We start from the raw sequence: 72089 nt of genomic DNA, 5'->3' as shown, positions 1-72089 counted from the left end.
CCTACGCTAAACATGATATCCGGTCTTGTTGTGGTGAGATATAGTAAACTACCTATCATACTTATATAAGCGTTTTGATCAAAGCTTTCTCCACTTTCGTCAATGTGCAACTTAGTGGAGGTACTCATAGGAGTATTGATAGCCTTTCGGCTATCTGTTAAATCTCGGATTTTGATAATGAAGTCAATTGTCATTTGGTTATCTAATCTGTATGTTGAGATAAGTGTGCAGGATTAACTACGATGGCAGTAAGACATGCAGCAGGTGTTAAGCTGGAGTCAAGACCAAGATCACGTTGGGGGTTCGAGAGTTCGTTGGAAGTCCAAACGATTGTCGGAGGTTCTGAGGGAACAATCCGAGAAGTCTAGGAGCTTGCCAAAGAAGCTCGTCGGTGTTGAATCTCGGATTTTGATGATACAATCAATTGATGAGTTAATTGATCTAATCCATATTATTGACTTAAGTATGTAGGATTAACTACGATAACCAGAAAACATAAAGCAAGAATACTGGAGTCAAGTTCGATGGACGTTTAAGAGTCCAAAGAATCGTCGGAGATGCTGCCGGAACCAACCGAGAAGAAATCAGGAACTTGTCGGAATTTTTGGAAGTTCGCCGAAGAGATCATCGAAGGTTCGCGGAGATCACCGAGAAGGCTCGGCTACTTGCTGAAGTCATCACAAGATCGGGAGCCTACTGGGAGTCCGTCGGAAGAAATCCGAGGGCATATCGGAAGTCCGTCGGAAGTTCGTCAAAAAGCTCATCGGAACAAGACTCGACGTTCGCGGTTGAAAACTTGCTTGGGATGTTTTTAGTTACGTAGTTCACATGTAATTAGGATTAGGATTAAAAGATAATCCTATATCCTGGTTAGGGGCCAACTAGGCCCAAAATTAGACTTGGTTTGGGCTGAACTTAAATCCCAACCAGTGAACCAAAGGGTCTGGCGGTGGCACCGCCCAGCACCCGAGAGCTAGGCGGTGGCATCGCTTGGCTGGGCGGTGGCACCGCCCAGGACCTGAGAGGTGGTGGCACCGCCACTGACAGGCGGTGGCACTGCCAACATCGGGAACCAAAGAGAATTCAAATTTTGGAGCCCAAATTTGAATCCTTTTGAGGCCTATAAATACCCCTCAATTCTCAACTAAGAATACAACTTTTTGAGAAGCAATAGATTGAGAAAAATGTCTTAGAAAAGTCTTAGTAAGTCTTGTTTTCAATTTGCTAGAGTGTTCACCTCCTTTCTTGCTGAAAATTTGTAAGAGTGTGAACCGCTTGTAAAAGGTTGTAAGAGGAGTATTTGTCCTTCCCCTTCGAGAGATTTGCTAGCGGAAGGTGGGAGCCTCATCGAAGAGGGCCTCGCAAGTGGATGTAGGTCATTTGACCGACCACTTTAAAATTGGCGTGATCTCTGGTTTGCATTTTCTTATTGCTATTTACATTACTGCAAACCTTCTTACATACTTTATTTCCTCATTACCTTTGCTGCACACCTTTACGAACACACGTTCAAGTTATGCTTTTCAAGTTTGGTTTTTATCGAATGAAAGATTTGTCGAAACCAACGTTTTAATCTGCTGCACTAATTCACCCCCCCTCTTAGTGCCACTCCGATCCTAATAGTCGGAACTCACCAAGAGGATTGTCGCAAGTCTAGGAGTTTGTCGGGAGTCCGCCGGAGCATCGTTGAGGGTTCGTCGGATGTTCACCGGAAGTTCGTCGGAAGCTTGCCGGAAGAAGCGATTGACACACCGGAACACGATCTGCAGTATTGATGTCTTAATTGTCATATTTAGCATATAGATTAAGTTAGGATTGGGAGGTGATTCCATTAACTTAATCTAGGGCTAATTGGGCCCTTGGTAGACCCAAATTAGGCCGAATGGATTAGCCCATTCGGACACATAATTCCTGGCCGGTGGTGGCACAGCCCAGTTATTACTGCTAGTGGTGGTACTGTTAGGATCGAGAGCACTAAGAGGGGGGGGGTGAATTAGTGCAGCGGTAATCTTACAGCAATTTAAAAACGAAAGCTGCGTTCGTCCGATAAAAAACTATTTCGATATAAAAGCAGAATCACAGTGCAGTTTGCGTCTAAGCGTAGTTTTGCGTCTAAGCGCAGTTTGCGTCTAAACACAGTTTGCGTCTAAGCACAGTTTGCGTCTAAGCGCAGTTTGCGTCCAAACTCAGTTTTATGTCCAAACGCAGTTTTACGTCTAAACGTAGTTTTACGTCTAAACGCAGTTTTACGTCTAAACGCAGTTTTGCGTTTAAATGCAGTTTTATGTCTAAACACAGTTTTACGTCTAAACGCAGTTTTACGTCTAAACGCAGTTTTGCATCTAAACGCAGTTTTACGTCTAAACGTAATTTTACGTCTAAATGTAGTTTTGTGTCTAAAAGCAGTTTTGAACCTTGAAAAGCGTTTTACGTAGAAAGCAGTTTGCAGTTATAAATGGAATCCGAATGTAAGCGTAAACTGCAGTGTGAAGATCGTACGAAAACACGATTTACATTTGAATGCAGATTCTGAAAGATCAGAGCTTAGAAACTCGTTCGTAAAGGCGCAGAGGGCAGTAGCAATGTAGGAGGTTTGCAGTAATGATAAAGTGCTCAAGATAAAAGCAAACCAGAGATTTAGAGTGGTTCGGTCAGTCTTGACCTACTCCACTTTTGGCTTCCTCCTTCGACGAGGTCACCGACGTCAACTAGCTGCCTTCCTTCAATGGGCGAAGGCTAACTGCCCTTTTACAGTTTCTCTCCTTTTGACAGGCTCAGGAGACAACCTTTACAGATCCTTTCTCTCCTCTCTTTACAACTCAAAACTTGAAGAATAGAAGGAGGAGAACTTTAGGACTTTACACAAATTTGAGCTCTTAGAATCACTGAAAAGATCAAGAATTCGGTGTGGATCTGTTGTCAATTCAGTGTTGAATGGGTGGGGTATTTATAGGCCCCAACCCAATTCAAATTTGGAGCTCAAAACGATCAAATCGATCAAATCCCAGAATTCTGGGATCAGGCGGTTGCACCTCTTGACTAGAGAGGTGGCACCGCCTGGCAGAGCTCGACGACTGAGCTCAGGCGATTGCACCTCTCTGCCAGAGCTCGAAGACTGAGCTCGATGGTTGCACCGCCTGGCAGAGCTCGAAGACTGAGCTCGGTGGTTGCACCGCCTGGCAGAGCTCGAAGTCTGAGCTCGGTGGTTGCATCACCTGGCAGAGCTCGAAACTGAGCTCAGGCTGATGCACCACTCTGCCAGAGCTCGAAGACTGAGCTCGGTGGTTGCATCACCTGGCAGAGCTCGAGATTGAGCTCAGGCTGATGCACCTCTCTGCCAGAGCTCGAAGACTAAGCTCGGTGGTTGCACCGCCTGGCAGAGCTCGAAACTTGAGCTCTGGCGGTGCTACCTCTTGACAGAGGAGGTTGCACCGCCCAGCCTCGCAGCCCTGGCGGTTGCACCTCCTGGCTGGGGCGGTTGCACCGCCTGGTGCAATCAGGGTCCGAATGGTTCGCTCCATTCGGCCCAATTTGAATCTTTTCAGGGGCCCAATTGCCCCAAGATTAAGCTAATGGGATCACCTCCCATTTTCAAGCTTAATCATCGTGCTAACTACGATTAACTCTAAGACAACTTCTGCAGCTATGCTCCGTTGCGTCAATCGCTTCTTCCAGCGAGTTTCCGGCGAACATCCGTCGATCATCCGATAAACCCTCGGTGATCCTTCTGCGGACATCCGGCATACTCCTGGACTTTGCGACGATCCACTTGGCGAGTTCCGACGAGCTTCGCTTGGCAAGCTTCTGGACCTCTCGGATCTGTTCTCGCTGAACCTTCGACGACCGTCCGTACTTCCGTCAAACTCTCGAACTCCCAACGTGATCATGATCTTGACTCCGGCGCAACACCTGCTGCTTGTCTTACTCTCATCGTAGTTAATCCTGCACAATAAATGAAAACTTCGATCGAGACAATTAATCCTAAGCAATTAACCAAGTTGTCCGACATGTCATTGGTCCCTCGACGCTTCGTCCGATTCTTCGGCGCATCGTCCTCTTCTGCAGCCTATTGCCCAATCGGCCAGTTGACTCCGCAACTCCGATATCCTTGGCACAATACCCGCTCTTCTTGGCCCGATGCCCGAGTCCACGGCCCGAAGCCTTCTGTCGATACGTCGATCGATCCACCGGCCTGACGTCCAATCTTCTGACATGTTCCTTCGGCACAACATGATTTTCCTGCTTTAATTGTCTCATCCTGATCGAAGCATCCTGCGTTACTCAAAACGCAGATTAAATCATAAACATATATCAAGTGGTTTCATCATCAAAATACGAGATTCAACAATCTCCCCCTTTTTGATGATGACAACCACTTGATGACGGAGTTAAACTTAACTCCCGGAGTTTAAACAAACTCCCCCTACCAATATGCCATATTGATAGAACCTTGAATTCAAACTGAATTCAAGTCATTGCAATATTCATCATGAATACTTGCAACACGTCAACATGAGCATATGCATAAACTTATGCATCACATGTCATGTCATCAACATACTTCTCCCCCTTTGTCATCAACAAAAAGGAGAAGTATCACAATCAAGTGTTTGTGATATTGATTCAACTCATTGCATGAAAAACATAGTATCAAGTTTTATCATCATGCAATCTTGGAGCTAGAAGATTTAGCAAGTGTTATATCATGCTTAGAACATTCATGCTATCAAGTTTTAGATATTCAAGTTTTATAACATATAAGATAGCACTTTTGGTAATGTTCAAGATAGCAAGTTCTATATTATGCAAGCTAGCAAATTAGAGATGTTCAAGAAGGCAACTCTTGCTTCTTGAAAATTTTGCTCACTTTGCTAGATGCGTAAGTTAGCATTTTTGCCTCTTGAGATAGGCAAGATAGCACATTTGCTTCTTTTGAGATAGCAACTTTTTGCTTCTCTTTAGACCAACAAGCTAGCGATTTTTACGATATACAAGTTTCACAATATATAAGCTAGCAAAAAATTTCGAAAGCAAATGCAAGATAGCTTTCTTGTGTAAGCTCATGATTCTTGCTTCCTATTGCAATGTGCAAATTGCAAGTTTTGCTTCTTGAGATATTCAAGATAGTAATGTTCAAGAAGACAATTTTTCTTTTTGAAATAAGCAAGTTAGCAATCTTTGCTACTTAAGATAGGCATGCTAGCAATCAAGTTTTTGCATCTTCTTGACTTGTACAAGCTAGCTATCTCCCCCTTTGTCATTGTAAAAAAAAGAAAGAGAGAATACAGTTTTGTAGTTCTCTTTTCCTAACGATTTCAAAATCATGACAAATGATGAATAATCAAGTTATGGATGTCAAGATAATTTTTCATCATGAATATTTTATCATTGCATGCATCATTATCATAAATTGAAGTATTACATGCATGATATCATATCACCATTCATAATTACATTAATATTTCAATATAACAATTTCTTCTCAAAATGTGTAACTTGGCACTCATAGCATTTTAAATCATGATTTACATCATATGCAATACATCACATCATAATTAGAAAGCACAAGTATTGCATGCATAATTGCACATCATAAATGTTTCATATCATGACGGTATCAATTTTGTCAAATTATATCCTACCATGCATGATCAAAACTTCTCCCCATTTTATCATTGAAAACAAGAAGAAAGTAGGGGAAAGTGTTAAATATTTCAATCATTTCAAGGCATTTACATCATAGATCAAGTCATGATTCGTGATTCATCATAAAGCAAGTTAGTTTTCAATCATCACATAAGGCATTCAAGGAATTTTTGAAACATAGGAGAATGATTAATTTAAGCATACAATGTTTCAATCCAATTTAAGTCATGAATATCAATGTTTTCATATTGTGAGTATCAATTCATGACTACCACAAGATATTATTTGTGACTTCAATTTTGCAAGATCAAGATTATGATTTAGATAAAACTTATTCAAATTAAATCATTAACTTGAAGTTCATAATCAAGTCATTAAAATTAATTTCGAGATTCATAAAATATCATGAAATCATTAATCTCGATCAAATGGGAAAAGCATTTTTTAAGAGATTCTTTTTCATCTAAGTATGCCTTAGTGTTTATATGCCAAATTAAGATAAGCATGAAAGTTCAAGACATAAGGCAAAGAAATCTTGTATTATGAAATATATGATATCAAGGCTCATGATTCATTCGAAAAGATATAGTACAAAGAGCAACTTGAAACATTCTTATCAAGATCACATTTTAAAATATTCCAAGTTTCAAGATATCAATATGACACTTCATTGAATTGCATTTTATTTGAAGAACTCCTTTTTGATAAATGTAGGGAGCATAATGAACGATCTTGATTTATAAAGAGCTTCATGTAATCAAGATCATGATTTTAATAATTATTCTCTTTAGCAAAGAATCACAAAAGCACTTTATTTTTGCATAAGAAATCACATTGTGTTATGATTTATAAATTCTTTTTCTGCACACGAATCATAGGAGATATGAATGTGAAACAAATCTTTGCAAGCAAAAACACTATCATTCACATTTCAAGATGGAGTTTATAAGCATGAATCATTTCATCAAATCCATTTTAGAAAAATATTTTTCATAAGTGTATGAGAAAATCCGATTGTTAGGATACCAATTGTTAAGTAAATCCGAAAATGAAATTAACACTTTCATATATTCAAACATGATTTTTGCTATAGATCTTGAAATTAAGTCAAGAAGATCAAACAAGCTCATGATCATGGATAACTTAAAATCACATGCATAAAATTGTTAATAACCATTTCATATTACATCTTTATGCATTACTTTAAATCAAACGTGATTTCATTCAACAATGTTAATCAAACATGATACACATTATTACTTCTTAACCATGATCAAAATCATTTTGTTTGTTTATCATAAAATATGCAATATTATTTTCGAAATTATCAGCATGATCATAATTTTTGTATTTTTATTTTTAAACATGTAATTTTCAAGAAAATTAATTCTAAACTAAAAAAGAAAATATATCATGAAAGCATCAAGTAATTTCAAAATAAACCAAAGGCATTTTAATTACCTCAACGTCGTAGGCTAGTAAGGCGTAGTTTGCCGCCTCGCTTTTGTTGACTTTCTCGTCTTCAGATGAGCTCGATTCATCCCAATTTTTGTTCTTCTTCTTGCGTTTAAAGCAAGTAGTTCCATTCTTTTTGCTTTTTAATTTTCGTTTCATTTGTAGTTTAAGTTCACCATCACTTGAGCTTATGCTCGAGTGGTCTTCAAATGTTCTATGTCCCAAATCCTTCCTGTTCTTTGGAAGGTGGTTCTCAAGTTCTTCACGTGCATTGCACGTCATTTCATATGTGATTAATGAACCAATTAGTTCTTCAAGTGGAAATTGGTTCAAGTTTTTCGATTCTTGAATAGCAGTTACTTTTGAATCCCAAGTTTTAGAAAGTGAGCGCAAAACTTTGTCAACGAGTTCAAAATCCGAAAAGCTTTTACCAAGTGATTTTAAACCATTGACGACATCCGTAAAACGGGTGAACATGTCGACAACGGTTTCGTTTGGTTTCATATGAAAAAGCTCGAAATCATGCAATAAAATATTAACTTTTGAGTCTTTGACTCTACTAGTTCCCTCGTGTGTGATTTCAAGAGTGCGCCAAATATCGAAAGCCGTTTCGCACAAAGAAACCCGATTGAACTCATTTTTGTCCAAAGCGCAAAATAAGGCATTCATAGCCTTTGCGTTTAAAGAAAAATACTTCTTCTCTAAAACCGACCATTCGTTCATCGGTTTAGAGGGAAGTTGAAAATCGTTTTCAATGATATTCCATAAATCCAGATTTAGAGAAATTAAGAAAACTCTCATTCGAGTTTTCCAATAAGTGTAGTCCAATCCGTTAAAGAACGGTGGACGAAAGATCGAACAACCCTCTTGAAAAGTCATTTCTCTCGGGTGTAAATCCGAAATGAGAAATACCCCGCTCTGATACCAATTGTTAGGATCGAGAGCACTAAGAGGGGGGGGTGAATTAGTGCAGCGGTAATCTTACAGCAATTTAAAAACGAAAGCTGCGTTCGTCCGATAAAAAACTATTTCGATATAAAAGCAGAATCACAGTGCAGTTTGCGTCTAAGCGTAGTTTTGCGTCTAAGCGCAGTTTGCGTCTAAACACAGTTTGCGTCTAAGCACAGTTTGCGTCTAAGCGCAGTTTGCGTCCAAACTCAGTTTTACGTCCAAACGCAGTTTTACGTCTAAACGCAGTTTTACGTCTAAACGCAGTTTTACGTCTAAACGCAGTTTTGCGTCTAAATGCAGTTTTACGTCTAAACGCAGTTTTACGTCTAAACGCAGTTTTACGTCTAAATGCAGTTTTACGTCTAAACGCAGTTTTGCGTCTAAACGCAGTTTTACGTCTAAACGTAATTTTACGTCTAAATGTAGTTTTGCGTCTAAAAGCAGTTTTGAACCTTGAAAAGCGTTTTACGTAGAAAGCAGTTTGCAGTTATAAATGGAATCCGAATGTAAGCGTAAACTGCAGTGTGAAGATTGTACGAAAACACGATTTACGTTTGAATGCAGATTCTGAAAGATCAGAGCTTAGAAACTCGTTCGTAAAGGCGCAGAGGGCAGTAGCAATGTAGGAGGTTTGCAGTAATGTTAAAGTGCTCAAGGTAAAAGCAAACCAGAGATTTAGAGTGGTTCGGTCAGTCTTGACCTACTCCACTTTTGGCTTCCTCCTTCGACGAGGTCACCGACGTCAACTAGCTGCCTTCCTTCAATGGGCGAAGGCTAACTGCCCTTTTACAGTTTCTCTCCTTTTGACAGGCTCAGGAGACAACCTTTACAGATCCTTTCTCTCCTCTCTTTACAACTCAAAACTTGAAGAACAGAAGGAGGAGAACTTTAGGACTTTACACAAATTTGAGCTCTTAGAATCACTGAAAAGATCAAGAATTCGGTGTGGATCTGTTGTCAATTCAGTGTTGAATGGGTGGGGTATTTATAGGCCCCAACCCAATTCAAATTTGGAGCTCAAAACGATCAAATCGATCAAATCCCAGAATTCTGGGATCAGGCGGTTGCACCTCTTGACTGGAGAGGTGGCACCGCCTGGCAAAGCTCGACGACTAAGCTCAGGCGATTGCACCTCTCTGCCAGAGCTCGAAGACTGAGCTCGATGGTTGCACCGCCTGGCAGAGCTCGAAGACTGAGCTCGGTGGTTGCACCGCCTGGCAGAGCTCGAAGTCTGAGCTCGGTGGTTGCATCACTTGGCAGAGCTCGAAACTGAGCTCAGGCTGATGCACCACTCTGCCAGAGCTCGAAGACTGAGCTCGGTGGTTGCATCACCTGGCAGAGCTCGAGACTGAGCTCAGGCTGATGCACCTCTCTGCCAGAGCTCGAAGACTGAGCTCGGTGGTTGCACCGCCTAGCAGAGCTCGAAACTTGAGCTCTGGCGGTGCTATCTCTTGACAGAGGAGGTTGCACCGCCCAGTCTAGCTTGAAGACTGAGCTCTGGGCGGTTGCACCTCTTGGCTGGGGCGGTTGCACCGCCCAGCCTCGCAGCCCTGGCGGTTGCACCTCCTAGCTGGGGCGGTTGCACCGCCTGGTGCAATCAGGGTCCGAATGGTTCGCTCCATTCGGCCCAATTTGAATCTTTTCAGGGGCCCAATTGCCCCAAGATTAAGCTAATGGGATCACCTCCCATTTTCAAGCTTAATCATCGTGCTAACTATGATTAACTCTAAGACAACTTCTGCAGCTATGCTCCGTTGCATCAATCGCTTCTTCCGGCGAGTTTCCGGCGAACTTCCGTCGATCATCCGATAAACCCTCGGTGATCCTTCTGCGGACATCCGGCATACTCCTGGACTTTGCGACGATCCACTTGGCGAGTTCCGACGAGCTTCGCTTGGCAAGCTTCTGGACTTCTCGGATCTGTTCTCGCTGAACCTCCGACGACCGTCCGAACTTCCGTCGAACTCTCGAACTCCCAACGTGATCATGATCTTGACTCTGGCGCAACACCTACTGCTTGTCTTACTCTCATCGTAGTTAATCCTGCACAACAAATCAAAACTTCGATCGAGACAATTAATCCTAAGCAATTAACCAAGTTGTCCGACATGTCATTGGTCCCTCGACGCTTCGTCCGATTCTTCGGCGCATCGTCCTCTTCTGCAGCCTATTGCCCAATCGGCCAGTTGACTCCGCAACTCCGATATCCTTGGCACAATACCCGCTCTTCTTGGCCCGATGCCCGAGTCCACGGCCCGAAGCCTTCTGTCGATACGTCGACCGATCCATCGGCCCGACGTCCAATCTTCTGACATGTTCCTTCGGCACAACATGATTTTCCTGCTTTAATTGTCTCATCCTGATCGAAGCATCCTGCATTACTCAAAACGCAGATTAAATCATAAACATATATCAAGTGGTTTCATCATCAAAATACGAGATTCAACAGGTACCACCTGAGCTCAGTCTTCGAGTGATGTCAGGCGGTAGTACCGCCTATACTAAGTAGTAGTACCGCTCTGTGATAGATGACAGGCGATAGTACTACCCAGTTATGGCGGTGGTATCGCTAGGACCCTGGAAATCTCGGTTTGCATTTACATTATACTCTTTATCTTAACTGCAAACTGCCTTCATTGCTTTATATCAACTATACTTCTGTTTGCTCTCAAGTTAAAGATCTTTCTAAAATGGTTTTCATACGAAGTGTTTTTGAATCGACGAAAGTTTTCCGCAGCACTAATTCACTCCTCCCTCTTAGTGCTCGTGATCCTAACAATTAGTATCAAAGCGGGTTCACTCTCAGTTGGATTAAAACCCAAGAGAGATGGCATATACCAGAAACCAAGAGGGTCACTCTATTATACATCCACCCATGTTCAATGGGACGGACTACACCTATTGGAAGACTCGAATATGGATCTTCCTTATTTCCATGGATTTTGAACTTTGGATTATTGTTGAAAATAGATTTTCAAAGTCTTCTCTACCAATGATCAATTGGAATGAATTGGAGAAGAAGACTTTTGTCACGCCCCACCTGAATTATCACATTCAGGAGGTGTAACCCTGTCTAAAATCAATAATATTATAATTTCATCATCAATTCAATCCAGGATCTAATCTAACAATTTAAGGATACTAAGAATCATTCAAAATCAACATTCACAATTCATAAACCTGTACGTTACATAAACCATAATCCACTTCACTCAAAGATTCGAGAAATCTAAAGGCAACTCAACTAAACATCAACCACAACACAAATCCATAATCATAGAAATATATACAATCACAAAAAAGATAATTATTTACCATGAGTTCTTATCCTTATACAACTTAAACTTATCATTCCATACACATGAGCGGTCCTTTAAACTTTTACAACACATAAGTATCAAAAGATCCTTAACATTACATCAGAAGTAAAGTTTACTATACAACAAAAACCATCATCCAACAAAATTAGCTCAAAAATCTTCTAGCCTTTCACTTCTTTAACCCAATTCTAGCTTTTCAGTGCGTGACAAGCTACCCTGAAAAATTTATATAGCAACGGGGTGAGCATAAAGAGCTCAGCAAGTGTCTAACATATCCATAGCGATAGGAGAAGTTTAAGCAGGCTTAGTATTAAGATACAAAAATAGAAATACAAGTGTTCATTTGAAGTCATTTCATTTGGTATAAAATCACAAAGGTTTACCTCGTTCAAAAATAGGCATTAGACATAATAATAGGAGAAAGGAAATTGGAGCATTTCATTGGCAAAAGAAGCATTTAGGCATGTATCAAATGGCACATGAAGCATTTAGGCGCATATCAAAGGCGTAAGAGTGTTTGGGGGCATAATAATGACACACGAAACACTTCAAAGTATAACAAGTGAGCCGAATAATAAACACAAGCTGTATGTCATTTTTGATGTAGCATGCATTCCATTTTTTTATCCAAAGCATAATATGAACTCATAAACAAAGCTTTGGATATCATATCAATAAACATAGAGGGTGCTATGGGACCACATACATAATGTGATTCATCCATTTCTGGATGACCACCAAGCATAAGTCTCCCACGTTTGGGAGCTCCATCCACCCACGTCTGAGTGAAGTCAATGGGGCCGGCAGAGCAATCGCGGGCTCTAAGCATAACTCCCTTTACCATTTCTGGCAAAGGTTCACAATATCCCACAAGACACCAGAGTACAAAAGGGTAGTATGAACAATAACATTGGCACATATCAGAAGCACATGCGGAACAACAAAATGTACATATGCCTTTCGAGTCAATACGATACAAACATAATCTTTCATAAATGTATTCAGATTTGAAAGAAAACAAAAGAAAGAGCATACAAGGATTTCAAGAAATCACATATAGCTCAATTGAAATAAGAAGGTTAGGTGAATTCAATGTCCAACGAAATGAAACTGGAAGAGGCACATATCGAAAGCAAATGCGGAACAATGGATTGCATGTGCCGAATCATTACGATGCAAACATGATCTTTAGATGATAGCTGCAGATGTACAAATAAATAAAGGATAAAAGTATACAGGAATTTAAGGTAATAATGTAAAGCTTAACTGAAGAGTGTTTGCCGAAATCGATTTCCAAAGAGAAGAAACAAGGAAAGCCGAAATCGACCAAAGCTCGATTCTGGCAGAATTCGATAGGGACATTGTATGAACTATTTTGATAACCAATTATGCTCCAATTTATACAAAATAGGTTTCATTAGAAAGCTTTATCAATCTAGTTTTAGGCAAATCAAGTTTAACAAGAATTGAAATTTACTACAGGGAGTTACAGATAATTTCGTAGCGAAAGGTCTGAAAATATTAGCTCTGTTTTACTGAATCCATAGGGTCGATGAAAGCAGATGTTTCAGTTAGCAATTGTACTCCAAATATTTCAAATCAGGTAAATACAGAAAGAATTTTGAGTCTAGCTTCGAATAAATCATACTTTGTATGAATCTGAGTTCACAGCAGAAAGTTATAAGTAGTTAAGCAACAAGAGGTCAGAAATTTCAGTCCCTGTTTTGCAGAATCTGTAGGGTTAATTGAAATAGAAGTCTTAGTAGGCATTTAAACTCCAAATCATTCAATCTTAGTGTCAAAATAAAGATATTTGAGTCTAATTTTAAATGGAATAGGTTTTGCCTAAATCAGAGTTTAGTGCTAAAAGTTAGATCCAAAACAATGTATAGAAGTCAGATTACCAAAAAAATTCAGATTCATGGCTTTGTATCAAAAGGAAAGAACGGTTTGGTACTAAGCTGAAATCTTTTGCATTATGAAGAATTAAAAGGAAAACAGAGATTAGGAATTCTGTAGGAAGATGTTAGAACACTTGCCTTAAACAAATTTGATTCCCAAATGGGGGGAGTTGATGCAAAACCTCAATCAAATCTTCTTCTTCAATTCCTCTTCTTCTTCTTCTTCCCTTCTCTTCTCTTCTTAAACTCACGTTGGATGCAGCATCTGAAGGTTACATTTAGTTTCTCCTTTAATCTCTTATTTAATTACTTTTGGTTAACACAAGAGTTGCAAAGTTTCAAGGTGGCAAGCGAAAAGTGCTAGATGTCATCCTTACAGCAAACTTAGGTGGCACCATTAGGTTAGCTAATGACACATGTCCACTAATTTTTTTTTTTTTTTAACTTAAATCTGAAACTTTCATAAATCATATCAAACTTCTATTATAATATTATTTAATATAAAAAAATTATTAAATAATCCTCATATTTATAAATAAGTATTTACTATTTTTTTTTTTTTTAAATGGGGGATGTTACAACTTTCGCTCTAAATGCAAAGGCTATGAATGCCTTATTTTGTGCACTTGATAAAACAAGTTCAATCGTGTTTCGATTTATGAAATTGCATTTGATATTTGGCATACACTCGAAGTAACTCATGAAGGCACAAGTAGAGTGAAAGAGTCAAAAATCAATCTTTTAGTACATTCTTATGAACTTTTTTAAATGAAACTGAGCAAGACCATAGGTGACATGCACACCCATTTCACAGATGTCGTCAATGGTCTAAAAGGACTCGATAAATATTTTTTGGATTTCAAGCTCGTTAATAAAATTCTAAGATCCTTTCCAAAGAGTTGGGACCCTAAAGTCACTACTATTCAAGAGGCAAAAGATTTAAATAACTTCTCACTTGAAGAATTAATCGGGTCATTAATGACCTACGAAATGACTTGCAAAGCTCATGAAGAGCATGAGGACACCCTTCCAAAGAACAGGAAAGATATGACACTTAGAACTCAAGAAGATCACTTGAGAGAAAACTCAAGTGATGAGGACTTTGACGATGACTTGGCACTTCTAATAAGAAATTTTAAAAAATTTATTAAAAATACAAATTTAAAAATAACACTAAAAATAAATTTGAACAAAAAAAGAATCAAGTTATTTGCTATGAATGTAAGAAGCCGGGACACTATAAAAGTGATTATCCCCAAGCCAAGAAGAGAACACTAAAGAAGAAGGCACTCAAAGCAACGTGGGATGACTCAAGCGCATCCGAAGAAGAGGAGTCCAACACCGAGCAAGTTGCTCATTATACACTCATGGCCATTGGAGAGGAGGTATTTTAATTAATGCAGATTTATCATTTGATGAATTATTAAATGCTTTCCATGATTTATTTGATAAATACAAAACAATTAGTAGAAAATATAAATTGTTAAAAAAGAAGCATGATATTCTTGTTAGTAATTTTGATAAATTAAAAATTGAACATAATGATAGTTTAGTTCCATGTATGAAATGCTATGACTTAGAAGTACTCCAAAAGGAGAACTTGTTACTCAAGGACACCTTGAAGAAATTTGAGGTTGGTAGCAAGTCCTTGAACATGATCCTTATCGATAAGGGTCATGTTCCTAAAAGATGTTGAATCGAATTTGTGAGAAGCTCTCACCAAAATCCAACCACTTTCATTAAAGGCCATATCTTGCATGTTTCGCACCAAAACAAGTCCAACTTTTGTTGCAAACATGGACATAGAACTTATCATTGTCCATTCAAGAAGATTAGTCCTAACAAATTGATTTGGGTTCCTAAAGGAACCATAATAAATTTTATGCAACATGACAAACAATTTAGATCGGTTTTTGAGGCACCCAAGATTAAATAGGTACCTAAAAATCATCCTTTTTTGTAGAAACATATATCACCACAAGCTAGGAGCAAGAGATGGTACCTTGATAGTAGATGCTCAAGGCATATGACCGGAGATCTATCTTAATTCACTAAGCTCACTAGCATAGACGAAGGCTATGTCACATTCGGAGACAACAACAAGGGTAAAATCATTGGCAAAGGAACCATAGGTAATAAATCCAACTTCTTTATTGAAGATGTTTTGTTAGTTGATGATTTAAAACATAACCTCTTAAGCATTGGTCAATTGTATGATAAAGGATATATTGTTAAATTCGAATCTAATACTTGTATTATTGAAAAACCACACAAGAACACATCTATGATTGTATTAAAATAAAAAAATGTATATACTATTGACATCAATGATCTTTGCAATGAAATGTGTTTTTCAGTTTTGAATGACGATGCTTGGCTTTGGCATAGGAGATTAGGTCATGCTAGCATAAAACTAATCACCCAAATTTCATCCAAAAAACATGTAAGAGGAATTCCTCATATCAAGTTCATCAAAGATAATGTGTATGATGCTTGTCAATTAGGAAAACAAACAAAAGTTAGCTTCAAACCTAAGAATCAAATAAGCACCTCTGGACCTTTGCAATTGATCTATATGGACTTATTCGAACCAATTTCTATATTAAGCCTAGGAGGTAGCAAATACGCTTTTTTTATTGTAGATGATTATAGTAGATACACATGGACTTATTTCTTAAAACACAAAAGTGAATACTTTAGATATTTCAACAAGTTTTGTAAATTTTTCAAAATAAAAAGGGTGTCATGATTTCATCAATTCGAAGTGATCACGATGGTAAATTTCAAAATCGTGATTTTCAAGAATTTTATGAATCTAATGGATACAATCACAATTTCTCTATTCCAAGAAATCCTCAACAAAATGGAGTAGTAGAAAGAAAGAATAAAAATTTATAAGAAAATGGTAAGAACCATGTTGAATGAACATAGTCTACCCAAATATTTTTGGGCCGAAGCCGTAAATATGGCATGCTGTGTTATAAATAGAATTCTAGTAAGACCCTTACTCACCAAAACCCCTTATGTATTGTGGAACAACAAAAAACCCAATATTTCATATTTTAAAGTTTTTGGTTGTAAGTGTTGTTAGGATCGAGAGCACTAAGAGGGGGGGGGGGGGTGAATTAGTGCAGCGGAAATCTTTCAACGATTAAAAATGAAAGCTGCGTTTGTTCGATAAAAACTATTTTGATGCAAAAGCCGATTCTAAGATTACTTATGATTAAGTGCGGTTTACGTTTAAACATAGTTAGCGTCTAAACGCAGTTTGCGTTTAAATGCAGATTGCGTCTAAACTCAGATTGCGTCTAAGCGCAGTTTGAGCAGAAGTATAAAGACAATGTGCTGCTATTGTACAGCTCAAAAAGTAATCTGCAAAAAGCAGATTTACGTCTAAACACAGATTTACGTCTAAACGTAAATTTACGTCTAAACGCAGATTTATGTCTTAAACGCAGATTTATGTCTGAACTTTGAAACTCGTTTGTATACTCGCAGAAGGCAGTATGCAGTTGAAATCAAGACGTAAACGTAAACTGAAATCTGATGATTATGCGAGGAAAGTCGATTTACGTCTAAATGCAGTTTTATGTCTTAAATGTTGAAACTCGTTCGTAAAATTACAGAAGACAATTTGCAGTTATATATAGAATCAAAATGTAAATGTAAACTGCAAAGAAACTCGTTCGTAAAAACGCAGAAGACAGTTCGTAGTTATAAACAGATTCAAGACGTAAATGTAAGCTGCAATGTAAAGATCGTACGAAAACACCTTTTGACGTCTGAATGCAGATTCGGAAAGATTAGAACTTAGAAACTTGTTCGTAAAAGCGCAGAGAGCGGTAGCTATGTAGGAGGTTTGCAGTAATGATAAAGTGCTCAAAATAAACGCAAAACAGAGATTTAGAGTGGTTCGGTCGGTCTTGACCTACTCCACTTTTGGCTTCCTCCACCGGCGAGGTCACCGATGTCAACTAGGGGCCTTCCTTCAATAGGCGAAGGCTAACTGCCCTTTTACAGTTTCTCTCCTTTTGACGGGCTCAGGAGACAACCCTTACAGATCCTTTCTCTCCTCTCTTTACAACTCAAGACTTGAAGAACAGAAAAGAGGAGAACTTTTGGACTTTACACAAATTTGAGCTCTTAGAATCACTGAAAAGATCAAGAATTCGGTGTGGATCTGTATCCCTTCAGTGCTAAATGGGTGGGGTATTTATAGGCCCCAACCCAATTCAAATTTGAAGCTCAAAATGATCAAATTCCGGAATTTCGGGATCAGGCGGTTGCACCTCTTGACTGGAGAGGTTGCACCGCCTGGCAGAGCTCGGAGACTGAGCCCAGGCGGTTGCACCTCTTTGTCAGGGGCGGTTGCACCGCCTGAGTCTGGCTCGGAGACTGAGCCCCAGGCGGTGCCACCTCTTGACTGAGGCGGTTCCACCTCTCTGCCAGAGCTCGAAGACCGAGCTCAGGCGGTGCTACCTCTCTGTTAGGGAGGTTGCACAACCCAGTCTAGCTCGAAGACTGAGCTCAGGCGGTTGCACCTCCTGGCTGGGGTGGTTGCACCGCCCAGTCTCACTGGGAGACTTAGCCCAGGCGGTGCCACCTCTTGGCCTAGGTGGTTGCACCTCCTGGTGCAATCACGGTCCGAATGGTTAGCTCCATTCGGCCCAATTTCAATCTTTTCAGGGGCCCAATTGCCCCAAGATTAAGCTAATGGGATCACCTCCCATTTTCCAACTTAATCAACGTGCTAACTACGATTAAATCTAAGACAATTTCTGCAGCTTTGCTCCGATGCGTCAATCGCTTCTTCCGGCGAGTTTCCGGTGAACTTTCGTCGATCATCCGATGAACCCACGGTGATTCTTCTGCGAACTTCCGGCAAACTCCTGGACTTTGCGACGATCCACTTGGCGAGTTCCGACGAGCTTCGCTTGGCAAGCTTCTGGACTTCTCGGATCTGTTCTCGCAGAACCTCCGACGACCGTCCGAACTTCCGTCGAACTCTCGAACTCCCAACGTGATCATGAACTTGACTCCGTCGCAACTCCTGCTGCTTGTCTAACTTTCATCGTAGTTAATCCTGCACACTTAAAACAAAACTTCGATCGAGACAATTAATCCTAAGCAATTTAACCAAGTTGTCCGGCATGTCATTGGTCCCTCGACGCTTCGTCCGATTCTTCGGCACATTGTCCTCTCCTGCAACCTATTGCCCAATCGGCCAGTTGACTCCGCAACTCCGATATCCTTGGCACAATACCCGCTCTTCTTGGCCCGATGCCCGAGTCCACGGCCCGAAGCCTTCTGTCGATACGTCGACTGATCCACCGGCCCGACGTCCAATCTTCTGACATGTTCCTTCGGCACAACATGATTTTCCTGCTTTAATTGTCTCATCCTGATCGAAGTATCCTGCGTCACTCAAAACGCAGATTAAATCATAAACATATATCAAGTAGTTTCATCATCAAAATACGAGATTCAACAAGTGTTTTATATTAAATGAAAAGATGCCTTAAGAAAATTTGATGCTAAATCCGATGAAAGAAATTTTCTTGGTTATTCCTTTATTTCTAAACCATTTCGTATCTTCAATAAAAGAACTTTAATTATAGAAGAATCCGTTCATGTTGTTTTCAATGAGATTTCCGAAATTAAGAAAAATGATTTTGATGATGATGTTAATTTTGATTCCTTAAATTTAAATGAAACCCCTTCTCCAACTAGCAACTTGGCATCCACTTCTAAAACATCCTTACCCAAGGATTGGAAGTATGTAGATGCTCATCCTAAGGAGCTAATCATAGGAGACACATCTAAGGGGGTTCAAATATGTTCTTCTCTTAAAAATTTTTATACAAACGTCGCTTTTCTCTCCCAAATTGAACCTAAATGTATTGACAAAGCCATGAAAGATGATTTATGGATTATCGCAATGCAAGATGAGTTAAATCAATTTGAGAGAAATGAGGCGTGGAAGCTTGTTCCTAGGCCAAATGGCCATTTAGTTATTGATACTAAATGTGTCTTGAAAAATAAGCAAGATAAATCCGGTATTGTGGTTAGAAACAAGGCTAGATTAATAGCCAAAGGTTTCACAAAGAAGAAGGTATCGATTACGAAGAAACCTTCGCTCTTGTGGCTCGATTAGAAGCCATAAGGATGCTCCTTGCCTATGCTAGTAATAATAATTTTAAGTTATTTCAAATAGATGTTAAAAGCGCTTTTCTTATTGGTTTTATTTTCGAAAAAGTTTATGTTGAACAACCTCCTAGATTTGAAAATAATAGTATCCCTAATCATGTGTTTAAATTAACTAAAGCTCTCTATGGTTTAAAACAAGCCCCAAGGGCTTGGTATGAGAGACTTAGCTATTTTCTTATTGAAAATAATTTCTCTAAAGGCAAGGTCGATACTACATTATTTATCAAAAAATTTAAAAATAATTTTCTCATTGTTCAGATTTATGTTGATGATATTATCTTCGGTTCTATGAACGAATCTTTTTGTGAATCTTTTGCTAAAACTATGAGCCTTGAATTTGAAATGTGTTTGATGGGAGAATTAACCTTCTTTTTAGGCTTACAAATTAAGCAACTAAGCAATGACATCTTTATTAGTCAAACTAAATACGCTTTAGATTTGCTAAAAATATTTAATATGGATAGCTCAAAAGCTATCAACACTCCTATGAGCACCTCCACTAAGTTAGAAATTGATGAAAGTGAAAAAAGTTTTGATCAAAAAACTTATAGGGATATGATAGGAAGTTTGCTTTACTTCACTGCAACTAGACCAGATATCATATTCAGTGTAGGACTTTGTACTAGGTTTCAATGAATCATAAGATATCTCATCTCAAAGCAGTTAAAAGAATACTTAGATATCCTAAAGGTACCACAAATCTAGGATTATGATATCCAAAATCCAAGAATTTTGAATTAATTGCTTATGATGATGCGGATTTTGCTATGTGTCGACTAGATAGAGAAAGCACATTAGGAACATGTCAATTTTTAGGACATGCCCTTATTTCCTGGTCATCTAAGAAATAAAACTTAGTTGCACTATCAACAATCGAAGCTGAATATATTGTAGCTAGTGCATGCTGTGCACAAGTTGTGTGGATGAAAAACACCGTAGAAGATTATAAAGTTCATCCTAAAAATATTTCCATTAAATGTGATAACATAAGTGCAATATGCTTAACAAAGAATCCCATTCAACACTCAAGAACAAAGCATATTGATATTAGACATAACTTTATATGAGATCATGTCACTAATCATAATGTAATTATAGAGTTCATTGATACTAAACATCAACTAGCTGATATTTTTACAAAGTCTTTAAGTGAAGAATAATTTGATTTCATTAGAAGAGAATTAGGAATGTTGATTTGTCCGAATGCATGAATTTGTTAAACTTCATTTTCGGACTTTCTTGATCCTAACAATGCATGATTTTGTATTTCTCTTTCGGATTAAATGCATTTCTTGAATGGAGCTTTCATGAGCCTATGTTATATCAAGTTTATTTCATATCAATGCTCCATGATTTCTGACATATGAAATTGATTAACAAATGCATCTCTCATGGATTTACCTTGTGAAAAATAATTTTTAATCGAGAAATAGATTTGATGAAATGAATTCGTTCTTGATGAAGGAAGACATTTTTTTTTAATGAACACTTGGAAGAATTTAATTTCACATGTATATCTTGATTCTTGTAAAAATGAAGCATGATTTAATCTCTTATCATTTTTAACTTCATTCAAAGTTAGTTCATAATGGCTTTCCTCCTTCATGCAAAATGTTAATGACAAATAAGGAAGAAGTAATGAAAGCTATCTCCTTAGTGGACTTTTGAATGATACCATATCTTGATTGCTTGAAAAATAATTTGTATGAATGATATCTTATCACTTATTGTTGAAAAAATGACATGAATCTTTTTATGACATGTATCTTTACCACACTTATTGTTGAATCACTCTCCTTCTTGTTGATGACAAAGGGGGAGAAATGTGTGGTAAATTGATGATCAAATGAATTGCTATACTAATAGAATGAATTGCCATACACTTGAAATATTTGCAATAATGATAAGATATCTAGAGCTTACATTGTAATTTTACAATATTGATATCTTGTCATATGATGAATTGCTATGATTGCTATCCTTCATGAAAAGATGTGGTAAATTGATGATAGAATGAATTGCTATGATTAATGATAAGATATCTAGAGCTTACATTGCAATTTTACAATGTTGATATCTTGCCATGTGATGAATTGCTACGATTGCTATCTTTCACATATGAAATATAAGACTTGAAAATGGATGTCGAGCCTTGATATCATTTTCAGAAAGATACATCATGATAGGAATCATAATAGGGGTATCGATAAGTTTAAATGAACATAACTTATCAATATATCTTTTGAATTCAAAGGCTTTGAATTCAATAATGACTTATCTCAAGTATGACATATAGATAAGGGGAGTTAAGGTTAACTCCATCATCAATTGATTGTCATCATAAAAAAGGAAGAGATTATTGAATCTCAAATTTTGTTAATAAAGTCAATTGTCATTTGGTTATCTAATTCGTATGTTGAGATAAGTGTGCAGGATGAACTACGATGACAGTAAGACATGCAGTAGGTGTTAAGTTGGAGTCAAGACCAAGATCACGTTGGAGGTTCGAGAGTTTGTCGATAGTCCAAATGGTCGTCAGAGGTTCTAAGAGAACAATCCGAGAAGTCCAGAAGCTTACCAAAGAAGCTCATTGGAACTCGCAAAGAGGATCGTCGCAAGTCCAAGAGTTTGCTGAGAGTCTGCTGGAGCATCGCCGAGGGTTCATCGGATGTTCACCGGAAGTTCGCCGGAAGCTCGTCGGAAGAAGCGATTGACCCACCGGAACACAATCTATAGTATTGATGTCTTAATAGTCATAGTTAACATGTAGATTAAGTTAGGATTGGGAGGTGATCCCATTAACTTAATATGGGGCCAATTGGGCCCTTGGCAGACCCAAATTGGTCCGAATGGATCAGCCCATTCGGATTGAGAATTCTTAGCCGACGGTGGCACTACTAGGGCCGATGGTGGCACCGCCCAGGAGACTCGGTCTCCCAGGAGTTTTGGGCGATAGTACCACCCCTGTTAGGTGGTGGTACCACCGATAGTTATTTCTACCAGCGGTGGTACTGCCCTTGTCAAGCGGTAGTACCACCCAAACTGAGCGATAGTATTGCTCAGTAACAGATGATAGGTAGTAGTACCGCCCAGTTATGGCGGTGGTACCACCAAGACCCTGAAAATCCGAGAATGGATAATTTTGAGCTCCAAATTCAAACTGATTGGGGCCTATATAAACCCCACCCTTTCTGCATGAAAGGGCAACCGAAAGCTTGTTTTTATTCTGAGTATTTGAGAGCTTAAAAGTGTTGTAAAAGGCTAGAGTTACTCTCTTCTTTTCTTTCTATGTCTTGATCATTCAAGAGAGAAGTGAAAACTTGTAAGGGTTATCTCCTACGCTCGTCAAAAGGAGAAAAGCTGTAAAAGGGTGGTTGGCCTTCACCTATTGAAGGAAGACCACTAGTAGACGCCGATGACCTCATCGAAGACGGAAGCCAAAAGTGGATATAGGTCAAGATTGACTGAACCACTATAAATCTTGGTTTGCATTTACATTCTACTCTTTATCTTAACTGCAAACTACCTCTGTTGCTTTACATCAACTATACTTCTGTTTGCTCTCAAGTTAAAGATCTTTCTTAAATGATTTTCATACGAAGTCTTTTTGAACCGACGAAAGTTTTCCGCTACACTAATTCACCCCTCCCCCCCCCCCCTCTTAGTGCTCTTGATCCTAACACTATCCATGTTAAACTATTTTAGCAAGTCTAATACATATTTTGATTGACTAAGAAAGGTACCATTACTAAGTTGTCTGATTTATAAGCCTTAAAAGACGGTTAGTTCCCCCATCGAACTCATTTTAAATTCTAGACTCATACTCTTTGTAAATCATTCACATAAAGATTCATTAATAGACCCTAAAATAATATCATCAACATAAATTTAAATAATAAAAAAAATATTTTTAAAATTTTTAATAAATAACGTGATATCAACCTTGCTTTTAGAAAAATTATTTTGTATAAGAAAGGAGCTAAGTCTCTCATACCAAGCCCTTGGGGCTTGTTTCAATCTATAGAGTGCTTTAGTCAATTTAAACACATAATTAGGGAAATTATCATTCTCAAATCAATGAGGTTGTTCAACATAAACTTCTTCGAACATAAAGCCATTAAGAAAAGTACTTTTAACATCCATTTAAAACAACTTAAAGTTATTACTACTAGCATAGGCAAGGAGCATCCTTATGGCTTCTAATCGTGCCACTAGAGTGAATGTTTCTTTATAATCGATACCTTCTTCTTGGTTGAAACCTTTGGCCACTAATCTAGTCTTGTTTCTAACCACAATACCAAATTCATCTTGCTTTTTTCTAAATACCCATTTAGTACCAATAACTAAATGATAATTTGGCCTTGGAACAAGCATCCACACCTCATTTCTCTCAAATTGATTCAACTCTTCTTATATTGCGATAACCCATGAATCATCTTTTAAAACCTCGTCAATGCATTTAGGTTCAATTTGGGAGAGAAAAGTGGCGTGATACAAAAATTCTGAAGAGAAGAATGAGTTTGAATCCCTTTTGTTGTGTCTCCTATGATTAACTCCTTAGGATGAGCATGTACATACTTCCATTCCTTAGGTAAGGTTTGTTAGGATCGAGAGCACTAAGAGGGGGGGGGGTGAATTAGTGCAGCGGAAATCTTACAGCGATTAAAAACCAAAAGCTGCGTTCGTTCAAAAACTATTATGATGCAAAAGCAAATTCTCAGTTTGTATCTAAGTGCAGTTTGCGTCTAAGCGCAGATTGCGTCTAAGCGCAGTTTTGCGTCTAAGCGCAGTTTACGTCTAAACTCAGATTTACGTCTAAACGCAGTTTTACGTCTAAACGCAGATTTACATCTAAACGCAGATTTACGTTTAAACGCAGATTTATGTCTAAACGCAGTTTTACGTCTAAACGCAGATTTACGTCTAAACTCAGATTTACGTCTTAACCTCAGATTTACGTCTAAACGCAGATTTACGTCTAAACGCAGTTTTACGTCTAGACGCAGATTTACGTCTAAACTTTGAAACTTGTTTGTATACTCGCAGAAGGCAGTATGCAGTTGAAATCAAGACGTAAACGTGAACTGAGATCTGATGATTGAGCGACGAAAGCCGATTTACGTCTGAATGCAGTTTTACGTCTAAATGTTGAAACTCGTTCGTAAAATTGTAGAGGACAGTTTGCAGTTATCAATAGGATCAAAATGTAAGTGTAAACTGCAAAGAAGCTCGTTCGTAAAAGCACGGAAGACAGTTCTGCAGAATCAAACGTAAACGTAAACTGTAATGTATGAAAATACGAATTTACGTCTGAATGCAGATTCGGAAGAACAACACTTAGAACTTGTTCGTGAAAGCGCAGAGAGCAGTAGTAATGAAGGAGGTTTGCAGTAATGATAAAGTGCTCGAAAATAAACGCAAACCAGAGATTTAGAGTGGTTCGGTCAGCCTTGACCTACTCCACTTTTGGCTTCCTCCACCGACGAGGTTGCCGACGTCAACTAGGTGCCTTCCTTCAATGGGCGAAGGCTAACTGCCCTTTTACAGTTTCTCTCCTTTTGACAGGCTCAGGAGACAACCTTTACAGACCTTTCTCTCCTCACTTTACAACTGAAAACTTGAAGAACAGAAGGAGGAGACTTAAAGGCTTTACAACACTTTTGAGCTCTTAGAATCACAGAAAAGATCAAGATTTCGGTGTAGGTCTGTTTCTTTTCAGTGCTGAATGGGTGGGGTATTTATAGGCCCCAACCCAATTCAAAATTCGAGCTCAAAACGATCAAATCGATCAAATCCCAGAATTCTGGGATCAGGCGGTTGCACCTCTTGACTGGAGAGGTGGCACCGCCTGGCAGAGCTCGAAGACTGAGCTCAGGCGATTGCTCCTCTCTGCCTGAGCTCGAAGACTGAGCTCGATGGTTGCATCACCTGGCAGAGCTCGAAGACTGAGCTCGGTGGTTGCATCACCTGGCAGAGCTCGAAATCTGAGCTCGGTGGTTGCATCACCTGCCAGAGCTCGAAACTGAGCTCAGGCTGATGCACCTCTCTGCCAGAGCTCGAAGACTGAGCTCGGTGATTGCATCACCTGGCAGAGCTCGAGACTGAGCTCAGGCTGATGCACCTCTCTGCCTGAGCTCGAAGACTGAGCTCGGTGGTTGCATCGCCTGGTAGAGCTCGAAACTTGAGCTCTGGCGGTGCAACCTCTTGACAGAGGAGGTTGCACCGCCCAGTCTAGCTCGAAGATTGAGCTCTGGGCGGTTGCACCTCTTGGCTGGGGCGGTTGCACCTCCCAGCCTCGCAGCCCTGGCGGTTGCAGCTCCTGGCTGGGGCGGTTGCACCTCCCAACCTCACAGCCCAGGCGGTTGCACCTCCTGGCTGGGGCGGTTGCACCTCCTGGTGCAATCAGGGTCCGAATGGTTCACTCCATTCGGCCCAATTTCAATCTTTTCAGGGGCCCAATTGCCCCACGATTAAGCTAATGGGATCACCTCCCATTTTCATGCTTAATCATCATGCTAACTACGATTAACTCTAAGACAACTTCTGCAGCTTTGCTCCGATGCGTCAATCGCTTCTTCCGGCGAACTTCCGTCGATCATCCGATAAACCCTCGGTGATCCTTCTGCGGACATCCGGCATACTCCTGGACTTTGCGACGATCCACTTGGCGAGTTCCGACGAGCTTCGCTTGGCAAGCTTCTGGACTTCTCGGATCTGTTCTCGCTGAACCTCCGACGACCGTCCGAACTTCCGTCGAACTCTCGAACTCCCAACGTGATCATGATCTTGACTCCGGCGCAACACCTGCTGCTTGTCTTACTCTCATCGTAGTTAATCCTGCACAACAAAACAAAACTTCGATCGAGACAATTAATCCTAAGCAATTAACCAAGTTGTCCGACATGTCATTGGTCCCTCGACGCTTCGTCCGATTCTTCGGCGCATCGTCCTCTTCTGCAGCCTATTGCCCAATCGGCCAGTTGACTCCGCAACTCCGATATCCTTGGCACAATACCCGCTCTTCTTGGCCGAATGCCCGAGTTCACGGCCCGAAGCCTTCTGTCGATACGTCGACCGATCCATCGGCCCGACGTCCAATCTTCTGACATGTTCCTTCGGCACAACATGATTATCCTGCTTTAATTGTCTCATCCTGATCGAAGCATCCTGCGTCACTCAAAACGCAGATTAAATCATAAACATATATCAAGTAGTTTCATCATCAAAATACGAGATTCAACAATCTCCCCGTTTTTGATGATGACAACCACTTGATGACGGAGTTAAACTTAACTCCCGGAGTTTAAACAAACTCCCCCTATCAATATGCCATATTGATAGAACCTTGAATTCAAACTGAATTCAATTCATTGCAATATTCATCATGAATACTTGCAATACGTCAACATGAACATATGCATAAACTTATGCATCACATGTCATGTCATCAACATACTTCTCCCCCTTTGTCATCAACAAAAAGGAGAAGTATCACAATCAAGTGTTTGTGTGTGATATTGGTTCAACTCTTTGCATGAAAATCATAATATCAAGTTTCATCATCATGCAATCTTGGAGCTAGAAGATTTTAGCAAGTGTTACATCATGCTTAGAACATTCATGCTATCAAGTTTTAGATATTCAAGTTTTATAACATATAAGATAGCACTTTTGGTAATGTTCAAGATAGCAAGTTCTATATCATGCAAGCTAGCAAATTAGAGATGTTCAAGAAGGCAACTCTTGCTTCTTGAAAATTTTGCTCACTTTGCTAGATGCGCAAGTTAGCATTTTTGCCTCTTGAGATAGGCAAGATAGCACATTTGTTTCTTTTGAGATAGCAACTTTTTGCTTCTCTTTAGACCAACAAGCTAGCAATTTTTATGATATATAAGTTTCACAATATATAAGCTAGCAAAGATTTCGAAAGCAAATGCAAGATAAATTTCTTGTGTAAGCTCATGATTCTTGCTTCCTATTGCAATGTGCAAATTGCAAGTTTTGCTTCTTGAGATATTCAAGACAGTGATGTTCAAGAAGACAATTTTTCTTCTTGAAATAAGCAAGTTAGCAATCTTTGCTTCTTAAAATAGGTAAGCTAGCAATCAAGTTTTTGCATCTTCTTGACTTGTACAAGCTAGCTATCTCCCCCTTTGTCATTGTAAAAATGAAAGAGAGAATACAGTTTTGTAGTTCTCTTTTCCTTTTAGAACGATTTCAAAATCATGACAAATGATGGATAATCAAGTTATGAATGTCAAGACAATTTTTCATCATGAATATTTTATCATTGCATGCATCATTATCATAACTTGAAGTATTACATGCATGATATCATATCACCATTCATAATTACATTAATATTTCAATATAACAATTTCTTCTCAAAATGTGTAACTTGGCACTCATAGCATTTTAAATCATGATTTACATCATATGCAATACATCACATCATAATTAGAAAGCACAAGTATTGCATGCATAATTGTATATCATAAATGTTTCATATCATGATGGTATCAATTTTGTCAAATTATATCCTACCTTGCATGATCAAAACTTCTCCCCATTTTATCATTGAAAACAAGAAGAAAGTAGGGGGTAGAGCATAAAAGTGTTAAATATTTCAATCATTTCAAGGCATTTATATCATAGATCAAGTCATGATTCGTAATTCATCATAAAGCAGATTAGTTTTCAATCATCACATAAGGCATTTAAGGAATTTTTTGAAACATAGGAGAATGATTAAATTAAGCATACAATGTTTCAATCCAATTCAAGTCATGAATATCAATGCTTTCATATTGTGAGTATCAATTCATGAATACCACAAGATATTATTTGTGACTTCAATTTTGCAAGATCAAGATTATGATTTAGATAAAACTTATTCAAATCAAATTATTAATTTGAAATTCATAATCTAGTCATTAAAATTAATTTCGAGATTCACAAAATATGGGAAAAGCATTTTTTAAGAGATTCTTTTTCACCTAAGCATGCCTTAGTCTTTATATGTCAAATTAAGATAAGCATTAAAGTTCAAGACATAAGGCAAAGAAATCTTGTATTATGAAATATATGATATCAAGGCTCATGATTCATTCGAAAAGATATAGTACAAAGAGCAACTTGAAACATTCTTATCAAGATCACATTTTAAAATATTCCAAGTTTCAAGATATCAATATGACACTTCATTGAATTGCATTTCATTTGAAGAACTCCTTTTTGATAAATGTAGGGAGCATAATGAACGATCTTGATTCATAAAGAGCTTCATGTTATCAAGATCATGATTTTAATAATTATTCTCTTTAGCAAAGAATCATAAAAGCACTTTTATTTTTGCATAAGAAATCACATTGTGTTATGATTTATAAATTCTTTTTCTGCACACGAATCATAGGAGATATGAATGTGAAACAAATCTTTGCAAGCAAAAACACTATCATTCATATTTCAAGATGGAGTTTATAAGCATGAATCATTTCATCAAATCCATTTTAGAAAAATATTTTTCATAAGTGTATGAGAAAATCCGATTGTTAGGATACCAATTGTTAACTGAATCCGAAAATGAAATTAACACTTTCATATATTCAAACATGATTTTTGCTATAGATCTTGAAATTAAGTCAAGAAGATCAAACAAGCTCATGATCATGGATAACTTAAAATCACATGCATAAAATTGTTAATAACCATTTCATATTACATCTTTATGCATTACTTTAAATCAAACGTGATTTCATTCAACAATGTTAATCAAACATGATACACATTATTACTTCTTAACCATGATCAAAATCATTTTGTTTGTTTATCATAAAATATGCAATATTATTTTTGAAATTATCAGCATGATCATAATTTTTGTATTTTTATTTTTAAACATGTAATTTTCAAGAAAATTAGTTCTAAACTAAAAAAGAAAATATATCATGAAAGCATCAAGTAATTTCAAAATAAACCAAAGGCATTTTAATTACCTCAATGTCGTAAGCTAGTAAGGCGTAGTTTGCCGCCTCGCTTTTGTTGACTTTCTCGTCTTCAGATGAGCTCGATTCATCCCAATTTTTGTTCTTCTTCTTGCGTTTAAAGCAAGTAGTTCCATTCTTTTTGCTTTTTAATTTTCGTTTCATTTGTAGTTTAAGTTCACCATCACTTGAGCTTATGCTCGAGTGGTCTTCAAATGTTCTATGTCCCAAATCCTTCCTGTTCTTTGGAAGGTGGTTCTCAAGTTCTTCACGTGCATTGCACGTCATTTCATATGTGATCAATGAACCAATTAGTTCTTCAAGTGGAAAATGGTTCAAGTTTTTCGATTCTTGAATAGCAGTTACTTTTGAATCCCAAGTTTTAGAAAGTGAGCGCAAAACTTTGTTGACGAGTTCAAAATCCGAAAAGCTTTTACCAAGTGATTTTAAACCATTGACGACATCCGTAAAACGGGTGTACATGTCAACAACAGTTTCGCTTGGTTTCATATAAAAAAGCTCGAAATCAAGCAGTAAAATATTAACTTTCGAGTCTTTGACTCTACTAGTTCCCTCGTGCGTGATTTCAAGAGTGCGCCAAATATCGAAAGCCGTTTCACACGTAGAAATCCGATTGAACTCATTTTTGTCCAATGCGCAAAATAAGGCATTCATAGCTTTTGCGTTTAAAGAAAAATTCTTCTTCTCCAAAACCGACCATTCGTTCATCGGTTTGGAGGGAAGTTGAAAACCGTTTTCAATGATATTCCATAAATCCAGATTTAGAGAAATTAAGAAAACTCTCATTCGAGTTTTCCAATAAGTGTAGTCCAATCCGTTAAAGAACGGTGGACGAAAGACCGAACAGCCCTCTTGAAAAGTCATTTCTCTCGGGTGTAAATCCGAAATGAGAAATACCCCACTCTGATACCAATTGTTAGGATCGAGAGCACTAAGAGGGGGGGGGGTGAATTAGTGCAGTGGAAATCTTACAGCGATTAAAAACCAAAAGCTGCGTTCGTTCAAAAACTATTATGATGCAAAAGCAAATTCTCAGTTTGTATCTAAGTGCAGTTTGCGTCTAAGCGCAGATTGCGTCTAAGCGCAGTTTTGCGTCTAAGCGCAGTTTACGTCTAAACTCAGATTTACGTCTAAACGCAGTTTTACGTCTAAACGCAGATTTACGTCTAAACGCAGATTTACGTCTAAACGCAGATTTATGTCTAAACGCAGTTTTACGTCTAAACGCAAATTTACGTCTAAACTCAGATTTACGTCTTAAACTCAGATTTACGTCTAAACGCAGATTTACGTCTAAACGCAGTTTTACGTCTAGACGCAGATTTACGTTTAAACTTTGAAACTTGTTTGTATACTCGCAGAAGGCAGTATGCAGTTGAAATCAAGACGTAAACGTGAACTGAGATCTGATGATTGAGCGACGAAAGCCGATTTACGTCTGAATGCAGTTTTACGTCTAAATGTTGAAACTCGTTCGTAAAATTGTAGAGGACAGTTTGCAGTTATCAATAGGATCAAAATGTAAGTGTAAACTGCAAAGAAGCTCGTTCGTAAAAGCACGGAAGACAGTTCTGCAGAATCAAACGTAAACGTAAACTGTAATGTATGAAAATACGAATTTACGTCTGAATGCAGATTCGGAAGAACAGCACTTAGAACTTGTTCGTGAAAGCGCAGAGAGCAGTATTAATGAAGGAGGTTTGCAGTAATGATAAAGTGCTCGAAAATAAACGCAAACCAGAGATTTAGAGTGGTTCGGTCAGCCTTGACCTACTCCACTTTTGGCTTCCTCCACCGACGAGGTTGCCGACGTCAACTAGGTGCCTTCCTTCAATGGGCGAAGGCTAACTGCCCTTTTACAGTTTCTCTCCTTTTGACAGGCTCAGGAGACAACCTTTACAGACCTTTCTCTCCTCACTTTACAACTGAAAACTTGAAGAACAGAAGGAGGAGACTTAAAGGCTTTACAACACTTTTGAGCTCTTAGAATCACAGAAAAGATCAAGATTTTGGTGTAGGTCTGTTTCTTTTCAGTGCTGAATGGGTGGGGTATTTATAGGCCCCAACCCAATTCAAAATTCGAGCTCAAAACGATCAAATCGATCAAATCCCAGAATTCTGGGATCAGGCGGTTGCACCTCTTGACTGGAGAGGTGGCACCGCCTGGCAGAGCTCGAAGACTGAGCTCAGGCGATTGCTCCTCTCTGCCTGAGCTCGAAGACTGAGCTCGATGGTTGCATCACCTGGCAGAGCTCGAAGACTGAGCTCGGTGGTTGCATCACCTGGCAGAGCTCGAAATCTGAGCTCGGTGGTTGCATCACCTGCCAGAGCTCGAAACTGAGCTCAGGCTGATGCACCTCTCTGCCAGAGCTCGAAGACTGAGCTCGGTGATTGCATCACCTGGCAGAGCTCGAGACTGAGCTCAGGCTGATGCACCTCTCTGCCTGAGCTCGAAGTCTGAGCTCGGTGGTTGCATCGCCTGGCAGAGCTCGAAACTTGAGCTCTGGCGGTGCAACCTCTTGACAGAGCAGGTTGCACCGCCCAGTCTAGCTCGAAGACTGAGCTCTGGGCGGTTGCACCTCTTGGCTGGGGCGGTTGCACCTCCCAGCCTCGCAGCCCTGGCGGTTGCACCTCCTGGCTGGGGCGGTTGCACCTCCCAACCTCACAGCCCAGGCGGTTGCACCTCCTGGCTGGGGCGGTTGCACCTCCTGGTGCAATCAGGGTCCGAATGGTTCACTCCATTCGGCCCAATTTGAATCTTTTCAGGGGCCCAATTGCCCCAAGATTAAGCTAATGGGATCACCTCCCATTTTCATGCTTAATCATCATGCTAACTATGATTAACTCTAAGACAACTTCTGCAGCTTTGCTCCGATGCGTCAATCGCTTCTTCCGGCGAGTTTCCGGCGAACTTCCGTCGATCATCCGATAAACCCTCGGTGATCCTTCTGCGGACATCCGGCATACTCCTGGACTTTGCGACGATCCACTTGGCGAGTTCCGACGAGCTTCGCTTGGCAAGCTTCTGGACTTCTCGGATCTGTTCTCGCTGAACCTCCGACGACCATCCGAACTTCCGTCGAACTCTCGAACTCCCAACGTGATCATGATCTTGACTCCGGCGCAACACCTGCTGCTTGTCTTACTCTCATCGTAGTTAATCCTGCACAACAAAACAAAACTTCGATCGAGACAATTAATCCTAAGCAATTAACCAAGTTGTCCGACATGTCATTGGTCCCTCGACGCTTCGTCCGATTCTTCGGCGCATCGTCCTCTTCTGCAGCCTATTGCCCAATCGGCCAGTTGACTCCGCAACTCCGATATCCTTGGCACAATACCCGCTCTTCTTGGCCGAATGCCCGAGTTCACGGCCCGAAGCCTTCTGTCGATACGTCGACCGATCCACCGGCCCGACGTCCAATCTTCTGACATGTTCCTTCGGCACAACATGATTATCCTGCTTTAATTGTCTCATCCTGATCGAAGCATCCTGCGTCACTCAAAACGTAGATTAAATCATAAACATATATCAAATAGTTTCATCATCAAAATACGAGATTCAACAAGGTTGTTTCGGAAGAAGATATATCCAAGTTGCTAGATGGAGAAAGGGTTTCATTTAAATTCAAAGCATCAAAATTAATATCATCATCAAGATCATTTTTCTTAACTTCGGAAACTTCATTAAAAACAATATGAATAAACTCTTCTATAACCAATGCTCTTTTGTCAAAAATATGAAAGGCCTTAGAAATAGAAGAATAGCCAAGAAAAAATCCTTCATCGGATTTTGCATCAAACTTTCCTAAGGCATCTTTTTTATTCAAGATAAAATATTTACAACCAAAAACTTTAAAATATGAAACGTTGGGTTTTTTGTTGTTCCACAACTCATAAGGAGTTTTGGAAAGTAATGGTCTTACTAGAACCCTATTTATGATATAGCATACTGTATTTCCGGGTTCAACCAAAAAATATTTGGGTAGGCTATGTTCATTTAACATGGTTTTGCCATTTCTTGTAAGTTTCTATTATTTCTTTCTACTACTCCATTTTATTAAAGATTTCTTGGAGTAGAGAAATTATGGTTGTATCCATTAGATTCACAAAAATCTTAGAAATCACGGTTTTAAAATTCACCACCATGATCACTTCGAATTGATGAAATCATAAAACCCTTTTTATTTTGAACAAGTTTACAAAACTTAGAAAAATACCAAAAGCAATCATTTTTGTGTGCCAAGAAGTAAGTCCAAGTGTATCTACTATAATCATCTACGATGATAAAGGCGTACTTACTACCTCCTAGGCTTGATGTAGCAATTGGTCCGAACAAGTCCAGGTGGATCAACTGCAATGGTCTAGAGGTACTTATTTGGTTTTTTTTTTTAAACTACCTTTTATTTGTTTTCCTAGTTGACATGCATTATACACATTGTCTTTAATGAACTTAATATGAGGAATCCCTCTTACAAGTTCTTTGTATGAGATTTGAGAGATTAGTTTTATGCTAGCATGACCTAATCTGCTATGCCAAAACTAAGCATCATCATTCAAAATCGAAAAACACATTTCGTTACAAAGATCATCAACATCGATAGTGTATACATTATTTTATTTTAGAGAAATCATAGATGTGTTTTTGTATGGTTTTTCAATAATGCAAGCATTGGATTCAAATCTAATTATGTATCATTTATCACACATTTGACTAATGCTTAAGAGGTTATGCTTTAAGCCATCAACTGACAACACATCTTTAATAAAAAAAGTTAGATGTGTTACCTATGGTTCCTTTGCTAATGATTTTACTCTTATTGTTGTCTCTAAAGGTGACATATCCTTCGTCTAGGCTAGTGAGCTTAGAGAATTGAGATGGATCTCCAATCATATGCCTTGAGCATCTACTATCAAGATACCATCTCTTGCTTCTAGCTTATGATGGTAACCGTTTCTACAAAAAAGAATAATTTTTAGGTACCCATTTGACCTTGGGTGCCTCAAAAATCAATCGGCTTACGATTTTTAGGTACCGTCTCTTGTTCACTATGATCATTTTACATGGAGTTCTTTATGATTCTTTTAGGAACCCAAATCAATTTGTGTATACTACATTTCTTAAATAGACATTGATAAGTAATATGCCCAAATTTGTAAGAAAAGTTATATTTGTTTCGAGGTGAAACATGCAAAGTTGGGCCTTTAACAAAGATGGTTAGAATTCTATGAGTGTTACTCACAAAGCCGATTCCATCTCTTCTATGAACATGATTCTTACTTGCAAGAATCATGTTTAAGGATTTGCTAGCTATTTCAAAATTTTCTATGGTTTCATGTAGTTCTAAATTTTCCTTTTTAAGTATTTCTAATTCATCAAATTTTGTGCTAGGAGCAAAACTATCATCATGCTCAATTTTTAGTCTATCAAAATCACTAACAAGAGAAGCATGCTCCTTTTTTAACAATTTATATTTTTTACTAACTAATTTACATTCATCAAGTAAATCATGAAAAGCACTTGGTAGTGTTGAATCTCAGATTTTGATAATGAAATCAATTGATGGGTTAATTGATCTAATCAATATTATTGAGTTAAGTATGCAGGATTAACTACGATAGCCTGAAAACATAAAACAAGGAAACCAGAGTCAAGTTTGATGGGTGTTTGAGAGTCCGAAGATTCGCCGGAGATGCTGCCGAAGCCAACCGAGAAGAAATCGGGGACGTGTCGGAGTTTTCGGAAGTCCGCCGAAGAGATTGTCGGAGGTTCACAGAGATCACCGAAAAGGCTAGGCTACTCACCGAACTCGCCACAAGATTGGGAGCCAACTAGGAGTCCGCTGGAAGAAATCCGAAGGTGCATCGGAAGTCCGCCGGAAGATCGTTGGAATGCTTGCCAGAACGAGACTCGTAATTTGCCATTTTAAAACTTGCTTAGGACTATGTTTTCAGTTGTGTAGTTTGCATGTAATTAGTGTTAGGATTAAGGGATAATCCTATATCTTGGTTAGGGGCCAACTAGGCCCGAATGTGACTTGGTTTGGGCCGAACTTGAAGCCCAACCTGTGACTCCTAAGGTCGAGCGGTGGAATCGCTGGACTGGGTGGTGGCACCGCCTAGCACCCGAGAGTTCGGGTGGTGGCACCGCCACCGACAGACGGTGGCACCGCCAGCCTCGGAAACCCAAAAGAATTCAAAATTTGGAGCCCAAATTTGAATCCTCTTGGGGCCTATAAATACCCCTCAATTCTCAACAGAGAATAGAACTTTTGTGAAGAATTAGATTGAGATAAAAGCCTTAGCAAAGTCTTTAGCAAGCCCTGTTTTCAATTGCTTAAATGTTTACCTCCTTCTTTCTCGTTGAAAATTTGTAAGAGTGTGAACCACTTGTAAAAGGTTGTAAGAGGGGTATTTGTCCTTCCCCTTCAAAGTGATTTGCTAGTGAAAGTTGGGAGCCTCATCGAAGAAAGCTTCGCAAGTAGATGTAGGTCATTTTGACCGAACCACTTTAAATTGGTGTGTCTCTTGAATATGTGAGTATTTACATTTCTAAACCATTATTTACATAGTAGCAAGATCTCTTTTTTTTTTCTTCTTCTCGCTTTGCTCAAGCTGCTTTCTCCAAGACATTCATTGTCAAATTCAAATCTCTACGTATTTACGAAATCGTTTTCAAACTTATGAGTTTTAATCCACGGCACTAATTCACCCCCCCCCCTCTTAGTGTCGCTCCGATCCTAACAATTGGTATCAGAGCTAGGCTCACTCTCATATTTGGTTTAATACCAAAGAGAGATGGTTTACTTCGGCATACATGAGGGTCATTCTATTATATGTCCACCTATGTTTAATGGGTCAGATTACATGTATTGATAGACTCGTATAAGGATCTTCCTCATTTCCATGGATTTCGAGCTTTGGACTACTATCGAAAATGGATTTCAAAAATCTTCTCTTCCGATGAGCGAATGGAATGAATCGGAGAAGAAGGTTTTTTCTTTAAACGCAAAGGCTATGAATGCCTTGTTTTGTACACTAGACAAAAATAAATTTAATCTTATTTCAATTTATGATTCGGCTTTTGATATTTGGAGAACTCTTCAAGTCACTCATGAAGGCACTAGTTGAGTGAAAGAGTCCAAAATCAACATTCTTGTACACTCTTACAAACTTTTCTGAATGAAACCAAGTGAGTCTATCGGAGACATATACACCCATTTCACAGATGTCATCAATGGACTCAAAGCTCTTAGTAAAGATTTTTCTAACTTTGAACTAGTAACTAAAATCTTAAGATCCCTCCCAAAAAGTTGGGATCCAAAAGTTACGGCCATTTAAGAGGCCAAGGACCTTAAAACATTTCCTCTTGAAGAACTTATTGGGTCTCTAATGACATACGAAATGACATGCCATGCTCATGAAGAGCTCGAGAACCCCCTTCTAAAGAATAGGAAGGATATGGCGCTTACTTCATAAGAAGACCACTTGAAAGGAACATCAAGTGATGAGGACAGTGATGACGACATTGCACTTTTAACATAAAAATTTAAAAAATTTATAAGAAAGAATAAATTTAAAAATAACACCAAAAACAAACTTGAATATAAAAAGGACCAAGTAATATGCTACGAATACAAGAAGCCGAGGCACTTAAAAAATGAATGCCCCTAAGCCAAGAAGAAGCAACCGAAGAAGAAGCAAGCCGAGGCACTTCAAACTTTGCGCTAATGGCTTTAGGAGAAGAGTTATGTGATTTAATTAATGAAGATTTATCTTTTGATGAACTTTCTATCGCTTTTCATGAATTATTTGATGAGTGTAGAACTATTAGTAAGAAGTTTAATCTTTTAAAGAAAGAACATGTCATACTACGTAATAAGCTTGATAGTCTTCAAACTCCTCCATGCTCTAAGTGTGAACACTTAGAAGTAATAAGAAGTGAAATTTTGCTACTTAAAGAGACCTTAAATAAGTTTAAGGTCGGTAGCAAGGGATTGGACATGATCCTTGCAAACAAGGATCACGTCCCAAATAGAAGTGGAATTGGTTTTGTGAGATGATCTCACCAAAATCCTACCATTTTCATTAAAGGACCCACATTACACGTTTCAACTTGTTTGAAATGCAACTTTTGTTATAAATTCGGACATGTTTCTTACAAATGTCCATTTAGGAAGATTAGTCTACATAAGTTGATATGGGTTCCTAAAGGAACTATAAATATTTCAATGATGAATAACAAAATTGGTAGATCAATTTTTGAGGCACCCAAAATCAAATGCGTACCTAAAAACCATCCTCTTGTAGACAAACCCACAAGCTAGGAGCAAGAGATGGTATCTTGATAGTGGATTCTCAAGACACATGACTGGAGATCCATCTCATTTCTCTATGCTCACTAGCAAAGAAGAAGGTTACGTCACCTTCGGAGACAACAACAAAGGCAAAATCATTGGCAAGGGAACCATAGGTAACAAATCATAATTTTCAATTGATGATGTATTACTAGTTGATGGATTAAAACATAATCTCTTAAGCATTAGTCAATTATGCAATAAAGGTGACATCGTTAGATTTGAATCTAATGCGTGTATTATTGAAAAACCAAAAAATAACTTATCAATGATTGCTTTAAAATAAAATAATGTCTACATCATCAACCTTGATGAACTAAGTAATGAAATGTGCTTCTCCGCTTTGAATGATGATGCTTGGCTTTGGCATAGGAGATTAGGTCATGCAAGTATGAAACTAATATCTAAGATCTCATCTAGAGAATTAATATGAGGGATTCCCATTATGAAGTTTGTTAAGGACAAAGTATATGATGCATGTCAACTAGGTAAACAAATAAAAATTAGTTTGAAACCAAAAAATCAAATTAGCACCACTAGACTATTACAATTGATCCATTTGGACTTATTTGGACCAATTGACATGACAAGTCTAGGAGAAAGCAAATATGCTTTTGTAATTGTAGATGACTATACTAGATACACTTGGACCTATTTCTTGGCTCACAAAAGTGATTCTTTCAAATGTTTCTCTAAATTTTGTAAACTCACTCAAAACAAAAAAGGCTTCATGATTTCATCAATTCAAAGTGATCACGGTGGAAAATTTCAAAACCGTGACTTCCAAAGTTTTTGTGAAGTTAATGGATATAACCACAACTTCTCCACTCCAAGAAATCCTCAACAAAATGGAGTAGTTGAAAGAAAAAATAGAAACCTACAAGAAATAGCAAGAACTATGTTGAATGAACATAGTCTACCCAAGTATTTTTGGGCCGAAGCCGTGAATACGGCTTGCTACATCATGAATAGGGTTCTAATAAGATTGTCTCTATCAAAAACTCCCTATGAATTATGAAATAATAAAAAATCAAATATTTCTTATTTTAAAGTTTTCGGTTTTAATTGCTTTATTTTGAATGAAAAGGATGCCTTAGAAAAATTTGATGCTAAATCCGATGAAGGTATCTTTATTGGTTACTCTTCCGTTTCTAAGGCTTTTCATGTTTTTAACAAAAGAACCTTAGTTATAGAAGAGTCTATTCATGTAGTTTTTAATAAAATTTCTGAGTTAAAGAAAAATGATTTTGATGATGATCTTCGTTTTGATAATCTGAATTTAAATGAAACCTCTCCTCAAAATAGCAACTTGGATGCATCTTCATCCGAAATTTCCTTACCTAAGGAATGAAAGTATATAGATGCTCATCCAAATGAGCTAATTATAGGAGATACATCAAAAGGGGTTCAAACTCGTTCTTCCTTCAAGAATTTTTGTGCTAACGCCGCCTTCCTTTCTCAAATCGAACCTAAATGCATTGACGAGGCCTTAAAAGATGATTCTTGGGTCATTGCAATGCAAGAGAAATTGAACCAATTTGAGAGGAATGAGGTTTGGAAGCTTGTTCCTAGACCTAATGACCATTTAGTCATTGGTACTAAATGGGTCTTTAGAAATAAGCAAGACAAATATGGTATTGTGGTTAGAAACAAGGCTAGATTAGTGGCCAAAAGTTTCAACCAAAAAGAAGGTATCGACTATGAAGAAATCATCGCTCCTATGGCAAGATTAGAAGCTATTAGGATGCTCCTTGCCTATGCTTATAGTAATAATTTTAAACTATTTCAAATGGATGTGAAAAGTGCCTTCTTGAATGGTTTTATTTCCGAAGAAGTATATGTCGAACAACCTCCTGGATTTGAAAATTCTCTTCTTCCTAATCATGTATTCAAATTAACTAAGGCTCTCTATGGCTTGAAACAAGCTCCTATAGCTTGATATGAAATGCTTACTTCCTTTCGTATTTTAAATAATTTTACCAAAGGCAAGGTTGATACTACATTATTTATCAAACACTTTGAAAACAATTTTCTTATTGCGCAAATTTATGTTGACGATATTATTTTTGGTTCTTCTGATGAATCACTATATGAATCATTTGCCAAGTGTATGAGTCATGAATTTGAAATGAGTCTAATGGGTGAATTAACCTTCTTTTTAGGATTGTAAATTAAACAACTTGGTGATGGTATATTTCTTAATTAATCAAAATATATATTAGAATTGTTAAAACGATTTAACATTGATGGTTCAAAAGTAATAAACACTCCTATGAGTACTTTGACGAAGTTAGATATGGATGAAAATGGTGAGAATTTCGATCAAAAAACGTATAGGGGAATGATAGGTAGTCTACTTTATCTCACTGCGACTAGACCGGATATCATGTTTAGTGTAGAACTTTATGCTAGGTTTCAATCTAATCCTAAATTATCTCATCTTATGAGTGTTAAAAGAATATTTAGATATCTTAAAGGAACTCCCAATTTAGGATTGTGGAATCCGAAATCCGATAAATTTGATTTAATAGCTTATGCAGATGCCGATTTTGGTGGATGCAGGATAGATAGAAAAAGTACATCCGAAACATGCCAATTTTTAGGACATGCACTTATTTCTTGGACTTCCAAGAAACAAAACTCAGTTGCACTATCTACGGTGGAAGCCGAATACATTGCTGCAAGTGTATGCTGTGCCCAAGTTGTTTAGATGAAGAATACATTAGAAGATTATGGAATTCACTTGAAAAATGTTCCCATAAAATATGATAATATAAGTGCCATATGTCTTACCAAAAATCTAATTCAATACTCTAGAACTAAGCATATCGACGTTAGGCATCATTACATATGTGATCATGTCCTTAACAATAATGTTGTTCTAGAGTTTATTAACACAAAGCATCAATTAGCAGACATCTTTACAAAAGCATTAAATGAAGACCAATTTGAATTCATTAGAAGGGAACTAGGCATGTTAAATTGTCCCCGAGAATAAGCTTGTTTGAATGTATTTTCCAAAAAAAAATTTCATACTCTTTCCGTTCTTTCGTGGATTTGATTTCCTCCTTCTCTTTCGATTCCAAATGACATATTAAAGTATAACCAAGATCCTATCTTATCTTGAGCCAAACACCGCTGAAAAATAAAAAGGGGAGGAAAGAAACTTTTTTTTTTCTCTTTCGTGGCATGCCAGCGGTGGCACCGCCAGAACCGGTGGTAGCACCACCTGAGCGCTTGGGTGCCAGGCGGTGGCACCGCTCGGATTGTTGGTGGCACTGCCCGAGATCCTCTTTATAAAAAGAGGGGTTAGGGCCGACGGTGGAACCGCCCTCAACCCGTGAGAAACTAGTTCAAGCTCTCCCACAACTCCTCCAAAACTTCTCTAACCCTCATTCTAACCTTTAGAAGTCTAGGAGAAGGATTCTTGTTGGCTCAAGCTCTCCATCTTTCAAGAAATTCTCCAGGTAAAATATGAAATCTTTCCTTCTTCTTCTCATTATTTTGCCCACTCTTCATAGTTTCATATACTTGATCCATCATCTTGTCTAGATAATAGCTCCCAAGAGATCAACAAGAACAAAAGGGAAAAGGGTTGAAGGAGATTCATATGACTAAAATTTTTTTAGATCCAAAGAAGTAGCACTTAGGTTTCTAAATTTCGAAACAAGAACTATACATAAGGGTAAACACGTTGATCTAAATGAACTAGGAAACCTAGAACCCATTAGGTGGTTTACACATTTAGATGCCTTACCTCTCATACAAATCAATAAACCAATTTATCCTAGGTTAGTTAGGCTATTTTATGCAAACTTATGTGTGGACAACGAAAGCCTAAGTACTTACCTTTTAGGAACATAGATTAGAATATTTGATAGTACCATTTGTGAACTAATTGGAATTACTGAAAAGGATAGGGGATGTTACTTTAGAAATAAATGGAATGTCAATGTAATCAGAGCAACTTACTCCGAAGCCTTAGAAATTGTCTTTGAAAATCCGAACCCAAGCATGATACCCAAAAGTTGTGAGTACTTACTACCCTTTAACTCTAAAATTCTTCATCACATCATGACTAGCATACTACTTCCCAAGCAATTTCATCTTGATGAAATGAGTCAAATAGAGCTAAGCACCATGTATTGGATTATAACCGGACAATATAATTGCTTTGGATACTTAATCTAGCAACACATGCAGGATATAATACCTAAAGACATTATGTTACCATATGGAGGGTTAATTACTCGATTAATACTTGCCCATGATATTTGTGTCTCGCTTGATGAAGAAATAATTCAAGTTGATCGATTTAACACCATCAATAGAAATCTACTAAAAAGACTTAGGTGCACATTTAGCAATGGTATATGGGTTAGGCAACCTAGAAGGACTGATCCAATTCTCACACCAGTAGAACACCCCGAAACACCAATTTTTAGGGGAAATGAATCTCCTCCTACTAGTCCCTTTGGTGCAGCAACTTCAGCTCCTGATTCATCTTCTGAAGAACTCATTATGGTAGAAGTACAACATATCAAATCACAACAAGACCAACTCAAATCACATCAATAGCAAATTCAAATTCAACAAATGGAAATTTTAATGGAACTGCAATAAAAGAATCAAAAAATAGATGTCATGTATAAGAACTATGAATTTCCTCCTAAGGATTAATCGATATGCCTTCTTATTCTGTTACCTTGACATGTGATCCTTGTATGATTACTCTTAATGCCAAGTTAAAATTTTGTCATCTTCTTTCTTTTGTATGAAAGCCATGCCTCTTAATGAGATGAATTTTGAATGAATGCTGATTGTTTTTTTAAATTTTGGATGAATGTTGATTTTTTGAGATGAATTCTGGATAAATGATTATTTTTATGAAATGAATTTTGGATGGATGCTGAATTTTGTATGATCGATCTTAAGGCTGGATTTCTTTTCTAATGATTTTTATGCTTCAATTCCCATCTCTTTTTTGTTGATGACAAAGGGGGAGAAGAATAGCAAAAGATGACTTATGATGACTTGACTTATAAATGCTTGTGTAATGCAAAATGTCTTATATACATTGCAAAATCCCTTGAGAACATCGCAAGTTCTTAGATAGATTGATCATATGAAATTCATGTTGAAAATTCTTATCTCTTGTCGAAGTGATAATGATCTTTTATCATTCGTCTTGAAAATGATTTTCATAACTTCAAATAATGAGAAATACGAAGTTTCGTATTTACTCATTCTTAAAGAGAATAACGATAAGATCAACGGATAGAACTTATCGGTTTAGGCTTAAATTCAAGAGATTAAATTCAAGTGTTTTTATCTTCTCAAAATATGGCACATGGATAGGGGGAGTTATGTTCAACTCCGTTATCGATTAATTATCATCATAAAAAAGGGGGAGATTGTTGAATCTCGGATTTTGATGATGAAATCAATTGACGGGTTAATTGATCTAATCCATATTATTGAGTTAAGTGTGTAGGATTAACTATGATAGCCTGAAAACATAAAGCAAGAAAACCAGAGTCAAGTTCGATGGGTGTTTGAGAGTCCGAAGATTCATCGGAGATGCTGCCGGAGCCAACCAAGAAGAAATCAAGGACGTGTTAGAGTTTTCGAAAGTCCATCGAAGAGATCGTTAGAGGTTTGCGGAGATCACCAAGAAGGCTCGGCTACTCACTGAACTCACCACAAGATCGGGAGCCTGCTGGGAGTCCACTAGAAGAAATTCGAAGGTGCATCGGAAGTCCGCCGGAAGATCGTCGGAACGAGATTCGACATTTGCCATTTTAAAACTTGCTTAGGACTATGTTTTCAGTTGCGTAGTTTGCATGTAATTAGGGTTAGGATTAAGGGATAATCCTATATCTTGGTTAGGGCCAACTGGGCCCGAATATGACCTGATTTGGGTCAGACTTGAAGCCCAACTAGTGACCCGTAAGGTTGGTGTTAGAACCCTTGCAGATTCTAAACTTGGGGTTGATCTCTTTAGGGGATCGGCCTCTTTGGAACTCTATAGGGGTTCCTCCCTCCAAGTTGCTGCTCAAAGGCTGCAGAAAAGATTCATCTATTGCTTATGAAAAGAGAAGGAATACATGGCTATTTATAGGGCTTCTAAACCCTAACTCCTAATAGGACTCCTACTTAAGACTCTTACTTCTAACCAACTCCTAGTAGGACTCCTAGTCAAGACTCCTATTCCCTTACAACTCCTAATTCTTCTCTAAGAAAACACCTCCTACATGAATGCCCCTCTCAATTAGGACTCTCCTAGCTAGAGTCCTAACAGAATGTCCCTCTCAATTAGGACTCTCCTAGCTAGAGTCCTAACAGTTTTACATGAATGTCTCTCTTAGTTAGGACTCTCCAAGATAGAGTCCTAACAGACCCACCCTCTTCAAATCAGCCTTGTCCTCGAGGCTGATGATTCATGAATTCTGGGAATTTGATCTTTAAGTCATCATAGTTCTCCCAAGTGGCATCTTCTATTGTTAGGTTCGCCCACTGTATTAGCACTTCATTAGTTGGTCATCGTCGTCGAGTCACGATTCGTCGATCAATAATGGCACTTGGCTGGGTCTGGAGTTCTCTTTGGGTAGTCATATTTGGTGGGTGGCTTTGGGCTGTCTCCAAGCACCTATTTAAAACTTTCATCTGGCCGTTGGTTTGTGGGTGATATGCCATACTCCTTTTCAATTTAGTACCCTGCTTATGGAATAACTTTGTCCAAAATCTGCTTATGAAGATGCAAGTAGAATTTATCGTAAGCACAATGCGTCCCTTATAGTGTAATTCTTTTGAGTCCCAATTGTAATGTGCCATGGGGCTTGGTGCTTCCTCCAATTTTTTTATAATCTTACTTGTCTCTGAATCTTCCTGCCATTCCATCTTAATATCCTTAAGAAAGTCGCTAGTCGAAAGTGAAATGGTCGAAACTTCAACTTGCTCGGGTAGTTGTGAAAGCGCATCTGCAAGAACATTATCTTTCCCCTTTTTGTAAGTTATTTCATAATCAAACCCAAGAAGTTTTATTACCCTTTTTTGCTGCTCAGGGGATGATATTTTTCGCTCCAAAAAGTACTTGAGGCTTTTATGGTCGGTTTTAATTTGAAATCGTCGGCCAATCAAGTAGGGTCTCCACCTCGTTACTGCGCGCACAATGACGAGCATCTCCTTATCATATGTTGACTTATTGTGATGGGAGGGAGATAATGCCTTGCTAGTGTATATGAGTGGTCGACCATCTTGCATGAGAATGACTTCAATTCTGACTCCAAATGCGTCGGCCTAAATAATGAATGGTCGGTTGAAATATGGTAGTGTTAGCACCAGCGTCGTCGTCATGGCTGCCTTAAGTTTGTCGAAGGCAGCGGAGGCTCTGTCCGACCATTGGAAGACATCTTTTTTCAGTAAGGAAGTAAGTGGTGCATTGATCTTTTCATAGTTTTTCACGAACTTACGGTAGTAGCCTATTAAACCCAAAAAGCCATGTAGCAATTTTATGTTCCTCGGGGTAGGCCAGTTTTGCATTGCTACAATTTTGAAGGGGTCCACCATCACAACTTCCTCTAATATGATATGCCCAAGATATTTCACCTTTTGTTGAAGAAAGTAAAAATTCGTAGTGGCCATTGTGTGTTCGAAAGGCGGTTTTCGGTATGACTTCTTCATACACTCGTATTTGATAATACCCGGATCGAAGGTCCAGCTTTTTAAAGATTTGTGCTCCCTTTCATCTAGCAATTCATTCGCTATTGGAATAAGGTATTTGTTCTTGATGGTTATGCCATTGAGAGCTCGGTAATCAACACATATTCGCCATGTTCCGTCCTTCTTGTGTACAAGTAGCACCGGTGAAAAGTAGAGGTTGCAACTTGGCCGAATAACTCCTGTTTCAAGCATCTCTTTTAAAATCCTTTCTATTTCATCATTCTGGAGATGTGGATACCGATATGGCTGAGTATTTTCTAGAGATTTGACTGGAAAAATCATTATACAATGATCATGCCGACGAGTAAGAGGTAGGTTGTACGGCTCATCAAATATATCTGAAAATTCAGCAAGAAAGGAAATAGGTTTGGAACTTCAAATTCTATTGGCTCTCCTTTAATTTGCTGCTCAAGTTGTACCAAAAAGCCCCTGCATGCTTTATGCAAAACCTTCTCCATTTGTTGTGTGCAAATCATCATTACGTCGCCCTCACGTTTCCCATGCAGTATCACCTGTTTCTCCTTACTGTAAAATTTTATAAATAGTTGCATAAAATTCCAAGAAATATCACCTAATGTCATCAACCATTTAATTTTGAGTATGGCCTCATGATCATCAAGAGGGAGGAGGAAGAAATCTGCAATTATCTCTTGGTCCTGCAGCAATAGTTTCACTTACGGGCACCTATGATCACACTTCAAAATCCGTCCGTTGGCGACCTTAACGACAAACCTGCTGTAATTCTCAATAGGTATGCTCATATGGATAGCAATCTTACTGTTTAGGAAGTTATTAGTGCTGCCCGTGTCGATGAGAACAGTGATCGGTTGTTGTTTAAGAAGGCCTCCAACATTCATCGTTTGTGGGATTGAGTATCCAACTAGTGTATGTACCGTATCTTTGGTCGGTTGTGGCTCTTCTTCTGCATCTTCTTCTTCATGTTTAAGGCTCTCTTTTGGATGTTCAATGATCTCTTCTTCTATCGGTTTAATCATAAGAAGTCCCCCTTTACTACAGCGATGCTCATGGCTCCACGGCTCGTCACAATGCCAACATAACCCCTTCGCATATCGCTCCCGAAGCTCTTCTCTTGTTAACCTCTTTGGTGTAGGGACTTGGTTGATAGTAGGGGGGGCTAAGGGCTACAATATTACTGGTTGAGGAGTGACCCTAGTCCTCCGAGCTTCATGGTTCAATTGCTCCTCTTGATGTCGTGCGAAAGAGATGGCTGCCATAAGCGTATACGGTTGTCGTGCTTTAACTTCTCCCCGGATCTCCGGCTTTAAGCCCTCAATAAAGGTCCCCAATAGTTGTTTTTCAGACCAATCATGAGTTTGATTAGATAATCTTTCAAACCTGGTTTGGTACTCCTGAATGGTGGAGGTTTGTCGGATCTTTGCTAGTTGTCCGTCAATGTTCTCGTAATAAGTTGGTCCGAAGCGGATCAGTAGTCCATCTTTGAATTGTCGCCATGAAAGGGCTCCATAAGTGTGTTCAAACCAGTCAAACCATTGTATGGCATCCCCTTCAAGATGTATAGCTGCAATTTCCACCATGGATGCATCCGCAGTTTTATGGTAACGAAAATATCGCTCCGCGCGCGAGATCCAACCAATTGGGTCTCCTTCTTCCCATCTAGGGAAGTCCACTCTCATGCGCGAATAGTTGGGGTCGGTCATAGAACCTCCCCTCCCTTGGAAGTCATCTCTTTAGGCATGATTTGATTGATTAGAGCTCTCTCCTTGATGTGATTTCTTCGAGCTTGGTGGTCGGCCCAAACCGAATTCGGTAAGGAGAGTCTGAATCTTATCCTCCATTCGTGCCTCAAAGGCTTCAAATTTAGCATTGATTGCCTCCTCAGATGCCATAGTATATGACTCCAAATCTGTGATGTTAAGATCTCTCTTTTGTTGATGGGTTAAAGGCATGTATAGGTTTGATAGAAATCAGTGAAAATTTGCTGTAGAATTGTATTGTCTTGGAAGAGCAGAATTAACATCGAAGAAACAGCGGTTTCTCGATGAAAACTCCACAAAAAATTTGAGAGATTTGAGGAGGGAATTGATAGAAATATCTCAGTTTATATGACAGCAAGGATGTCCAATTTAATCAAGAAAATTTCGGCAGTAACAACAAGAAAATTGGTGTAAGTTGCGAAAGCATAATTCTCGTCGAAAAATTTTAGCAACTTACGATGAAATTTGCAACAATATAGGAACGAAATTTTTTATTTTTTTTGGATTTTCGAATAGGGATAACTAAATTGCAGCAGTAGTAAGGTAGGAAACCAGAACATGTTGCAATTCACAGGGAGATCAAAGGATGATCTGCGGTGGTGGAGATGACGGTGGAATTTGACGACGATCTTTTAAGCAATTGTGGGAATTGCTTTGTGCGGTTGTGGAGGGTTGATGGATGGCAGTAGAAGGGCAGCGAGATGCTAAAAACGCTGCTCTGATACTAGGTGTTAGAACCCTTGCAGATTCTAAACTTGGGGTTGATCTCTTTAGGGGATCGGCCTCTTTGGAACTCTATAGGGGTTCCTCCCTCCAAGTTGCTGCTCAAATGCTGCAGAAAAGATTCATCTATTGCTTATGAAAAGAGAAGGAATACATGGCTATTTATAGGGCTTTTAAACCCTAACTCCTAATATGACTCCTACTTAAGACTCTTACTTTTAACCAACTCCTAGTAGGACTCCTAGTCAAGACTCCTATTCCCTTACAACTCCTAATTCTTCTCTAAGAAAACACCTCCTATATGAATGCCCCTCTCAATTAGGACTCTCCTAGCTAGAGTCCTAACAGAATGTCCCTCTCAATTAGGACTCTCCTAGCTAGAGTCCTAACAGTTTTACATGAATGTCTCTCTTAGTTAGGACTCTCCAAGCTAGAGTCCTAACAGTTGGGCGGTGGAATCACCAAACTAGGCGGTGGCACCGCCCAGCACTCGAGAGTTCGGGCGGTGGCACTGCCCAGAACCCGAGAGTTCCGACGGTGGCACCGTCAGAACTCTGCCAATTTTGAAATTGATAGGCGGTAGCACCGCCACCAACAGGTGGTGGCACCGCTAGTCACCGGTCAATATGACATTGATAGGCGGTGGCACCGCCAGCCTCGGAAACCTAAGAGAATTCAAAATTTGGAGCCCAAATTTGAATCCTCTTGGGGCCTATAAATACCCCTCAATTCTCAATAGAGAATATAACTTTTATGAAGCATTAGATTGAGATAAAAGACTTAACAAAGTCTTTAGCAAGCCCTATTTTCAATTTCTTAAGTGTTCACCTCCTTCTTTCTCGTTGAAATTTTGTAAGAGTGTGAACCACTTGTAAAAGGTTTTAAGAGGGGTATTTGTCCTTACCCTTCAAAGTGATTTGCTAGTGGAAGTTGGGAGCCTCATCGAAGAAGGCTTCGTAAGTGGATGTAGGTCATTTTGACTGAACCACATTAAATTGGTGTGTCTCTTGAATGTGTGAGTATTTACATTTCTGAACGGTTATTTACATAGAAGCAAGATCTTTTTTCTTTTTTCTTCTTCTCGCTTTGCTCGAGCTACTTTCTCCAAGACATTCATTATCAAATTCAAATCTCTATCTATTTATGAAATCATTTTCAAACTTACGAGTTTTAATCCGCTGCACTAATTCAACATCCCCATCTTAGTGCCGCTCTGATCCTAATAGGTAGTTCATCAAAAGATAACTTTGCATCCAATGAACTACTTACTGCTAGTCATAGGTGTCCAGCAAGCCAATCACGTGAGTAAGGGCACGTGTGACTTGATACAGAATATTTTTGCTTATTATATTTTGGCGTATATTACTTTATAACTATTGCGTAAATGCATATATATATTGTGATGTCCTTGGATTTGTGCAATGGGAATCGGATCGTGATGAGATCACGATAATGAGATCGATTCACCTTTACACACAGATCCTAAATAATCCCGGTCATAGGTTACTCGAGAGGGACATCGTGATAACCGGACAGACTGGTGTGCTATATACCCGTCCATATGATGGATGCAGCTGGTCTCATAGCTGCTCGTGTAGGGACACTAGGGATACAATACAGGTGCTCATTGGAGAATGAGTTCACTGATTGATCCGCTTATGGAATGTTGGATGGTTGATGATGCCTTATTGTCAGACAACGATTCCACAGTCCTAGTGGTGTATCTGGTCCTTAGACTTGAGACACTAAGGATGTCCTGTATAAGTGCTCCACTCTTTGATACTAGACTTCTATGTTTGCCTGTCCCAAATCTAGTACAGTTGGTCATTGGGAGTGGTAGTCGACCTTACGAGGGCTATTGAGTGTCGATAGAGGATCATCTACTCTCGGCGTCATGAGAGGAATATCCCATGTGTTCTTGCTTAGACAAATCCATGGCCAGGGTCATTCGGGTTGAGAGAGAAAGAGTTCTCCAGGAGAATCCGATTAGAGCGAGACTCGAGTAGAAACCGTATGTGTCTGACAGCACCATGCTCGATATATAGTCTCTGGGATATTAGATGGATGAGGGACTATAGGTACACGGTAACTAAGGACAGACAGGTCTAATGGATTGGATTCCCCTGTATCGTCTGGGGACTACGACGTAGTGGCCTAGTACATCCGTAGTCGATGAGTCAAGTGAATTATTACAAAGATAATAATTCATTGAGTTAGAAGGAGTTCTGACAGGTATGACTCACGGCCAGTTCGATATTGGGCCTAGAGGGTCACACGCATATGGTAGGCATTGCGATTAGTAGAGGTTCGGATATGAGATATCCGACGGAGCCCTTGTCTTATTGGATGCAGATCCAATTCCCACTAGGAGAGGACCCATTAGGGTTTGATAGGGGACCTCTATAAATAGGAGGGATTCAGAGCCTCATAGGCTAGAGCCTTTGCTTGCCTTTCCTATTCTCCTCTCCCTCTTCACCTCAAAGCAGGCCTGGAGATTTGAGGAGCGTCGTTGCAGCCCTACTGTGTGGATCACCGCTAGAGAGGAGGACGCTTGACCTCCTTCACCCTCTCCTAAGGATCTACAAGGAAATAGTGATATACGATCTCCCTAGGTAACACAATATACTCTATATGCAGTTTTAAGTTTCGCGGATTTTGCGCACCAATCTTCGCACGACGACGAACATCTCTTTGGGAATCGGAAATTTTGTTTTCTTGTTCTTCCGCTGCGCATATGATGTCGCCCCCAAGATTTCCCAACAGTGGTATCAGAGCCAGGTTGTTCGTGCGAATGATTGGTTTTGAACTGCGTGTGTTGTGTTTAGGAAGAATTTTGACGTCAAAATCGTTGATACAAAAACGAGGAAGGGCAGCAACAGTTGCTACCCTAGATCTACGTGCGTGCAGCGCAGCTGAAGATGGGCAGCACAGGGGCTGCGTTTGTAGCAGCCGGCCGATGGCCTGCTTACAGCAGGCTTGCGTCCGGCGGGGCTGGCAGCCTGCGGGCAGAGGCGCCTACGGCCACTTCTCCCGCGGGGTGAGGCGTCGCAGGGTAGCGGCGCTTGCCGCCGCTACTCTCGTGGGCGAAACCCCCCCCCCACAGGGGCGGCCCCCCGGCGGGACAGCACCACCTGCGGGTGTTGCCCCGCCGACAGAACCGCCCGCGGAGCGGCGACGCCCGCGGGGGCACCCACCTGCAGCGGTAGCGCCGCCAGCGGGCGTGCCGCCTGCAAGCGAGGGTAGTGCCCTCGCCCCGCCGCACAGGCCGCCGCCAGCAGGGTGGCGGCGGCGGCAATAGTAAGAGGGAATTAGTGTTTTGGGCAAAAAGATAGTTTTGCCCCTATGAATCCAGTTTCTGTCTTTTGTCCAAAATATGAAAATACCCTTAGGAATTGAGAAATTCCCTATATATCCTTGATTTTAAAAAATATTAATTAATTAAAAGGTTTAGTTGATTATTATTTATATTTTTATCTAGTAGTCCTAGTTGATGATGATTATTTATACATGTGATGTATGATATATGGACGGATGATTTGGACCGTGTGATGTGTGTACTTGTGATTATTATTATTGAGGTCTACGAGCCTTCATTATATTTCTCGTTTATTGTCGGGCCTACGTGCCTATGATTAAGTTGTAATCACATGAGGAGGCGCAGCGGGAGCGTGGATGCGATAGCGGGACCCACGAGACGGACGATCGTGATGCATGAAGATGCATCAAGATGTCGACGGAACCGACGAGGACGAGATGGACGATCACAAGGCATGGAGATGCACCGTTGCACACATAGATCTTGATGTGAGTGATTAGGCCTACTAGCTCGGGCCTAATCATATTATGTTGTGGCCCATGATCATATGGTGTGATTGCTTATACACATACTAGATATGTATATATATTTGCATATGATGTAGATATATATTAAATATGTATATGTGTGACATGTCATATTAGGAGACCAAATCATAGAAACATCTCTCGATAATATTAAGTCGGTAAACGTGAGGCAATTAGATTGACTCGCGTGGCCTTCCATCGTTATATATAGGAACCGATTCCCGGTGTAGGTTGAGTTGGTCGAGTCCCTCGAGACTCACCTATATCGCGATTCGCTATCTTGCTTACGATATAGAGATGTCACCGGTGACCTGAGGGCATGGTATGCTTGGTCGAGTCCCTCGAGGGTATATCATCAAATCAGACTCATCTTGTAACGAAGGTGTTGACTTAACCGAGCATCATGGTTGGTCGAGTTCCTCGAAGCCATGGTGATTCGGAGGCCGAACATGATGGGAATCACAAGGAGTTGTGATCTGCAAGAGTTGCCTACCTTTTAGGCTTAGTGTGATTGGTCAAGTCCCTCAAGGTTACACTAAGACGCTGATTGGATCTTAATCCCCACTAGAAGTCTATCGGAGACTTCTGTTTCACGTGCTGAGGGTGTCGCGTGACTCGTTAGTAAAATAGTGAGAGCATATTAAGATAGAAGTCCATATCTTGATAGTTTATTTCTTGCAAAATCTGCATGTTATTCATTTCTGCTGCATCTTTATTTTTAGAAAATGTCGCTTTCAAATCCCTTACGTGGCATACTTCATGTCAACCGCCTCACTAGTCCAAATTATACGGATTGGCTCCGTAACTTGAGAATTGTTCTCACAGCGGAGAAAATCGTGTACGTCCTTGATACAGTGATGCCTACGCCCGAAGAAGGGGCAAGCGAGGATGAGATCGCTCGCTACGTGAAGTACATTGATGACTCCACTCTTGCTCAATGCTATATGTTGGGCTCTATGACTCCAGGGTTACAAAGACAACATGAAAAGATGGATGCCAGATCCATTCTCCTACATATCCGTAAATTGTTTGAGGAACAAGGAAGGACTCAGCGATATGAGATATCCAAGAGCCTCTTTCGCGCTAGGATGACTGAGGGGACACCAGTTCAGAACCATGTCCTAAAGATGATTGAGTGGATAGAGAAACTCACAGGTCTAGGAATGGTCCTAGAGGATAACTTGTGTGTGGACATTGTGCTTCAGTCCCCACCAGATTCCTTTTCATAGTTTATAATGAATTTTAATATGAAGAAGCTTGAGGTGACTCTCCTAGAGCTTCTCAATATGTTGAGGGAGGTAGAGAGTACTATTAAGAAAGAGAAGCCAGTTCTCTACACTAGTGAGACCAAAAAGAAAAGGAAAGCAGAAAGGTCCCTTAAGAAGGGAAAGGGCAAGGGCAAACCAGGTAAAGCAAAGGTTGCTAAGAAAGACCCAACAAAGGACAAAGGCCAATGCTTCCACTGTTGTAAAGATGGGCACTAGAAGAGGAACTACAAAGAGTACGTTACAAAAAGGGTGAAATAGAAGCTTGATGAAGCTTCAGGTACATTCATGATCAGTCTCCATTTGTCAGACTCTTATGATAACACATGGGTATTGGATACCGGTAGTGCTTATCATATATGTAATTCGTTACAAGTTTTGGCAAGGCCTAGGAGAGAGAGGTGAGATAGACCTCAAGATGGGTAATGGAGCAAAAGTTATTGTAGTAGCTGTTGGCGAGGTCACCCTACATCTACATAGTGGAGCTTTTATCGTATTAGATGCATGTTATTTTGTTCCTTCTATTATCAAAAATATTATCTCCATTTTATGTTTATCAGTTAGTGGATATAAATTTGTTTTTGAGAACAATGGTTGTTCGATATTATTAGATGATAAGATCATCACGAAAGGAATATTGCATAATGGTTTATTTATGTTAGACACTACTCCACATATCATGAATGTAAATGTGTCCAAAAGGAAATGAGATGAGATGAACAGTGCATACCTGTGGCATTGTAGGCTAGGTCACATCTATGAAAGAAGGATTCAAAAGTTACTAAATGACGGATATCTAGATCCATTCGACTATGTATCATATGCAACTTGTGAGCCTTGCATTCGTGGAAAACTGACCAACTCTCCATTTATTGGAACTGGAGAGAGAGCCATTGAGTTATGGAACTCATACATAGTGATGTATGTGGACCCATGTCAACTCATGCCATTGGAGGTTACTCCTACTTCATTACATTTACTAATGATTTCTCAAGGTATGGATATGTGTACTTGATGAAGTACAAGTCCAAGGCCTTTTGAGAAATTCAGAGAGTATAAGAATGAGGTAGAGAACCAGATTGGAAAGAGTATCAAAACTCTTCGATCAAATCAAGGAGGTGAGTACTTAAGTACAGAGTTTACTCAGTTCCTCAAGGACCATGAGATATTATCCCAATGGACACCTCCTTATACACCTCAGCTCAATGGTATCTCTGAAAGGAGAAATCGTACGTTATTAGACATGGTACGGTCCATGATGAGGTTCGCTGACCTACCCATCTCATTCTGGGGATATGCCCTAGAAACCGCAGCTTACCTTCTGAACAGAGTTCCAACTAAGTCGGTAGTGTCTACACCATATGAGATATGGAAAGGGAAGAAGCCTGATCTTAAGGTTGTTAAGATTTGGGGATGCCCTGCCCACGTTAAAAGACACCACCCCGATAAGTTAGAATCAAGGACAAAGCGATGCAAATTTGTGGGATACCCCAAGGAAACTTATGGGTATTATTTCTATCATCTCGAGGACCAAAAGGTCTTTGTAGCTAAGAGAGCAGTGTTCCTTGAGAAGGAACACATTCTTGGCGGAGACAGTGGGAGAATGATAGAGTTGAGCGAGGTTGGAGAACTAAGCTCAAGCACCACTCTACAGCCCGAGTCTATTCAGGTACCTAATACACAAGTTTCAACTTTACGTAGGTCTGATAGAGTATCCCATCCTCCTAAGAGATATGTGGGACATATTAGAGGAGAGGATGTTGAGGATATTGATCCTCAGACCTACGAGGAGGCTATTATGAGTATAGACTCCAGGAAGTGGCAAGAAGCCATGAATTCTGAGATGGATTCCATGTACTCCAATAAGGTTTGAAACCTAGTTGATGCGCCCGAAGGTATTGTACCAATCGGTTGCAAGTGGATCTTTAAGAAAAAGATCGGAGTAGATGAAAAGGTAGAGACCTATAAAGCAAGGCTAGTGGCTAAGGGGTATTGTCAAAGGCAAGGTGTTGACTACGACGAAACCTTCTCACCCGTAGCAATGCTATAATCCATCAGAATTCTATTGGCTATTGCAGCACACTATGATTATGAGATCTGGCAGATGGATGTGACAACTGCATTCCTCAATGGGAACCTCGAGGAGGAGGTGTATATGATACAACCTGAGTGATTCGTGTCCAAGAACTGCCCAGATAAGGTGTGTAGGTTGCTTAGATCCATTTATGGACTAAAGAAAGCTTCCCGAAGTTAGAACATAAGATTTGATGAGGCAATCAGATCTTATGACTTCGTTAAGAACGAAGATGAGCCTTGTGTGTACAGGAAGGTAAGTGGGAGCGTTATCACCTTTTTGGTATTATATGTGGATGACATCCTGATCATTGGAAATGACGTAGGAATGCTATCCAATGTAAAGGCTTGGTTATCTAGATATTTCTCCATGAAGGACTTAGGGGAAGCATCATATACCTTGGGGATTAGAATCTATAGAGATAGATCCAAGAGGATGCTTGGCTTGTCCTAGTCCAGGTACATAGAAACAATTGTCAAATGGTTTGGCATGGAAAATTCCAAGAGAGGTCTTATACCGATGAGATATGGGATATCGCTTTCTACGAGTATGTCCCCAAAGACTCCAGAAGAAAGGGCGAACATGAATATGATACCTTATGCCTCAGCAATAGGGTCTATCATGTATGCCATGCTATGTACTAGGCCTGATATAGCGCATGCTCTGAGTGTCACAAGCAGGTATCAAACGGATCCAGGCTTGAAGCACTGGAAAGCAGTAAAGTGTATCCTTAAGTACTTGAGAAGGACTAAGGATCTTTTACTAATATATGGTGGTAGTAGCCTTAAGGTTGAAGGCTACACAGACTCAAGTTTTCAGTCTGATGTCGATGATAGGAAGTCGAATTCAGGGTATGTGTACACCTTAAATAGAGGAGCAGTGTGCTGGAAGAGTTCCAAGCAAAGATACTACTGCTGACTCAACCACAGAGGCGGAGTATAATGCTACATCAGATGCAGCAAAGGAGGGAGTGTGGTTGAAGATGTTAATCACAGATTTGGGAGTCGTTCCAGATAGCGAGAAGTCGACTTCCTTATATTACGACAATTATGGGGCGATTACTCAAATAAGGGAACCCGGGTCTCATCAGAAGTATTCTTAGGAGGTTCTAACTTATCAGAGAGATCGTAACCCGAGGAGATGTAGCAGTGGAAAGAGTTCCATCCAAAGGTAACATTGCAGATCCACTGACAAAGCCGTTGTCTCGGATTGTCTTTGAGCGTCACAGGGGTCTGATGGGGATCAGACATATAGGTGATTGGCTTTAGGTCAAGTGGGAGATTGCTAGTCATCGGTGCCCAACAAGCCAATCACGTGAGTGATGACACGTGTGACTTGATATAGAATCTTTTTGCTTATTATATTTTGGCGTATATCACTTTATAACTATTGCATAAATGCATATATATATTGTGATGTCCTTGGATTTGTGCAATGGGAATCGGATCGTGATGAGATCACGATAATGAGATCGATTCACCTTTAAATACATATCCTAAATAATCCCGGTTATAGGTTACTCCAGAGGGACATCGTGATAACCGGACAGACTGGTGTGCTGTATACCCGTCTATATGATAGATGCAGCAGGTCTCATAGCTGCTCGTGTAGGGACACTAGGTATACAGTACAGGTGTTCATTTGAGAATGAGTTTACTGATTGATCCGCTTACGGAAAGCTAGATGGTTGATGATGCTTTATTATCAAACAGCGATTTTGTAGTCCTAGTGGTGTATCTGGTCCTTAGACTTGAGACACCAAGGATGTCTTGTATGAGTGCTCCACTCTTTGATACCAGACTTATAGGTTTGGCTGTCCCAGATCTAGTACAGTTGGTCATTGGGAGTGGTAGTCGACTTTACGAGGGCTATTGAGTGTCGATAGAGGATCATCTACTCTCGACGTCATGAGAGGAATATCCCATGTGTTCTTGCTCAGACAAATCACTGGCCAGGGTCATTCGGGTTAAGAGAGAAAGAGTTCTCCGGGAGAATCCGATTAGAGCTAGACTCGAGTAGAAACCGTATGGGTCTGATAGCACCATGCTTGATATACGGTCTCTGGGATATTAGATGAATGAGGGACCATAGGTACATGGTAACTGAGGATAGACAGGTCCAATGTATTGGATTCCATTGTATCGTCTAGGGACTACGGCGTAGTGGCCTAGTACGTCTGTAGTCGATGAGTCAAGTGAATTATTTCAGAGATAATAATTCATTGAGTTAGAAGGAGTTCTGATAGGTATGACTCACGGCCAGCTCGATATTGGGCCTAGAGGGTCACACACATATGGTAGGCATTGCGATGAGTAGAGGTTCAGATATGAGATATCCGACGGAGCCCTTGTCTTATTGGATGCAGATCCAATACCCACTAGGGGAGGACCCATTAGGGTTTGATAGCGGACCTCTATAAATAGGAGGGATTCAGAGCCTCATAGGCTAGAGCCTTTGCTTGCCTTTCCTATTCTCCTCTCCCTCTCCACCTCAAAGCAAGCCTGGAGTTTTGAGGAGCGTCGTCGCAGCCCTACCATGTGGATCACCACTAGAGAGGAGGACGCTTGACCTCTTTCACCCTCTCTTAAGGATCTTTAAGGAAATAGGGATATACGATCTCCCTAGGTAACACAATCTACTCTATATGCAGTTTTAAGTTTCATGGATTTTGCGCACCAATCTTCGCACAACGACGAACATCTCTTTGGGAATCGGAGATTTTGTTTTCTTATTCTTCCGCTGTGCATATAATGTCGCCCCCAAGATTTCCAACTCTTACCTCATCTCCGATATTCATTAGTGCATAGTGAACAACTTGCTCGGTGTTGGTTGGCTCCTCTTCTTCGGATGCACTTGAATCGTCCCAAGTTGCTTTAAGAGCATTCTTCTTCTTTGGTTGCTTCTTCTTTGCTTGGGGACATTCACTTTTGAAATGTCCTGGTTTCTTGCATTCGTAGTATATAACTTATTCTTTCTTGGGTTCAATTTTATTTTTAGTGTTATTTTTAAATTTATTGCTTTTTATAAATTTTTTGAACTTTCTTGTCAAGAGTGCCAAGTCATCATCATAGTCCTCATCACTTGAATTTTCTTTCAAGTGTTCTTTATGAGTTCTTAGTGTCATATCCTTCATGTTCTTTTGAAGGTTGTTCTCAAGCTCTTCATGAGATTCTCAAGTCATCTCATACGTCATTAGTGACCCGATTAGTTCTTCGAGAGGAAAGTTATTTAAATCCTTGGCCTTTTGAATGGCTATTACTTTAGGGTTCCAACTCCTTGGAAGGGATCTCAAGATTTTATTAATAAGTTCAAAGTTCAAAAAACATTTGCCAATAGTTTTTAAACTATTAACGGCATCCATAAAATGGGTGTACATGTCGACAATAGTTTCGCTTGGCTTCATCCGAAACAATTTATAAGTGTGAACGAAAAGATTTATCTTTGACTTCTTTACTCTACTAGTGCCTTCGTGAGTGACTTCGAGTGTGTGTCAAATATTAAAAGTCGTTACACAAATAGACACTCGTTTAAACTTATTTTTATCTAATGCACAAAATAAGATATTCATAGCCTTGGCATTTAAGGTGAAAGTTTACTTCTCCAACTCATTCTAATCATTCATCAGAAGAAAAGACTTTTAAAAGCCATTTTCCATAAGGTTCTATAACTCAAAATCCATTAAAATTAGAAAGATCCTCATTCTAGTCTTCTAATATCTGTAATCCGTCCCATTGAACATGAGAGTACATATAATTGAATGACCCTCTTGATTGTCAGTATAAGCCATCTCTCTTAGGTTTTAAACCAAATCGAGAGTATCCGAGCTCTGATACTAATTGTCAGGATCGAGTTGGCACCAAGAGGGGGGGGGGGTGAATTAGTGCAGGGGATTAAAACAATGGTTTAAAATTCTTTGTATGCTAAAAATGATCTCGGTAGATAACTTGAAAGACTGTTTGATCGTAAGGGTAGTGAAAACCAAGTAAGAATGAAGTTAAGCTATTGCAACGTAAGTAAATAGTGATAATAGAAATGCAATCAAGAATTTATAGTGGTTCGGTCTGTGTGACCTACATCCATTTCCGATTCCTCCTCCGTTGAGGTCACCGGTGTCCACTAATGGTCTTCCTTCAATAGGCGAAGACCAACCACCTCTTTATAGCACTTTCTCCTTTTCACCGGTTTAGGAGATAACCCTTATAAGCCTCACACCTCTCTTGAATGATATCCAATCTTATAAAGGGAGGAGGAGGACTCTTGCACTTTTACAATAAAACTTTAACACCCTAAGAATTCAAGATTATGTTAACACTTGTATGCCTTTTCATGCAGAAAAGGGTGGGGTATTTATAGGCCCCAATAGCTTCAGAATTGGAGCAAAAAATTATCATGTCTCAGGAATTCGGGGTACTAGCGGTACCACCACCCAGTTTGGGCAGTACGACCACCTGATAGAGCTCGAAGACCGAGCTATAGTGGTACCACCGCTTGGCAATATTAATTGTCGACGGTATCACCGCCCAGTCTGGGTGGTACCACCACCTAGACCACCTAGGAGACCGAGTTACTAGGTGGTGCCATGGCCAGCTGTGACTTTAGGTGCTGAATGGGCTATTCAATCTGGCCCAATTCAGTTCTATTAAGGGCTTAGTTGGCCCCTAACTGAGTTAGTGGGATTACCTCCCCATCCTAACTCAACTTAAGGTCTAGTTACAATAATTAAGACATTTAACAAAGTATTCTTGTTCGGTTTATTAATTATTCTTCCAGCGAGCTTCCAGCGATCTTCCGGTGAACTTCCGACGATCTCTTGGCAATGTTCCAATGGACTTCTAGCAATCTCCTAGACTTCACGACGACCTTCTTGGCGAGTTTCAACGAGCTTCTTTGCCAAGTTCTTGGACTCTAGGTTAATTCCCGTGGAACTTCCGACGAACGTCCGGACTTCTGAAGAACTCTCAAACTCCCAATGAAATCTCGATCTTGACTCCGAGATAACATTTGCTTTATTATCTTACCACTATTGTAGTTAATCCTACATACTTATCTTAACACAAAGATTAGATCAAACAATTTTACCAATTTATTTCATCATCAAAATATGAGATTCAACATTTTAACGTTGAAAACATTCATAAGAGTGTGCAACTAAAGTAATATAGAAGTAAAGTAGATTGCAATAAAGATAAACCGCAAAATAGAAATGCTAACCGATTTATAGTGGTTCGGTCATCGTGACCTGTAATGTCCCTCACTTTTGAAAATTATTAATAAAGATTTATTTATAAATCGGAGGACCTATATGTAAATATGGAAATTTCAAGGACTAAACTGTTAAGTTGTAAAAAGAAGAAAATAAAGAAAACCGAAAATTTCGGTTTTATCCCACTGCCTCCCACGCTCTCTCTGTTTCTTCGAGAAACAGAGAGAAGCGGTGGGGCGTGGGGAGAAGAAGAAGAGAAGTAGAGGGAGAAGAGAAGAAAAGGGAAAAGAAGAGAGGAGGAAGAGGGAGAAGAGAAGAAAAGAAGAAGAAGAAGAAGAGAGGGAAGATGGAGAGGAGAGGGAGAGGCAGCAGCAGCAGCAGCTAGGGCTGCTGCATCTCTGTTTCCCGCAGGTGGAAACAGAGGAGAGGATGTGTGGGGCGTTGGGGAGGAGAAGGGAAGAAGAAGAAGAAGAAGAAGAAGAAGAAGAAGAGAGGAGGATAGCTGCGGCAAGGCTGCAGCGAGGAGGTGTGTGGCGTTGGGGAGGAAAAAAGGAAGAGGAGAAGAAGAGAAGGAGAAGAAGAGGGAAAAGAGAGGGAAGAGGGAGAGGAGCGAGAGGTGGCAGCAGCTAGGGCTGCAGCACCTCTGTTTCCTGCAGGTGGAAACATAGGAGAGGTGTGGGGCGTTCGAAGAGGAGAAGAAGAAGAAGAGGAAAAGAAGACGAAGAGGAAGCAGGAGAAGAGGTTGTGATACCTTTGTTTCCTGCAGAGGAAACAGAGGAGGGAAGTAGAAGAGGAGAAGAAGAAGAGAAGGGAAAGGAGGAGCTGCGGCTGCGGCGGTGGAAGCTGCAGCTGGAAGAGAAGGAGAGGAAGAGATGGTGAGGAAGAAGAGAAGAAGTAGAAGCAGGTGAAGAGGCGGCACCTCTGTTTCCTGCAGGAGGAAACAGAGGAAAGGAGGTGCTGTTCATCGGGGAGAAGAAGGGGAGGAAGGAGAAGAAGAGAAGAAGAAGAAAGGAAGGAGGAGGAAGAGGAGAAGGGAAAGAAGTAGCTGCGGCTGCGGCTGTGGCAGCTGCAGCTGTGGCAGGGAAAGAGGAAGAGGAAGGAAGAAGGGAAGGGGAGGAAGAAGAGAAGGGGAAGAGAAGGGGCTGCGGCTACTGCGATGGCAGCTGCAGTTGGAAGAGAAGAAGGAGAGGAAGATGAGCAGGGGAGGAAGAAGAGGTTGTGGCCGCGGCTGAGGCTGCGACTGCAACCGTGCAGCTGGGAAAGAAGAGAAGGAAAGAAAGAAGAAGAGAAATGAAAAGGGAAGAAGAGAGGAAGAGGAGAAGGAGAGGCAGCAGTGGCAGTGGCAGCTGCAGCTGGAAGAGAACGAGAGGAAATAGAGCAGGGGAGAAAGAAAAGGCTGCGGCTGTGGTGGCTGCGGCCATGGTTGCGACTGCGACTGCGGCAGTGCAGCTGGGAAAGAAAAGAAAGGAAAGGGGGAAAAAGGGGCTGCAGAAGGGATTGTGGCCACAGCGGCAGCGACTGCGTATGCAGCTATGTCTGCGAAAGAAGAGGAGGAAGGAAGGTAGTGCGGTGGAAGGGGCTGCGATTGTGGCAGCGGTAGCGGCGATGGCTGTGGCAGCTGGGTTTGGGAAAGAAAAAGAAGGAATGAGAGTAAGAGAGAGCAGGTGACTATGCCTCGATATTCGACACGTGGTGTAGTTGTGAAGAAAGGAAGAAAACAGGAGCACAAAATGAAACAGAGAGAGGACACGGAGGAAAAGTAGAAGGATTTGGGCTAGCACCTTCTTTGAATCTTCGGATCAAAATCTTTGAAAGGCAAGTTCCCTGATCGTTTCACCTATAATTGCTTTGATATTTCTTATTGCAAGTTCCCTGATCGTTTCTCCTATAATTGCTTCGATATTTCTTATTGCAAGTTCCCTGATCGTTTCTCCTATAATTGCTTTGATATTTCTTATTGCAAGTTCCCGATTCGTTCCTCCTGTAATTGTTCTAATCTTTCCTATTGCAAGTATCCTGATCTTTTCTTACTATAATTTGATCTCTACATTTGATTTGAATATGTGGAACTTGAATTGTTCTAGCCTTGCATTTGATATATCTCTTGTTTAGACATATCGATCCGAATCTATGCAACTTCTGATATTCTGATCCTTCTACTTTGTTATGGCTATAACTTCATGTATTGACCTCTGATTTGGACGAAACTTATTTGATCAGAATATAGACTCATAAACCTTTGTTTGGATAGCTTATTTTAAGAATTCAGAGTAAGTTTGTCTGCCCAAACTTCTGTTTCAAATGAGCCTACAGATTCTGCAAAACAAGGATCGTAATTTCTGACCTTTTGATACTGAACTTCTTATAAGTCCCTGTTGCAAACATTGATTTACTCAAAGCTTATTTCATTGGAAACCAGACTCATAGATCTTTCTTTTGATATATGGATTGAAAGATTTGGAATCCAAACACCTGCCCAGTTATCTGTTGAATCTGACATTATGAATTCTGCCAAACAGAGATTTTGTTCTACGACCCTTGTTTACCAAATTATTTGTAACTCTCTCTATTGGACAATTCAATTCATATGAAGCCTGTCTTATCTGAAAGTATAATCCAATGATATATTTCTGAGTCAATTGGAGCACGATTGATAGTTTGAATCATTTGTTCAATGTGCCTCTTGTATTCTGCCAGAAATCGAGCTTTGGTCGATTTCTAATATTCTGGTTTCATTCCTTTGGAAATTGATATCCTTTAGCTTTCTTATTCAATTGAGCTTTTTAATACTGCTCTGAATTCTTGTATGCTCTTGTCCTTAAAGTTATTTGCATTTTTGAAAACTATTGTGTAACGTTTAAGCTATATCGTATTGACTTCTATAGGCACATGTATAACCCATGATTCCGCATTTGCTTTCGATGTGTGCCTATTCTAGTTTCATTTCCTTTGGATATTTGAATTTGTCTAACCTTCTTATTGGAATTGAGCTAAATATGATTGCTTGGAATCCCTGTACACTCTTGTTTTCATTTCATTCCAAATCTGAATACATTTGTGAGAGATTTGTTCTTTGTTTCGTATTGTCTCGAAAAGGCACATGTACGTTTCGTTGTTCCGCGTGTGCTTCCGATATATGCTACTTATTGTTCAAACTGCCCTCTTGTACTCTGGTGTGTGGGATTGTCTGGACCTTTGCCAGAAATGGTAAAGGGTATGCGCTATTTGCCCGCTCTGTGGGGTCCCGTTATGTGGGATATTCTGGACCTTTGCCAGAAATGGTAAAGGGTATGCGCTTGTTGCCCGCTATGTGGGTATGTGATTAGATCCTGCGATGCTCTGCCGGCCCCCTTTGACTTCACCTAGACGTGGGTGGATGGAGCTCCCAGACGTGGGAGACTTTTGTCAGGTGGTCATTCAGAAATGGATGAATCACATTCTGACTGAGATCCCACTACACCTTCTGTATGTTTGATATGATATCCAGAGCTTTGGTTATGTGTTTTTGTACATGCTTTAGATAAGATTGATATGTTTGCAACGTCAAAGACGACGTTTGAGCTTCTGTACGGCATTTGTTATTGATATGCTCTGAAATGTTTCATCCACTGTTGATATGTTTCGAAATGTTCCATATGTCGTTGATATGCTCCAATTACTCTGTGCTCCATTTGCTATGAACTGATATGTTCTGAAATGTCCTATCTGCCATTGATATGCTCCAATTAATCTGTGCTCCATTTGCTATGAACTGATATGTTCTGAATTGTCCTATCTGCCATTGATATGCTCCAATTACTCTATGCTCCATTTGTTATGAATCAAATATGTTTTGAATATCCTGATACATATGATTTTGTATCTAATGAGATGGTATCCTTGAGAATTCTTGTATTCTGCCTTACATTATGATACCTTACTCGTTTGAAACCGTTCCTTTTGTTCTGAATATGTTTTGTCACTTGCTGAGCCGTTTTTGGCTCACTCCATTGTTATATAAATCTTTCAGGTCAGCGTGTCACTCTTCGAGATGTTTGATTTGGGCTGAGGCAGTGGATAGCTATTCAGAATTATGGGCAAGTCTTGTTGGTTGTTATGTTATTGTTGTATAAGCATATTTTGTATGTAATGAAATGTTGTTGATGAATCGAAATGGATATACTGTGTAAAAGTGTTAGAAGATCTCTCTTATTTGGAATTTCGAAATGTTAAGCCTAATTTATGATGATATGAACTTGTGGTGAATAGTTGGAGTTCTGATTGTATAATTTATTTAGCTTTTGGATTTATAAGTGTTGTTCATGTTTGTCAAGTTGGCTTGGGTTGCCATAAATGTGAATTATCGAGTGATGTGATATATGATTATAAACTGCACAGGTTTTATATATGTGAATTTGATAGAATGTTTTTCAGTGTCCTCAAATGTTAGTTTGGATCCTGGATTGGTCTATGATGGAAATTTTAAATATCATGGATATTTTGAGGGGGCGTGACATGACCTACGTCCATTCTTGATTCCTCTTTAGTTGAAGCCATTGGCATCCACTAAAAGTCTTCCTTCAATGGGCAACCACCAACTATTATTTTACACTCTTTCTCCTTTTTACAGGTTTAGGAGAGAACCTTTACACTCCTCTTTTACAAGTATTCCCACATATACCTCCCTTAGGACTATCACTAAGCTCTTGGAGGAGGGACTCTATACTTAAAAGGGTTTACAACCTTCGAATCATTGAGTTTTTGCTCTCTTTTCATGTGTCATCCAAGCAAGAATTTATGGGGTATTTATAGACCCCAAATGGCTTAAAAACTTGAAGCCAAAATTCAAATTCCTGAGTTAGGTATGGGCAGTACCACCGCCTGTATTGGGTGGTACCACCACTTGCCAGTCTGACACTATGTCACGGACAAACTTCGAAACAGGATATTTGATGTAATGCTTATGTATGTCCGTGTCTTTTGGTATGTTCATGCTTTGCACAGCATGTAGAGGGACGGCCGAAGGCTTAATAGTCTCATTTTAGTTGGGTTTGGTGGCCGCTTTAGGCTTGTAAATAAAGGTTGTGTCATGTGGACACTTGTAGAGATTTTCGGTCTATAATGGATCATTTTAACCCTTTATTGTGCAACTGTTCAGAGCTTGTAAAGTCTGTTTATAATTTGCATTATCTATGAAGTGTTTCTTGGAATGTTTGCTTGTGGATCTTGAGTGAGGTGTTCTCTCTAACCCGTTTTCTCTTTCGTAGGTCCTAAGGGACCATGGAAGGCTTCGGGGAGGCTGACTTTTACGGACGGACACACAAGGGTGCCGCACGACTTAGGCAAAACCAGCTAAGCCCGTGACAGATGGTATCATAGCAGGATAAGCACTCATAGAAATACTTAGCATGCAAATGTGGGGGACCTAGTGGGGCTGTGTTGAGGGCAGTCTGCACACGCACGACTGTTTAGGGGAAAACAGGCATGGAGATGTAGGAAAAAGGAGTCGCTCGGAGGAGCGACATATGAGATTGGCATTCAGAAGAATGGCCAACCCTTCGCGCAAGAGGCACCACGAGAACAGGTAAGTTTGAAAGAATGTGGAGCGTATAAAGGTTGGGATGGTTGAGTTTGAGCAATGGCTCAACGTTGACAATAATACTTGATGGTGCTCAAGGCAAGCGAGGCGCTTAGTAAAGGATGAGACCATGCAAGGTGGAATGAGTTGCTCAGCAACCGTAAGAGTTGTGCAAAGCTCACAGAGGTGAGGGGAATTGCTAACTCAAATAATTCGGTACTCATACATGGGCTTGTATGTGGACGATGGAATGTTCGCGACCATCCCAAGCCGACTGAAACTCGGCACCATGGAGCATTGAAACTTTCTCTTCGGCCTGTGAAGGATACATCCGTAGGAGGCTGAAGTGTTCAATGAGTTCAGCATGTTGCTATGCCTTGAGTGGTGCAGCAGGGGCTATATTGACGTGGAGTCATAATCTAGCAAGTGCGTTTGCAGGAGGCAGAACAATGCACAGTTTGTTCAATAAATCGGAGTAGTCCAAGGGGATGGTTGTCTCCGAAACGAAGAGAGATATTGCTCCAACGGGACAGTTATCCAGGAGGGATAAGTCCCAACTCTCTAGAGGGAGAATCATATAGGATGGACCTCACATGTTGAGGAGGAGTACCTCAACAAACAACAACTCCACGAAACGCAATGGATCGAGTAAGCGGCGAGGAGTCATCGCATGATCTTGCTTGAGAGAATGCATTGGTGGATACATTGCGAGATCAAGTGGGGGAGCGACCCAAAGCAATACAAATGAAGGCACACTTGGAGTCGATATGGAGGTCAGACTCAAGGGAGGGCTGACCCATGGAATGGTGGGCGCGAGGGCCACCATTAACTCAATGCAAAAACGAGGAGCGGAGCAACTTGGGTGTAACTTAGCAACGTACCCAAGCCACTTGAAAGGAGCCAACATAGAAGATGGAACATGGAGCGGAGGCACAATGCTTTCTTTGGACAGAGGTCAAGGACATGAACTCTTGTAGAGGCAAGAGTAGGATCATGTTGTTCCATGGGTCCTTCATTCTGACGGAGAAAACTCATCTTGCATGGTGCCAAAGATGAAGGGAGCTTCTGGGCACATGCACCTTATCTCGGAAAAGCATTTGATGGAGGAACTAAGGTGGCTCAATTTGCGGAGGCGAAGTTGGGTTTAGAAGGCCTTGGCACGGGGCAAGAGGACGTGGAGGCGGGTACTCTTGAAGAATATGCCATAGTGTTGCCATTCAAGTTGCCATGAAGGAAGCGGTGCGTAGTAGAAATTGTGCTGGTAGGGGCAGAGGCCCATGATCCAGACAATGGTGCACTAATTACAGCGAAGTCGGGGGACTTCGGGAGCTACTAGGCGACAGACTGTCCTAGAGCGGTGCTTCATCTAGGTGTGACCCAAGAGTGGGTGGATGAAGGTCGATTGTCAAAGGCGAGAACAAAATCGATGGTGGAAGAGACACTGCGATGTATTGGCAAAGGACACATATGGAGGGATCACAATTTGAGTTCATCCCACAATGATCAGAATGCAATAGAGATGTCACCAGGAGGCGACATGGTACAGCGGATCGTGGTGGAACAGTTCGTGGCAATGCGATACATATGAATGAGTCCCGTGAGGGACTAGATCATACGGAGGTATGATCGGGAGCTACTAGAAGCTCCACTTCGGTGAACAACACGACGACAAGAAGGGCTATGGATTTAAGGAGTGAAGGCCATGATACCGTAGAGGTGGGTCTTCCGTGCGTGCATCGAATTTTGCATAGGATGAAAGCCTTAGTCATCAGCATATGGGGGCTGTGTTCCATCAAGGGAAAAGTTCAAATGCAAGTACCAGTGAGTCCCAGGGGAGAGACTTGATCATGGAGAGGTATGATCAAAGCAGCTGGAGAGTTGGACTACTCCAGAGCCCATATTCACTTAAGGGAGCCCGGCAAGTTAGAGGACAAGGTCGAGTAAGCAAACGTTGCTACTAAGGAAGCTAAAGAGAATAGAATCGATGCAAACTCTACAACGTGATGGCAGAGGCCATGCATGGGAGTTGCAATTTGTCTTTCCATCAATTAAAGGAAGCTGCTTGGAGAACACAGAGGTGTTGAAGCAGAGGGTTGAAAGGGGCGAGGAAGCGACGACGAGTCTAGAGGGACTTAGCTACCCAAAATCAAGCATTAGTTAGAATGGAGTTGAACTCGGAGGAGTACCACAGAGACATATCTACTGATCGTGAAGAAAAGGGATGCTGATGCAAGGCGACGGATAGTAGGGCCATGGGCAAGGCAGCGCCATGATACCGCAAAGGCGGGACTTCTGCAAAAGTCATTGATCCCTTACTCTCATGGAGGGAGAGCGCTTGGTCATGAAAGGGGCAAAGGAGGCGGAGCATGCATAGGCAAACTTCAAGTACCGAGACAAGGCTGAAGGGTAGAGGCCAAGGAATTTCGTAAGACCGGTGTCAACGAGCTTCTCATTAAGATAGCCGAAAGTGAAGGACTTCGGGTTATGCAAGAGTGCATGACCAAGGAACAAAGTAGGCAGTACGTAGTGCTGTACCTTTGCTACTTAGGGGAGTAGGCGGCAGGGTTGATGGAGAAGACGGTACAATCCTAGAGGTGACCAAATCTATTAGAGAATTACTCCAAGTTGGGGTGAAAACTTCTTGCATTCCAGAAGTTCAATGGCATTGAGAATGTGAATCACAATAGCTAACTCAACACAAGGAGTGCAAACACTTCAAGTGCTTCAGAAGTATGAGCAAAGAGCAGGCAAAGGCTAGTAACCAGCTCGATGCATGGAGTACAACCTCGAGGAGGCAAGTTAAGTCAAGTAACCTTTGCCTTCTCAACCCTTAAGAGAATGGGCGAAATCGAGTACCCCAATTCTCTTATCTATCTAGTAGAGGAGCTCTGCACAAGTTCAAAGACCCTTCGTAGATAATGGAAGACAATAGTTGTCAAATCCTCACCAACGGTGATCAGTGCTACTAAGAGTAGATTGTCCGCTTCATTTCCTAACGAAATGCCAATCGAAAGCGAAATTGATGCGAACCTACTTGGAAGTGACAACTAAGTGAAAGAAGAGTCAATGGGCAAATTTTATGGAGGAAGGACCCAAAACTTCAGAAGTTTGCGAGATGATGCTCGTTAATGCTCCAACAAGCATCCACCCAATTCAAGCAGCATGAGGCATTTGAGAGACTAGCGTAGTAAGGATGGTCTTTTCCTTCATCTGGAGGATCCGTAGGAACCAAAAGGGATCAACACAACTCAACCAACCCCACACTAGAGTCAGAGTCATTGGCGAGTTGAAGCAGCATGGCGGATCAAAGGTTCGACTACTCAAAAATAGTAGCGGAGAGCAATTGGGAGCCAGGAGGCACATTGCAGCTGGAGCAGAAGATTGAAGACTCAGCAAAGGCAAGGAGTTGCAGTGTCGATAAAGGCTTCGACGAGGACGTCGAAGGAATAAGTGGGGGAGAATATCACGAACAAACTTCGAAATAAGATGTTTGATGTAATGCTTATGTATGTCCATGTCTTTTGGTATGTTCAAGCTTTGCATAACATGTAGAGGGACGATCGAAGGCTTAATAGTCCCATTTTAGTTGGGTTTGGTGGCCGCTTTAGGCTTGTAAATAAAGGTTGTGTCATGTGGACACTTGTAGAGATTTTCGGTCTATAATGGACCATTTTGACCTTTTGTTGTGCAACTATTCAAAGCTTGTAAAGTCTGTTTGTAATTTGCATTGTCTATGAAGTGTTTCTTGGAATGTTTGCTCATGGATCCTGAGTAAGGCGTTCTCTCTAACCCGTTTTCTCTTTCGTAGGTCCTAAGGGACCATGGGAGGTTGACCTTTACGGACGGACATGCAAGGGTGCCGCACGATTTAGGCAAAACCTGCTAAGTCCGTGACAGATGGGCGGTACCACTACCTTACATACTGACAATGGGCGGTACCACTACCTAACATACTGACAATGGGTGGTACCACTGCCTGACATAGTCTGGAAGATTGTGTCCGGGTGGTACCACCGGTTAGTCTGGCGGTACCACCGCTAGACTCTACTACAGGACACTGAATGGGCCAAACAACTAGCCCAATTTAGCCCTAATTCAGGCCCAATTGGCCTCTAATTGAGTTAGCATTATTTCATCCCAATACCAACTCAATTAGACCTAAACTAACTTAATCTAGACACACAATTATAAGCATTCATATTATGTTGTCCGACATGTCACTGGTTCATTCGGTGCTTCGTCCGATCCTTTGACGCATCGTCCTCTCCTTCGATGTATTGCTCAATCGGCATGTTGATTCCCACAACTTTCGATCTTCTTGGTATAATGTCCTATCCTTCGGCCTGATGCCTGAACTCATGGCATGAAACCTTCTACTAATACGTCGATCGATCCTCCGGTCCAACGTCCACTCTGGACCAACATCTAATTCCTCTTACTTTAATCGATTTACCTTTTCTGATCGACGTTAATCTTACATCGCTCAAAACACAGATTAGATTGTAAACTCATCAATTGATTGCAACATTAAAATTTGAGATTCGACAATCTCCTCCTTTTTTATAATGACAACAATTGATGATGGAGTTTAACCTAAACTCCCCCTATTAATATGTATAATTGAGATGAACCTTGAATTCAAATTAAATTCAAGTCAAAGTAAATTTAATTATGAATATTTCATCATTACATGCATCATTATCATAAGTTGAAGTATTACATTTATAATACCAAATTATCATATATATTTTTAAAATATAAAATCATCATTATATGCATGATTCCAAATCATCATACATAATTTCAAATCACCATTTTATACATGATCGTCATCATAATTTATCCCCTTTTGTCATTAACAAAAAGGAGAAGTGTAACTAGCAAGTTTTTTAGATATAATTTCAAATCATTATATTATAAACATAATCTCAAGTTTTTGAAACATCGTCATGCAATCTAGTAATTTTCTTTTAAGATGTCTACACTAGCAATTCTTTCTCCCCCTTTGTCATTGGCAAAAAGAAGTGCAACTAGTAAGTTTTTAGATACGCAAGCTAGTAACATAGTAAGTTTTGAACATGCAAGCTAGTAAGTTTTTCATATATGAAAGTTAGCAAAATTTTACATCTTTTGAGATGTGCAAGATGGCCTATTTTTGCATCTTCTTGAAATGTGTTAGTTAGCAAACAATGCTTCTCTTGAGATTTATAAGATAGCACTTCTTACTTCTCTTTTGAGATGAGTAAGCTAGTAATATTTGCCTCTCTTTACGATGTGCAAGTTTGTAATTTTTTTTTGCTTCTCTTTTAAGTTGAGCAAGCTAGCAAGTTTTGCTCCCCCTTTGTCATTGTCAAAAAGAAGGGATGGTTACAATTGGGTAAAAATTTTCCCATACATCATTTTTTAAATCATCACATGAAATATATCAAGAAAAATTAACTTGGTGAGGAGATATACAATTCATGAAAAAAGGTATATAACTATAGATACAAATGAGTTGTACATAAAAATAATTATAAATATCAAGAAGTCAAGTGACATATCATGGTGTATTTGGATAAGTCAAATAGTGAAAAGAAAGAATCTGTTAGGACTCTAGCTAGGAGAGTCCTAATTGAGAGGGACATTCATGTAAAACCTACCTAAGTCGACTCTTATTAAAGAGGTGAAGAGGCCGGCTAGGGTTAGGAGGTTGTTTCTTTGAGAAGAATTAGGAGTTGTAAGGGAATAGGAGTCTTAAGTAGGAGTCCTATTAGGAGTTGATTAGAAGTAGGAGTCTTGAGTAGGAATCATATTAGGAGTTAGAGTTTAGAAGCCCTATAAATAGCCATGTATTCCTCCTCTTTTCATAAGCAATAGATGAATCTTTTCTGCAGCCTTTGAACAGCAACTTGGAGGGAGGAACCCCTATAGAGTTCCAAGGAGGCCGATCCCCTAAAGAGATCAACCCCAAGTTTAGAATCTGCAAGGGTTCTAACACCTGGTATTAGAGCAGCATTCTTAGTGTCTCAATGCCCTTCCATAGCCATCCATCAACCCTTCACAACTGTCCAAAGCAATTCCCACAATTGCATAAAAGATAGTCTCCAAATTCCGCCATCATCTCCACCACCGCGGATCATCCC

This window comes from Musa acuminata, chromosome BXJ3-3 (assembly GCF_036884655.1).
Source record: "Musa acuminata AAA Group cultivar baxijiao chromosome BXJ3-3, Cavendish_Baxijiao_AAA, whole genome shotgun sequence".
NCBI lineage: Eukaryota > Viridiplantae > Streptophyta > Magnoliopsida > Zingiberales > Musaceae > Musa > Musa acuminata.
The sequence above is the reverse complement of the archived record's forward strand: the minus strand, read 5'-3'. Positions refer to the sequence as shown.